The 72,089-nt window shown below is 37.2% G+C and overlaps 4 protein-coding genes across 6 annotated transcripts; 2 read left to right on the top strand and 2 right to left on the bottom strand.

The window, feature by feature from the left end:
* Positions 1–36,356: 36,356 nt before the first annotated feature.
* On the top strand, positions 36,357–39,415 carry LOC104103193 (PWWP domain-containing protein 5-like). Its single transcript, XM_009611079.4, has 2 exons — positions 36,357–36,510; positions 36,646–39,415. The coding sequence occupies exon 2, from the start codon at positions 36,655–36,657 to the stop codon at positions 39,061–39,063; it is 2,409 nt and encodes an 802-aa protein (XP_009609374.1). The 5' UTR covers positions 36,357–36,510; positions 36,646–36,654; the 3' UTR covers positions 39,064–39,415.
* Positions 39,416–43,399: 3,984 nt separating this feature from the next.
* On the top strand, positions 43,400–51,156 carry LOC104103200 (uncharacterized). Its single transcript, XM_009611087.4, has 9 exons — positions 43,400–43,750; positions 45,197–45,358; positions 45,436–45,675; positions 46,796–46,830; positions 46,921–47,049; positions 47,485–47,632; positions 47,729–48,384; positions 48,531–50,574; positions 50,770–51,156. The coding sequence occupies exons 1-8, from the start codon at positions 43,606–43,608 to the stop codon at positions 50,544–50,546; spliced, it is 3,531 nt and encodes a 1,176-aa protein (XP_009609382.2). The 5' UTR covers positions 43,400–43,605; the 3' UTR covers positions 50,547–50,574; positions 50,770–51,156.
* Positions 51,157–52,888: 1,732 nt separating this feature from the next.
* LOC104103219 (small ribosomal subunit protein uS12) lies at positions 52,889–54,678 on the bottom strand. The gene is made up of 4 exons (XM_009611114.4): positions 54,546–54,678; positions 53,504–53,659; positions 53,283–53,409; positions 52,889–53,190 (listed from the first exon to the last, which is right to left on the bottom strand). Exons 1-4 carry the CDS (start codon positions 54,548–54,550, stop codon positions 53,050–53,052), a joined length of 429 nt encoding a protein of 142 aa, XP_009609409.1. The 5' UTR covers positions 54,551–54,678; the 3' UTR covers positions 52,889–53,049.
* Positions 54,679–56,192: 1,514 nt separating this feature from the next.
* LOC104103229 (interactor of constitutive active ROPs 2, chloroplastic-like) lies at positions 56,193–62,050 on the bottom strand. Of its 3 annotated transcripts, XM_070181870.1 has the most exons (5): positions 61,845–62,050; positions 60,177–60,266; positions 58,998–59,178; positions 56,566–58,212; positions 56,193–56,468 (listed from the first exon to the last, which is right to left on the bottom strand). In XM_070181870.1, the coding sequence occupies exons 2-4, from the start codon at positions 60,194–60,196 to the stop codon at positions 56,587–56,589; spliced, it is 1,827 nt and encodes a 608-aa protein (XP_070037971.1). In that variant the 5' UTR covers positions 60,197–60,266; positions 61,845–62,050; the 3' UTR covers positions 56,193–56,468; positions 56,566–56,586. The 3 variants fall into 3 exon arrangements, with proteins under 3 accessions (XP_070037971.1, XP_018628635.1, XP_018628639.1); XM_018773119.3 differs by having other exon boundaries at positions 56,193–58,212; XM_018773123.3 differs by lacking the exons at positions 60,177–60,266; positions 61,845–62,050 and having other exon boundaries at positions 56,193–58,212; positions 58,957–59,097.
* Between the last annotated feature and the right edge of the window lie 10,039 nt (positions 62,051–72,089).

The raw sequence follows: 72,089 nt of genomic DNA on the forward strand, positions 1-72,089 counted from the left end.
TTAATAATGTATTGCCAAGTCTTAGATGAGGACTTCCTTCTAATGGTATGAGGTTTGTAGTGTTTGGCAATAAGCATTTTAGCCCATAATACATCAGGCTTATGGAAAATCCTCCAAGTAAGGCATGAGTGGCATGCCCTATTTTTCATCTTAGTTTTTTGGATATCAAGGCCACCATGTGGCTTGAATCTAGTAATGACATCCCAGCTGAGCATATGCATTTTTCTCTTCTCAGCAGTAGTACCCCATATGAAATCTCTCTGGATTTTGTTGATTTTATTGGAGGTGCTACTTAGGAGTTTAATGAATCGCATCACATGGGTAGGGATACTACCAAAGCTAGCCTTGGCCAGGGTTGTACGCCCAGCCATGTTCAGGAACATAGTTTTCCAGCCAGCCAACTTAGTATTCATGTTGTTAAGAATGAACTGGAAGTCCCCATGAGTGGATTTTTATGAAAGATGGGGAAGCTCATGTATTTACCAAAGTTGTTACTGGCTTTAATGCCTAGTATGCTGGGAAAAATTCTAGGTCAATAGGGTTGGTATTTATTGAAAATATGAATTTAGGCTTGATCATATTTACCTTCAGCTAGAGACTGAGTTGAAGGCATTGAGAGTTCTTATTATGGTTTCATAGTTCTTTCTATTAGCTCTGGCAAAAACGGTAAGGTCATCAGCAAAGAAGAGGTGTGAGATCTTGGGCCCACTTATGCTGATGGAGATAGGAAACTAATTGGTTAAGTAAACTTCATGGTCAATCTATTTAGAGAGCCTATCCATACACATAATAAAGATGTAGGGGATAAGGGGTCCCTTGTCTAATTTCCCTAGAGGGGGAGAAGGGGTATGTCCTGTTTCCATTCAGTAGGATTGAGATACTTGCTAAAGTGATACATGACATGATAAACTAAGAAGGGAAGTTGTTGTCACGACCCAATTTCACCTATAGGTCGTGATGGCGCCCAACACTACAGCTAGGCAAGCCAACTTAATAAAATAAGCATATATTGACAAAATTTAAAACCAAGAAAAATAATAAGACGCCAAATTCTACCAATGTATGTGCCAAGACCTGATATCACAAGTGTATGAGCATCTAGTAGATTATACAAAACCTCAAATACTGTCTGAAATAAAATAGACAGAATGAAAAATACAAGGAGAGACACTAGTAGCTGCAGAACGGCTCAGAAAGGCAGCTCACCACTATGCCCCCGGATAGCGTGGGTGTAAGACAATAGGTCCCCCACTAGTACTTGCCTCAGGTCCTGCACAAAAAGTGCGCAAGTGTAGTATGAGTAGGTAAACAATGTGTACCCAGTAAGTATCAAGCCTAATCTCGAAGTGGTAAAGACGAGATGGCCGACTCTGACACTCACTATGGGTCAATGATAATAATTGAAATACGACTAGAATATTTGAATCAGCATGATTTACAGAATTTAAAATAATTTATTTAATCAACGAAAATAATCAATTTTCTTCAAATGCAACAATTCTCAATATATTAATTAAATCCCTTCAATTCAAATAATTTCCAATTTATCAATTAAATATTATTTATAGGAATAACAATTAATTCTTTAACAAGCAAGAATAATAATTGATTAAATTCCAGAGATTTTTTCTAATTTATCAATTAGCTTCGCAAGCTGAAATAAATTATTAAAGTATCGTGTAATTATTATTATTAAGCACGATTTCTGCCGAGGACGTACGACCCGATTCAGAGTGTCGTGTACACTGTCGAGGGACGTGCGACGTGATCCATAGATGCATCTATCCTGCCGAGGCATTCAGACCGCTCCACAAGAAAGGAGGACATTTTCTTATGTACCTCCGGAAAGAGAGTATATTTATTATGAGATAAATTCGTGAGGAAGAACAATTTCTTTTAACAATTAATTGATTTAAACAGAAAATCGAGCATATGGGATTTTCATCCTTTAATATCTTTATCTAACAATTCACAATATATTCATATATATCAATTTAATATTAATTAATCAGGGAATACAATTTACACAAGTAATTCATGCTTTGAGTCCTAAACTACCCGGACTTTAGCACTTATAGTAGCTACGCACGGACTCTCGTCACCTTGTGCTTACGTAGCCCCCTCAATTAGCAACAATTATTCATTTTAATTCCTATGGGATAATTTTCCCCTCACAAGATTAGACAAGAGACTTACCTCGTCTCAAAGTCCACTTTCCGATTATCGCGTCGCCTAAAATTCTCGATTCGATGCCGAAAAATCTAAAACTATCCAAAAGTTATATAGAATAATTAATATATGTTCAATATTTCAAAATTCATCTATTAAATAAATTACCCTACCCAAAATGGTAAAATTCCTAAAATTCACCTCGGGCCCACGTGTTCGGATTCTGGAAATTTTCAGATGGAAACGTTACCCAGAATCTCAAGAACTCAAATATATAATTTCTACCTAATTCCATAACTAGTTTCTTGGTTAAAATCTCATTTTTATAAAATCTAGGTTTTTCACCTAAACCTTTGATTTCTAAGATTTACTAGTTATAATCTACTTATAATCTATGTATTTAACTAAAGGGGTGTAGAATTAACTTACCTCCAAGTTGTTAGTTGAAATCTCCTTCTCAAAAGCTCTGAAATCGCCCGGAAATGGAGGAAAAATGGGCTCAAAATGTCTGAGCACTCACTTTTAAAACATTCTGCCCAGACAAGTTTTTCGCACCTGCGGAATGAGTATCGCACCTGCGGCTTTCACACCTGCAAAAAATCCTCGCAGGTGCGAGTCTCACTAGCCTTGGCCAAACTCGCATCTGCGCACACTGCTTCACACATGCGCGACTGTAGGTGCGCCAAAATTCCGCATCTGCGGCGATGGCCTCCCCTTCCCTTTTTCTGCTTCTGCGAGTTCCACGCCTGCGAGCTTTTGTCACATCTGCCAATGTCGCACCTGCGACTGGCCAAGCGCAGGTGCGATTCTAACAGTAGCAGGGAGCTTCAGTTTTGGCTCTCAACTTCCAACTTGGTCCGAGCCTCGTCCGATTGACACTCGGGGTCCCCGGGACCCCGCCCGAACATACCAACATGTTTGAAATCATAAAACAGACTCGCTCGAACTCTCAGAATGCCTAAAACAACATCAAATCTAAGAATCATACCCTAAACCAAATTGATTCAAACTTAAGAATTTCAAGTTCTTCAATTTACTTCCAATGCGCCGAAATAAACTTAAACTACTCGGAATGACACAAATTTTTGCGTGCAAGTCTTAAATCACTATACGGAGCTATTCCCAAACTCGGAATTCCAAACGGACTTCAATTACTAAAAATTCTACTCCAAACCAAATTTAAAGAAGTTTAAACCTTCAAATAGTTGATTTTTACTATTAAGCGTCAAAACGCTCCCAGATTATCCAAAATCCGATTCGGACATACGCCCAAGTCCAAAATCATCATACAAACCTATTGGAACCGTCAAATCCCAATTCCGGGGTCGTTTTCTCAAAATGTTGACCGAAGTTAAACTTGGCACTTTAAGGCCAACTTAAGGAACCAAGTATTCCGGTTTTAACCCAAACACTTTCAAATCCCGAACCAACCATCCCCGCAAGTCATAAATCATTAAAAGCACATACGAAAAATTTTATTTTATGGAACGGGGTTCTAAAAGTTAAAATGGATATCTGCTCCGCATGTCTTCCTCGGCCTCCCAAGTCGCTTCCTCGACTGGTTGGCCCCTCCACTGGACCTTTACTGCAGAAATCCTCTTGGACCTCAACTGGCGAACTTGTTTATCAACAATGGCAAATGGCTCTTCTTCATAACCCAAACTCTTATCTAGCTGAACTGTGTTGAAGTCTAACACATGTGATAGGTCAGCATGATACTTCCGGAGCATAGATACATGAAAAACCGGATGAACTCCCGATAGACTGGGAGGAAATGCAAGCTCATAAGCAACCTCCCCAACTCGTCTCAACACCTCAAATGGGCCTATAAACCTTGGGCTCAACTTGCCCTTCTTCCCGAATCTTATAATTCCCTTCATCGGCGAAACCTTTAAGAGAACTTTTTCACCTACCATAAATGATATATCACGCGCTTTCTGATCTGCGTAACTCTTCTGTCTGGACTATGTTGTATGAAGTCGCTCCTGAATCAACTTTACCTTTTCCAAGGCATCCTTTACCAAATCAGTACCATATAACTTAGCCTCACCGGGCTCAAACAATCAGATAGGTGAATGGCATCGACAGCCATATAAAGCCTCAAATGGAGCCATCTCGATGCTGGATTGGTAACTGTTATTATAAGCAAACTCGGCCAAAGGCAGGAAACGATCCTACTGACCTCCAAAGTCAATCACACATGCCCTGAGCATATCCTCCAAAATCTGAACTGTCCGCTCTGATTGCCCGTCAGTCTGCGGATGAAAGGCTGTGCTGAGCTCTACACGGGTCCCCAACTCACTCTGTACTGCTCTCTAGAAATATGAAGTAAACTGAGGGCCTCTATCTGATATAATAGAAATTGGCACACCGTGCAACCAAACTATCTCCTGAATATAAATCTGGGCCAACCTCTCTGAAGTATACGTAGTCACAATAGGAATAAAATGTGCCGACTTGGTCAACCTGTCAACAATCACCCAAACTGCATCAAACTTCCTCAAGGTCCGCGGCAACCCAACTATAAAGTCCATAGTGATGTGTTCTCATTTCCACTCTGGTATAGTCATTTGCTGAAGTAGGCCACCTGGCCTCTGGTGCTCATATTTAACTTGCTGGCAATTTAGACACCTAGCTACATACTCAACAATGTCCTTTTTCATTCGTCGCCACCAATAATGCTGTCTCAGGTCACGATACATCTTCGTAGCACCTAGATGAATAGAATACCGAGAACTGTGTGCTTCCTATAAGATCTTTTTCCTCAGTCCATCCACATTAGGAACACATAGACGATCCTGGAGGCGCAGAACGCCATCCGCTCCAATAGTAACTTCCTTGGCACCACCTCGTAGTACCGTTTCTCGAAGAACCATTAAGTGTGGATCATCATATTGACGAGCCTTGATCTACTCAAATAGTGAAGACTGAGCTACAACACATGCAAGAACTCAGCTGGGCTCTGAAATGTCCAACCTCACAAGTCGGTTAGCCAAGGATTGAATATCCAAAGCTAATGGCCTCTCCTCTGCTGAAATGAAAGCCAAACTACCCTTACTCTCCGCCTTCCTACTCAAGGCGTCTGCGACCACATTTGCTTTGCCCGGATGATATAGGATAGTAATATCATAATCTTTTTGTAACTCAAGCCATCTGCGTTGTCTCAGATTTAGGTCCTTCTACTTGAACAAATGCTGTAAACTGCAATGATCAGTGTAAACTTCACAAGACACCCCATAAAGATAATGCCTCCAAATCTTAAGAACGTGAACAATCACAACTAACTCCAAATAATGTACCGGATAATTCTTTTTGTGGGGCTTCAACTGACGTGAAGCATATGAAATAACTCGCCCTTCCTGTATTAATACACAAACCAAACCACGTGAAGTGTCGTAATACACTGTATGCATTCCCGAACCGGAAGGTAACACTAACACTGGTGTTGTAGTCAATGTTGTCTTGAGCTTCTGAAAGCTTGCCTCACAATCATCGGACCATCGGAACTGAACACCCTTCTGGGTTAATTTGGTCAAAGGTGCTGCAATAGATGAAAACCTTCCACGAACCGACGATAATAACCCACTAGACCCAGAAAACTCCTGATTTCAGTCGTCGAAGTAGGACGATGTCAATTCTAAACTGCCTCAATTTTTTTGGGATCAACTTTAATACCTTCGCCCGATACAATATGTCCCAAAAATTACTACAGACTCTAGCCAAAACTCATATTTAGAGAACTTAGCATATAGCTTTTGTTCCCGCAATGTTTGAAGCACTACTCCCATATGCTGCTCATGTTCCTCCTTGTTGCGCGTGTAGATCAAAATGTCATCAATGAAGACAATGAAAAATGAATCAATATATGGCCTGAATACCCTGTTCATCAGATCCATAAATGCTGTCAGGGCATTAGTTAAACCGAATGACATTACCAGAAACTCATAATGATCATATCTAGTATGGAAAGCAGTTTTCGGAACATCCAAATCTCGAATCTTCAATTGATGATACCCTGACCTCAAGTCGATTTTAGAGAACACCCTAGCACCCTGCAACTGGTCAAATAGGTCATCAATACGCGGCAACGGGTACTTGTTCTTAATAGTAATTTTGTTCAATTGGCGATAGTCAATACACATCCGCATTGTTCCATCCTTCTTCTTCACAAATAATACCGGTGTACCCAAGGCGATACACTCGGTCTGATGAACCCTTTGGCTAGTAACTCCTCAAGATGCTCTTTTAATTCTTTCAATTCTTTCGGAGCCATACGATACGGTGGGATAGATATAGGTTGAGTATCTGGAGCCAAGTCAATACAGAAATCAATATCCCGATAAGGTGGCATACCTGGAAGATTTGAAGGAAATACATCGGAGAATTCCCGAATTACTGGCACTGAATCAATAGTCGGAGTCTCTGCAGTAGTATCCGGAACATAGGCTAGATAAGCCAAACAAACCTTCTCATCCATGTGTTGAGCCTTTATAAAAGAAATAACCCGATTAAATGAACTAATCAACGAACCCTTCCACTCCAGCCTAGGCAAAGATGGAATAGCCAAGGTAACAGTTTTGGCATGACAATCTAGAATAGCATGATATGGAGATAACAAGTCCATACCCAGAATAATTTCAAAATCGATCATCTTGAGTAATAAGAGATCTGCTCTAGTTTCATAACCACATAATGTAATAATACAAGATCGGTAGATCCGGTTCACAATAATAGAATCGCCTACAGGAGTGGATACATAAACAGGAGTACTCAAGGACTCACAAGAAACACCCAGGAATGGAGCAAATAGAGATGACACATATGAATACGTGGATCCTGGATCAAATAATACTGAGGCATCTTTGCCGCAAATAGAAATAATACCTATAATCACAGCATCTGAGGCCTCTGCATCTGGTCTAGCTGGAAAAGCATAGAACCGAGCTAGAGCACCAACTGGCTGGCCTCCGCCTAGCTGACCTCCACCTCTAGGACGACCCCTACCCACCTGTCCTCCACCTCTTGGTGGTCGTACTACTGGTGGAGCAACTAGTCCGGTAAGCATAGGCTGCTGACCCTGCTGTACTGGTCTACCCCAAAGCCTGGGGAAAAATCTCCGCATGTGATTGGGATCCCCGCACTCGTAACAACTCTTCGGTGCGATGGGATGCTGACTAAGTGCATGGCCCTGAGGAACTAAATACCCACTGGAAGGACCCTGAATAGCTGGTGGGCGGTAGGAACTCTATGGTATAGCACTGAGATAAGGTCGCACAGGAGCACCTCAAGGAGGTGGTGGTGCTGGAAATGGGGGTCTGCTGGACCGCCCCCTCACGAAATGATCTCTGCCCCCAAACGAAGCACCTCTGAACTCTCCAGAGTACCTGAATCGATTATCTCTCATAATCTGCTCTCGGCTCCGCTGACGCACACCCTCAATCCTCCGGGCTATCTCCACAACTAGCTTATAAGAAGTAGCCATCTCAACCTCTCGAGCCATAGTGGCCCGAATGCTAGTATGTAAATCGGCTACAAACCTCCGCACTCTCTCCGCCTCAGTAGGGACTATCATAAGTGCATGGCGAGATAATTCAGAAAACCTCGCCTCATAATCGGTCACTGACATCTGACCCTGCTGGAGCTGCTCAAACTGAAACTGCAACTCTTCCCTCTGGGAGGATGGAATATACCTGTCCAGGAATATACGGGTGAACCTGTCCCAAGTCATGGGAGGAGAATCTGCTGGTCTGCCAAGAACATAAGACTGCCACCATCTACGGGCTCTGCCCTCTAGCTGAAAAGTAGCAAAGTCTATCCCATGAGACTCTAATATTCTCATGTTGTGCAGTCTGTCCCTGCAACGAACAATGAAGTCCTGTGGATCCTCATGTCGCTCACCCCCAAAGACAGGAGGATGTAGTCTAGTCCATTTGTCCAATAGTTTCTGAGGATCAGCGGCTACAACTGGCCTGGGCTCAGGTGTAGCTGCTACCACTGGTTGGGCTGCACCCACGGGTAGTGCACCCTGGGTCTGATATACAGTAGTTGCCTATCCATGAGCCTACGCGGTAGGGGTCTGTGCTCCTCCGCCCGCCTGAGATATGGCTAGGTCTGCCGAAAATAAACCGGCCTGAGACATATTGTCCATGAACCGCATCATACGACCCATGACATCCTGAAATCCCGGTGCAGATGTGAAATCCACCGGAGTTGGCTCTGCCACAGGCACCTCATCCTGTTCCTCAACAATGGGGTTCTCTGCTGGACTCACTGGCATCATAACAGGAGCAGTCCTGGGATGTCCTCACCCTCTACCACGGCCTGGAGCCCTGCCTCGGCCTCTAGCAACTGGGGGAGTAGCTCTTCCCTGGTCTGGAACCTCATTCGAGAGCGTTCTCACCATATGTGAGAGAATAAGAGAAGGATATTTAGTATTACATTAATTGCACGATGGAATATGAAGAAAGGTAGTTTCCTAACACCCTATAGTCTCTCGAAGATAAGTACAAAGGTCTCTGTACCGATCCGCAAGACTCTATTAGGTCTGCTCATAACTTGTGAGACCTACGTGAACCTAGTGCTCTGATACCATGTTGTCACGATCCAATTTCACCTATAGGTCGTGATGGCGCCCAACACTACAGCTAGGCAAGCCAACTTAATAAAATAAGCATATATTGACAAATTTTAAAACCAAGAAAAATAATAAGACGCCAAATTCTACCAATGTGTGTGCCAAGACCTAATATCACAAGTGTATGAGCATCTAGTAGATTATACAAAACCTCAAATACTGTCTGAAATAAAATAGACAGAATGAAAAATACAAGGAGAGACACTAGTAGCTGCAGAACGGCTCAGAAAGGTAGCTCACCACTATGCCCCTGGATAGCGTGGGTGTAAGACAATAGGTCCCCCACTAGTACTTGCCTCAGGTCCTGCACAAAAAGTGCGCAAGTGTAGTATGAGTAGGTAAACAATGTGTACCCAGTAAGTATCAAGCCTAATCTCGAAGTGGTAAAGACGAGATGGCCGACTTTGACACTCTCTATGAGTCAATCATAATAATTGAAATATGACTAGAATATTTAAATCAGCATGATTTAAAGAATTTAAAATAATTTATTTAATCAACAAAATTAATCAAATTTCTTCAAATGCAACAATTCTCAATATATTAATTAAATCCCTTCAATTCAAATAATTTTCAATTTATCAATTAAATATCATTTACAGGGATAACAATTAATTCTTTAACAAGCAATAATAATAATTCATTAAATTTCAGAGATTTTTTCTAATTTATCAATTAGCTTCGCAAGCTGAAATAAATTATTAAAGTATTGTGTAATTATTATTATTAAGCACGATTTCTGCCGAGGACGTACGGCCCGATTCAGAGTGTCGTGTACACTGCCGAGGGACGTGCGGTGCGATCCATAGATGCATCTATCCTGCCGAGGCATTCGGCCCGCTCCACAAGAAAGGAGGACATTTTCTTATGTACCTCCGGAAGGAGAGTATATTTATTATGAGATAAATTCGGGAGGAAGAATAATTTTTTTTAACAATTAATTGATTTAAACAGAAAATCGAGCATATGGGATTTTCATCCTTTAATATCTTTATATAACAATTTACAATATATTCATATATATCAATTTAATATTAATTAATCAGGGAATATAATTTACACAAGTAATTCATGCTTTGAGTTCTAAACTACCCGGACTTTAGCATTTATAGTAGCTACGCACGGACTCTCGTCACCTCGTGCGTACGTAGCCCCCGAAATTAGCAACAATTATTCAATTTAATTCCTATGGGGTAACTTCCCCCTCACAAGATTAGACAAGAGACTTACCTCATCTCAAAGTCCACTTTCCGATTATCGCATCACGTAAAATTCTCGATTCGATGCCGAAAAATCTGAAACTATCCAAAAGTTATATAGAATAATTAATATATATGTTCAATATTTTGAAATTTATCTATTAAATAAATTACCCTATCCAAAATGGTAAAATTCTTAAAATTCACCTCGGGCCCACGTATCCGGATTCTGGAAATTTTCGGATGGAAACGTTACCCATAATCTCAAGAACTCAAATATATAATTTCTACCTAATTCCATAACTATTTTCGTGGTTAAAATCTTATTTTTATAAAAATCTAGGTTTTTCACCTAAACCTTTGATTTCAAAGATTTACTAGTTATAATCTACTTATAATCTATGTATTTAACTAAAAGGGTGTAGAATTAACTTACCTCCAAGTTGTTAGTTGAAATCCCCTTCTGAAATCGCCCGGAAATGGAGGAAAAATAGGCTCAAAATGTCTGAGCCCTCACTTTTCAACCATTCTGCCCAGACAAGTTTTTCGCACCTGCGGAAAATCCTCGCAGGTGCGAGTCTCACTAGCCTTGGCCAAACTCGCATCTGCGCACACTGCTTCGCACATGCGCGACTGCAGGTGTGCCAAAATTCCTCATCTGCGGCGATGGCCTCCCCTTCCCTTTTTTCGCTTCTGCGAAGAAATCTCGCATCTGCGAGTTCCGCTCCTGCGAGCTTCTGTCACATCTGCGAATGTTGCACCTGCGACTGGCCAAGCACAGGTGCGATTCTGACAGTAGCAGGGAGCTTCAGTTTTGGCTCCCAACTTCCAACTTGGTCCGAGCCTCGTCCGATTGACACTCGGGGTCCCCGGGACCCCGTCCGAACATACCAACAAGTTTGAAATCATACAACAGACTCGCTCGAACTCTGAGAACGCCTAAAACAACATCAAATCTAAGAATCATACCCTAAACCAAATTGATTCAAACTTACGAATTGCAAGTTCTTCAAATTACTTCCAATGCGCCGAAATATACTTAAACTACTCGGAATGACACGAAATTTTGCGTGCAAGTCTTAAATTACTATACGGAACTATTCCCAAACTCAAAATTCCAAACGGACATCAAATACTCAAAATCCTACTCCAAACCAAATTTAAAGAAGTTTAAACCTTCAAATAGTTGATTTTTACTATTAAGCGTCAAACGCTCCCGGGTTATCCAAAACCTGATTCGGACATACGCCCAAGTCCAAAATCATCATACAAACCTATTGGAACCGTCAAATCCCGATTCCGGGGTCGTTTTCTCAAAATGTTGACCGAAGTCAAACTTGGTACTTTAAGGCCAACTTAAGGAACCAAGTGTTCCGGTTTCAACCCAAACACTTCCAAATTCCGAACCAACCATCCCCGCAAGTTATAAATTATTAAAAGCACATAGGGAAAGTTTTATTTTAGGGAACAGGGTACTAAAAGTTAAAATGACTGGTTGGATCATTACAGTTGTAGAAGAGGATGGTGCTCGTGATGATTGACCATTCAAGCATGTCAAAGAATTTCTCAAGGTCAACTACTTTGATAAACCTATTACTAGCATTATATAGTATAACATAATATTTCTTAAAAGTACTGTTTGAGAAAAATACTTAAAATTACTTGTCATGATCCAAAATCCTTGAATGGTCGTGATGGCGCCAGACACTACTGTCAGGCAAGCCAACACCAATAATTAGTAAATTCTCATTTTAATATTTCTGAAATCGTAAATTTCCTTTAATTAAATAATAAATGATGAACTTCATAGAGTAAATAATAATATTTTCCAATTTCAATACTGAACATCCCATAATCATCCCAGAACCCGGTCTCACAAGTGCATGAGCATTTTTTAGGATTTTAAAATAAAATACAATAAATATCCGGAATACAAATTTGGACAGGAAAGAAAATACAATGCTCTGAAGGAGACTCTGTTGGTTGCAGGTCGTACATAAGATGCAGCCCACCTAAGTCCCCGTAATAACCGCGCCTCTGCACCCACAAGGCCATTAGTCATATATGTACCTGCACAAAACGTGCAGCAAGTGTAGTATGAGTACGTAAATCAATGCGTACCCAGTAAGTATCCCGCCTAACCTCGAAGAAGTAGTGACGAGGGGTCGACTCGGACACTTACTATGGGCTATAATCAATATACCAATGATATGATAAATTATGGATATTTATGATGCAATAGTAAACAAAATGACATGCGACAGGTAAATAATTCTCTTGTTAATAGGGGATTTCCAAATTTATCTTCATCTTTTAACAATTTAAATCTTCGGCCAATGTGGCCATATCAATTATCATGAATATCAGAGCAAGCAATACAAGCATGCACAAATCATGTCGAGGTCGTACGGCCTGATCCAACATAATATTTAAATCGTGCACTGCCAGAGGGTCAAATGGTGTGAACCATAGATGCATCTATTTACTACCGAGGTGCTCGGCCCGATCCACAAATAATAATTATTTTTAAGAAAACACAAGTTTCTCATTTACAGTCAAGTATCTCATACAAACCTTCAAGTAAGTGAATTTAACCTTATACAATTCTTTTATCAATTTCTATCATGACTAAGTGATTATATTAGCAAGTAAGGGCACAAACATTCCAAGTATAGCATGATATGGGTCCTAAGCTACCCGGACAATAGTATAATAGTAGCTACATACGGACTCTGGTCACCTCGTACGTACATAGCCCCCACAGTTAGGTACAATATTTATTTAATTCACCTATGGGGTTAATTCCCTCTTACAAGGTTAGAAAGGAGACTTACCTCGCTCCAAAGTTCCATAACCGGCTCACAAGCCCTTCCGATGACTCAAACCGATGCCCAACGCTCCAAAACTAGTCAATAATTATGCAAACCTATTAATATATACTCAATTACTCATTATAATCCTATTTATAACAATTTTCCAACTCCGCTCGAAAAATTAATAAAGCCATCCTCAGGCTCACATGCCCGGATTCCGAAAACTTTCGAAGATAATCATTACCCATAGCATTACGAACCCAAATATATAATTTATTCCCAATTTCATGTCTAAATTTTGTGGTAAAAATCCAAAATACCAAGTTCTAGGTCTTTCTTCAAAATCTCAAATTTCTACTAGTTTTCATATCTAAATCTGTATATAACCTTGTATTTAGCTTGCAATAGGTGGGAATCACTTATCTTGATGTCGATGATGAAGATGGAGCTCCAAAATCGCTCCAATACCGGCTCCCATGGAGGAAATGAAGTGCAAATGAGCCAAAACCTTGATTTTAAAAGAACACTGCCCAGGTCTTTCCCCTTCGCAATCGCGGAAATCCACTCGCGGTCGTGAAGGCCAATCAACAGCTGCCTAAAAGCTTCCCTTTCGCGAATGCGAAATGCGATCGCTTTGCTCAGCCCCTTCCACTTTCGCGATCACGGATCGCATAGAACAACCTTCACCAAATGGGGCAGCCTCATTAACACAGCGCGTTCGCGATATCCCCGACGCGAACGCGAATAACCTCCCGCTCGACCCTCTACGAATGCGAACCATTATACGCGATCGCGTAGAGTAAAAATCCCACCAGTCCACTTAACCTTTCGCGATCGCGGAAGAGGAAACCAGATGCCCAGAAACCAGCAATTCCGCAAAGTCCAATATCCGTCTGAACTCGATCCGAGACACACCCGAGGCCCTCGGTACATCAACCAATTATACCAACACGTCCCAAAACACATTATGAACTTAGTCGAGCCTTCAAATCACATCCAATAACATTAAAATAATGGATCGCAACTCAATTCAAGCTTTATGAACTTTAAAATTTAAAACTTCAACATTCGATGCCGAAATCTATCAAATCAAGTCCGATTGACCTCAAATTTTGCACACAAGTCACATCTGACATTACGGACCTACTCCAACTTCCGGAATTGGAATCCAACCCCGATATCAAAAAGTACACTTCCGATCAAACTTCTCAAAAACCTTCAAATTTCTATCTTTCGCCAAATGGCCCCAAAATGACCTACGGACCTCCGAATCCACTTTCGGACGCGCTCCCAATACCAGAATAACAATACGGAGCTATTCCCAGACTCGGAATCCCAAACGGACACCGATAACATTGAAATGCACTTCAACCCAAATTTATGAAATTCTTCCGAAATGCCAACTTCCATAATAGGCGCTGAAATGCTCCCGGGTCATCCAAAACCCGATCCGGACACATGCCCAAATTCAAAATCATCATACGAACCTGTTGGAACCTTCAAATCCTGATTCCGAGGTCGTTTACTCAAAATCACACTTTACTAAATTCCTCCAACTTAAGGCTTCCGAATTTAGAATTTTCTTTACAAATCAACTCCAAACTATCCAAAATTCAATTCCGACCACGCATACAAGTCATAATACCTGAAGTGAAGCTGCTCATGGCCTCAAACCATCGAGCGACATGCTAGAGCTCAAAACGACCGATCGGGTAGTTACATTACTTGTTAAAAGCTCTGCCAAATATTAATTATTTCTCAAAAGTGCTTTTCAAATTAATTAGTCAAACACAGACTACTTTTCAGCAAAAGTATTTTTTTTAAAAGCACTATTAAGAGCATTTTTCAAAATCGGCTGATTTTAGAAGCTTGGCCAAACATGCTATTAAATTTGACCAAGTATTTTATTTTCTCGTCCCCTATAAATTGTTATTATCTCACAAATATCCTTCACATTAAATGTTGTGTAACTCTTATTTTCCTTTCTGCTTTCCTCGGTTATTTTTCCATCTATTTCTCTTATGAGTTATAGTTCTTAAGACGATGATAATGCCTGTCAAAAGTACTTCTGTTATAAAATTTAGCTCAAAGTAATAATATAGAACAAGTAAAAACAAGCTAAGAGATATAGAGAGAAAGAGAGGAGAGATTCTTATTTCTTCTTCAATTGTGTGTATTTTCCTATCTATTACAAGGCCTTTATATAGGCATCAAAAGTGAAGAAAAATATGTCATTGAATATATCATTAAGCATAGAAATATGTCATTGAATATGTCATTAAGCATTTGAGAAGATCATGGAGGAAGAGTAGACATCCATCATAATTTGATTTTTCTTCTAACACTCCCCCTTGGATGTCCATAGATAATGTGCCTCTTTAAAACCTTATTAGGAAAAAACCCTATGGGAAAAAAATTCTAGTGAAGGAAAAAGAGTACACTTGTTTAAAAATACGCCTTTTGGTTGCCTCGTTAAAAACCTTGCAAGGAAAACCCTGTGGGACAAAACCTTGTAAGAGAAAAAGAGTACAACACATATTAACTCCCCCTGATGAGAGCATCAATTCATATCCTTGAGTCTTCGCATCCCAATCTTGTACACTAGTTTCTTGAAGGTTGACGTCGGTAGAGATTTGGTGAACAAATCAGTCATATTATCACTTGAACAGAGCTGTTGCACATTGATATCACCATTCTTTTGAAGATCATGTGTGAAAAATTACTTGGTGAAATGTGCTTTGTCATATCCCCTTTTATGAATCCTCCCTTCAATTGGGCATATTGCATTATCTTCATACAAAATTATGGGTAGTTTGTCATACTTCAAACCATATTTGTCTCAAATAAGGTGTATTATAGACCTCAACCATACACATTCTCGACTTGCTTCATGAATAGAAATTATCTCAGCATGATTAGATGAAGTAGCCGCGATTGATTGCTTAGTCGATCGTCAAGCTATGGCAGTGCCTCCATATGTAAACACATAGCCTGTTTGAGATCGAGTCTTGTGTGGGTCAAATAAATACCCAGCATCGGCATAACCAATAAGATCGGGACTACAATCATTGCCATAAAATAAATCCATATCGGTAGTCCCTTTTAGATACTGCAATATGTATTTGATTCCATTCCAATGTCTCCTTGTAGGAGCAGAGTTATATCTTGTTAAGACATTAACTGAAAAAGTTATGTCAGACCTTGTAATGTTAGAAAGATACATTAGTGCACCAATTGCACTAAGATATGGTACTTCGGGACCAAGAAGCTCTTCATTATTTTTATGAGGTCGGAATGGATCTTTATTTATATTGAGTGAACTCACAACCATCGGGGTACTCAATGGATGTGCTTTATCCATATAGAATCGCTTTAAAATCTTTTTAGTGTATGCTGATTGATGGATAAAAATTTCATCTTTCATATACTTAATTTGTAGACCAAAATAAAATTTTGTCTTTCCAAGATCTTTCATTTCAAATTCTTTCTTTAAATAGTCTACTGCTTTAGGAAGCTCCCTAGTAGTTCCAATGATATTTAAATCATTAACATACACGGCGATTATAATAAATTTAGATCCAGATCTTTTTATAAAGACATAAGGACAAATTGAATCTTTCTTGTACCTTTCTTTCAACAGGTACTCACTCAGGCGATTACCCCACATGCGCCTTGATTGTTTCAATCCGTATAAGGATTTTTGAAGATTTATTTAATAAATTTCTTGGAAACCTTAATATGCTTCAGAACAATTTAAATCCTTCAATGATTTTCATTATACGCATATCACGATTTTCCTGTATTGCCATATTAAAACCTGAAATGACGACATCCACCACAGGAAAATATGTCTCTATATAATCAATGCCAGGATATTTAAAAATCTTCTTGTGACACAAGTCGTCTTTATGTCTATCGACTTGACCTTCTTTTTTTTTCACACAAGAACACATTTATACCTCCACTAGCTTTATACTTTCAGGTGTTGGGACTATCCGTCCAACTTCATATTTTTTAGGTGAAATCAATTTTCATTGCGTATTTTTCATTTGGCCAATCATTTATCTGTCCAAATTTCATGACAGATTTGAGCTCAAGATCCTCGTCAATATTATTAATATTGAGCGCTACATTATATTAACAATATCGTCAACGATCATTTTATATTGGTTCTACTATTACCCAATAAAGACATAACTTATTGAGATCTCTTTATCTTATTATTTTCAGGTACCTGAGCCTCTCCCATAAGGTCTTATGAAGTGTTATGTCGTGGTGCTCTTCTAGAACACTTGCCTCCTTATTATGACCATCTTGAACATTTACTCCTCTCATTCTTCAAGGAATTTTATCTTTGAAACCGATTAGTCTATTATACTTCATGCATGCCTTAGACTCTATTTATTATGAACTTTATTTTGTTTGGAGCATTAGCAGCTGAATATGACATTTAGCGTTGGGTCAGCAAATACGCCTGGCAATATTTTGCAAATGAATTATCACTTAAACTTCAAGTTCACATTTTCTCGTACGAGGATCTAGATGTACTTATAATAATTCATTACATGCATTACTTTTTTACCTGCCCATTTTCTCCCCATATTGTTGGGATCACCAACACATATCCCTAGCCTTATTTGAGGATCCATCTTTGTGTATTGTGATGGAATAATTAAATCATATAGCACATTCATATTTCTAGATGGAAATTATTTGGTTCCTGACCTTAAACTAATTGTGATAGGGAGAACTTATCATAAATTGGCTATATGTGTACAAGTGTTGTTGTATATTAAATAATACATCACATATCAAATTTTATTTTGGCAGTTTTGTTCTCATAACCAATGGTTTAGATATAATTTGAGGCATACAATTTCTGCTAAACCGACTTGGATTTAAACCAGTATTATCAAGATAAATCATCATAATTTATATTCTGGAACTGTGCTCTAATAATTTGAGCAATCAATCTTGCAAAAGTCAAACTGCAAGTTGATAACAAATTCACATGTGACCATAGAATAGATGCATCTATTAAAATTATATAATAGTAAACAGTCTACATGGCAGGTGACTGGGCCTCATATATTTATCACCTTTTATTTGTTCCAGAAATCAAGGGATTCAATTCAAACATTAACTGGTATATCATGAGAATAAGCAGCACGAGAAAATTCTTAAAGAATCTTCTATTTCTTCAATATATGCCAATGTAATTCTCAATTAATTTTTCGCATCATAATTGAACTGAGATGGTCAACCGGTCATGCCAACTAATATTTATTTCTGTAAACCTCTAGTTTACTTGTGACATATCATTCCATCATCATGCCTATATTTGTGTAGTACAAATAGAAAGAAAATCGGGTAACCTTTCATATTTACCCGTTATGATTATAGAAATATGAATATATTCAATATTCCTTTCATTTATAATCTCAATATGCCAACCACTTTGACTTATATATTTGAAACTCAAAAAGTTCTTTTGAAACTTTACAATATCAATGTCGTGAATAATTTTATTCATCCGGGTAGTAACAAATTAATTTTTTCGGAACTCTTAACAACTTTTGTACTACGAGATCTTTTGTCATACCATTCATATGGTAAATATCTCCTTCACAGAGAAAATTATATCATAATAAATTATCATGGTCAAAATCATCATAAGCAAAATAATTTCTTGTTTAATTTTGCCTTTAATAACTTTTTATAAGGCACAACAATTGTTTTTTTGGCGTATTACATGTACGCGACCAATGACATATTCATGTAACTACACAGTAATGTTCATTATCTTTTTTTCTCTCAAACCTCCCATAGAAGTGAGTTGTAGTATTTATCCAACCATGCATAAGCATATTCTTATGTAGAATTTATATCACATATATATTTTCACATTCACTTTTAGGAATGAGTCTTCATTTACAATGCTTATTGCAAGTCACATTTTCAAAGAATGGACCATAATCATCCGAACGTGTCTCATATTTGACCACATTGATACACATTTCCTTCACATTTGAAGGATTATTTTGAGAACCCTTACTGTTCTCCTTTTTATAATTACCATAATAATGACTATTATTATTTTGGTCTTTGGTACATCCACGTACATTGGTCAACTACTTGTCTTCATTTAGACTTATTATGCACCGTTACCGCATTCACTTCAAGAATAGAGCAAATCAAGTGGGACAATATTCATGCCTTTTCATGAAAAATAGATTATTTTTCTTTAGTTATCATTATATCATCAATATGGTATAGTGAGACTCAAATTCAATGTATTACCAATATAAAGGCATGGTAGACCTTAATGAATTGGGACTCAAACCCAACTCTTATCATCATGGAGCATCGAGCCTTGATACTGATGTCTTACCCTCATGGTGCATTGCGACTTGAACTCATTGAAGTTGATATCATTAATAGCAAAGGACAAAAACAATTTCAAATATGAAGGAAATGCTTAATTCTTAAGTTAAACTCTTCATAATGTCATTTGGATATAATTCTCAACAATAGACTTTCGTTTACTCAAATCAACTAAGTAATTAGTGTCAAACAGATATATGAAAATACAAAATAATATTAAAAATTCACATGTGATCTTTGCTGCAATAAGCTTACTACAAGATGAAAGTGATATGACCATAACATTAAGAAAAAATTATGTATAAAACAGAATAATAGTACTACTAATTACTATGTACTTTTGTGAAAACTAAGTGTTATGCTCTCTAGAAAAATAAAAAGATATATTAGAACCTTTAAGTCAATCAGGGAATAAAAAAAAATAGTGGACAAATCTCTGTGTACTATCTACTACTATATGCTTTCTATATAGAAATGATTCAACATGTTAATTTGATAAGAACTATCATCAATGAAAAATTTAGTGTAGTACATACTTCTTGTACTAATATTTTATCTTATCAAAATAAAATAGTTACGATTATTATTATTATTATTATTATTATTATTATTATTATTATTATTATTATTATTATTATTATTATTATTATTATTATTATTATTATTATTATTATTATTATTATTATTATTATTATTATTATTATTATATTATATTATATTATATTTGACAATCATTATACTAGGCATACTAAAATCGTATTATAAGGTAAAACCATAAGCATACATAATAAAGTATAATTTTAATTTTGTAGATTATTTAGTATACCGCATGCCACCTATTATTTAGTATATGAAAATTTTACAAGGTGACATCCTTAGCAGCCATATAAATACTAATTTTTTAATAACCAGACCATTGCTTATTCTAAATAGTGGTACAAACTTATCTAGTTTAAAGCTCGGACTTGTTGTTGTGGTAGAAAGACGTGTCTGTAACACTACATACCTTTCTAAATAAAATTTGGATAATTTTGACAATAGATCATCAAGATATACCTTACCAGAAGTGAAATTCAACCTTGAGGTTAGAGACTTCGTGCCGATAGCATGTTATAAAATTTAGCTCAAAGTAACAATATAGAACAAGGAAAAACAAGTTAAGAGATATAGAGAGAAAGAGAGGGGAGATTCTTATTTTTTCTTCAATTGTGTGTATTTTCCTATCTATTACAAGGCCTTTATATAGGCATGAAAAGTGAAGAAAAATATGTCATTGAATATGTCATTAAGCATAGAAATATGTCATTGAATATGTCATTAAGCATTTGAGAAGATCATGGAGAAAGAGTAGACATCCACCATAATTTGATTTTTCTTATAACAATTTCAACATTGTTTCCTGTTATTCTATTCAACGAAAACATAATTGCAATTTTTTCCTTATATGCTTAGTATAAATTAGAAATTTGATAAATTGGCAATTAAAAAAAGTGGAATACGCAGATCGCACATGTCAAACAATAAAAGGCCATAGCATGTGACATGTTATTCTTGTTAGATAAGTGGACTCACACTACGATAAAAAAAAATTTATTTAATAAAATTAATTTCAAAGATCACTCTTCAAGTTTGGCTTCATTACACCAACTTCTCTTATGATTTAGTGCATACCTCCTTTGTTTTGGTTTTCTTATACAACTCTTTTAGCTTATTTATTTTCAATGCCAAAAAATTACAATGTGACTTGGTGTTCTTCTAGAAAGCTTTTTGTTTATTTAATTTTATAAACATATTTTTAAACTTAAAATTAAAATCTGGAATCTAGTAAAGGCATTCCTTTAGAAAGATTTTATATATAGTTTTACCTTTTACTAAAATAGTTTCATCTTTTCCTTTCTGTAACACTTTTCAGTAAAAAATCTCGATAATCAGATTACAAAATACGATTAGATCCAAAACTGTAACGACCCAGCCGGTCGTTTTGAGTATTACAACCCTGTTTTTCTATTTACTGTTAAAAATTGTACTTTACAGTTGTTGTGTGAATTGCCGGGGTAAATGGTTCGGGTCCGGTGAGGTTTTGGAATGAATTGGAACACTTAGTTCCAAGGTTTAAAGTTTAAGTTAAAATAGTGATCGGATATCGACTTATGTATAAACGACCCCGGAATGGAGTTTTGATGATTCCAATATCTCCGTATGGTGATTTTGGACTTAGGAGTGTATCCGAAAAATTATTTGGAAGTCTGTAGTAGAATTAGGCTTGAATTGCCAAAATTTGAATTTTGGGAAGTTTGACCGAGGGGTTGACTTTTTGATATAGGGGTCCGAATCCGATTATGGAAATTTGAATAGGTCTGTAATGTGAAATGTGACTTGTGTGCAAAATTTGAGGTCAATCGGACATGATTTGATAGGTTTCGGCGTCGTTTGTAGAATTTAGAAATTTTGAAATTTATTAGGCTTGAATCCGTGTGTAGTTCGTATTTTTGAGGTTGTTTGATGTGATTTGAGGCCTCGAGTAGATCCGTGGTGTATTTTAGGACTTGTTGGTGTATTTGGTTGAGGTCCCGGAAGCCTCGGGTGAGTTTCGGATGGTTAACGGATCAAATTCGGACTTAAGAAAATACTGGAACTGCTGCCTACTGGTGTGATCGCACCTGCGAAGCTTCTGATCGCAGGTGCGAAGCAGCACGTGCGTGAGATCAGTCGCAAAAGCGACCAATAGTGGAACTGGGCAGTGCTCGCAGGTGCGAGAATTTGCCCGCATCTGCGAGGCCATATGTGCGAAGGTTAATGCGCATCTGCGCGCCCGCAGATGCGAGAAGGGCGCCGCAGATGTGAGATTTTTGAAGGCTGGCTGTTTCCACAGGCGCACATTTTTTGTCTGCAAAAGCGGATGCGCGGGTGCGAGCCCAGGCACCGCAGGTGCGGAAATGCCTGGGCAGTGTTAAAAACGAGGATTCCGAGATTTTTTCTCATTTTGGACCTCGGTTTGGACGACTTTGGAGAGGAATTTTTTCACATAACTTGGGGTAAGTATTCTTGACTCCCTTGTGATAATATTCCATGAATCTATCTTCATTTTTAGCAATTTGTTAATAAATTTAAAGATAAAATTGGGGGTGTTAGCCTAAAAGTTCATAATACGAATTTTTGAATTTTGAACATCGATTTGAAGTCGGAATTAAGTGAAATTAGTATGGTTGAACTTGTAATGGGATGGGTTGTTGTATTTTGTGAGTTTCATCGTATTTCGAGACGTGAGCCCCACGGGTAATTTTTGGGGCGTAATTTCGGATTTTTGTGAAAAATATTAGTATTTTGATATGGAATTAATTCCTATAAATTGTGTGGACTAAATTAAATTAATTGTGGCTAGATTCGAGCCGTTCGGAAGTTGATACACGCATAATAAAATTTTTGGAGCATTGTTTAGCTTGCTCGGCATTGGATTTGGCTTGTTCGAGGTAAGTAACTCTTCTAATCTTGGAGTTGAGGGTATGAACTCTAAATATATGTATTATATGAATTGTTTGGAGGTGGCGCGCATGCTAGGTGACGGGCGTGTGGGCGTGCACCATAAAAATTATGACGTAATTATTTCGTGAAATTTTGTAGTCAAATAATCTTGGCATTTTTCATGTAGTTTTATGTGTTAAAGAACTTGAGCTGAGAATCATATTAAAAATCATGTTGAGTCTATGTGCCAGTATTTTTGGGACCCACATAAGTTATATTGTTGTGAATTATTTGTTTTAAATTAAAAATTTATATTCAGTCATGTTCATTTCATTATATATCATATCTCAGTCTCTGTTGTTATTTATTGATGCATCATATCATCATTTTTGGGCTATTCACATGACATTGTGAGCCCATGAGAGAGAGACTGGAGAGATTGATGACTGAGGGAGGCAGGGCCTGATTGTGAGAATATTTTTGGGATCGAGTTGCACGTCGCAGCAGGCCATGTTGGCTTTATATATATTATTACTATTATATGGATCGGGTTGCCCGCCTGCAGCAGGCCTTATTGGCTTATTATGGCACGTGAGTTGTCCATACGAATTCTGATATGATATTATAGCATGTGAGTTGTCCGTGCAGCACGTGAGTTGTCCGTGCAGACTATAGCGCTTGGGTTATAGGAGCCCCTCCGGAGTCTGTACACACCCCCAGTGAGCACAAGTACCTACTGAGTACGAGTGTCGAGTGCTGAGTGACTGAGAGGCATGAGAGATGGTGAGGTATGCCCGAGGGGCTGTTTACGAGTGATTGTGAGGTATGCCCGAGGGGCTGTTTATGAGTGATTGTGAGGTATGCCCGAGGGGCTGTATACGAGTGATTGTGAGGTCTGCCCGAGGGGCTGTTTATGATTTTATCATTTAGTTGCATCGCATTGGCATGGACACATAACATACAAGCATAGAGATGTATATTCCTCATGGTGTATTGCATCACATCATTCATGATTTTCACACATTTTTTATAGATGGGCATAGTGATGCATTTGTTTTTGCACGGGTTATCTAGAAGAAAAATAAAACATCTCATTTATTATTGAAAGAATTTTTAGAAAAAATTATTGTTTTCAAACTTATTCATATTTTCAGCAACTTTGGTAAATGATTTGGGTTTTCACTGATGTACTTGAAAGGAAGAACTATTATTTTGAAATCATGATTTGCTGAGCATTTTATCTTTGAGTTACTTTTGGTATTATTTGCTTTATGTTGTTATGGATTGTTGTGGACTATTAGTTTTGGACCCGATCTTGGTGGAAGCTCGTCACTACTTTCAACCTCCTAAGGCTAGGTTTGTTACTTACTCAGTACATGAGGTCGGTTATACTGATACTATACTTCTGCACATTGCGTGCAGATATTGGATGTTGTTGTTGCTGTACTCGATGGTTGCGTTCCTGTTGTAGCTGCCTCTTGTTCATGGTAGCCTTAGATTTTATAAAAGCTCTGTTTATGTACTATTCAAACAGACTATATATTTATTTCATTTCTGTTTTGTAAACTCTATTCTTAGAAGCTCATGATTTGTACTACCATTTCTTGGGGATTATATAAGATTAAGACCTTTATTCAGTTAAATTGCTTTAATAATTATTTTTAGAATTGGATAGTTGGTAATTGGCTTACCTAACGGGTTGGGTTAGATATCATCACGACTAATTGGATTTTGGATCGTGATAATAACCGAAGTGAAATAGGGATGATTGGTTTTTGCTCTTTCATATCTCACTATAAATGTTTTACACCATCATATAAAACTTCAAATTTCAATAAATAACCCATAAACTGTTATTTTGTCTTATAACCAAAGAGGAAGATGAAAAAGGGATAGTTACAATAGAGAACCTCCCTTATTTTAATTTGATTAAGAACGCTTGTTCGACCCCCTTCTCATTATCATTTTCCTAATTCTTAAACCCATATGGCTTACCAAATAACTCATGTACTTTATCCGTGTTAAGTCTCCATTATCATAACAGTTATACCAGTTTGTATTAACTGACATAGGAACATCGCTTACTACGAGTTAAAATTAAGTTCAGCTTGTAATATTTCATTAAAATGACATCTTTAAATTGAATTTGAACAAAAAACAAGCAGAAATAAGTAGCTGAAGCTGACAAGAGAATATGCGAGACATGCGATTAGTTTTTTTTATCATTCATGAAATTAATTAGAACAATTTGATATTAAAAGAGAGGGAGATGATTCAAATTGTAATTATTTTACTTTAATAATATGTAGATTAAAGAACTATACAAAATAATCAAAATAAAAAAATAGATGTAACATCGTAAAGCAGGAAAACTAATATAACGAAGCTAAACCCGAGGAAATATCTCTAAAATTATCCTTTATTAATACTTATTTTTATCAAGTAGAGGTATTACAACAGTTTTTAAGCTAATGTTAAAATTCGGTGCAAATTTAGAGACTATTAGGCCATTTTGCCTTACTAAAATAACAATTAAGGTTAGCAAAATTCTTAATTGTTTTTGCATGTCACAACACTAAACTACGTCATTTTGGAAGAACCAAAAGCAAATCCCTAAACTATGCGGAAATTCTCTCTCTAAAAGATAATTCTCCCGCTTCTCTCTATAGAACCAACTAAAGAACACCAATCCGATATGCAAGAACAAAACCTCTTACATCTAATCCCACACAAACCACTGGATATTGCAAGCGATTAACCTAAACTGAATGCAACCATAACTGGCCCGAGTTTTAAGGAAAAATTAATAGCGGGTGAACATGGTACATTAATTAATGTACTCACTAACTCAAGTGAGCCTTACACAGTGCATCTACAAAATGATTGTCCCCATAATCAATTGCTCTCAGTTAATAAGGATCGACACGTTCAGTTATCACAAGATGACTTCCAACGGATCTACCAACCATGAAAATTCTCTGTCATCATCAAGCTTCAAGGGAAGAGAATATAACACCACCTACTCAAAAAAAGGATCCAAGAACTATGGAAAATTAAGGAAAATTTTCAGCTAATCGACTTAGGGTCTGACTACTACATCACCAAGTTCAACAACGAAGAAAGCATGTTCAAAGTCTTGCACTATGGCCCTTGGTTTATATTTGGTCACTTCCTATCGGTCCAAGGGAACCAAATTTTGTAGCATCTGAAGCAAAAGTCTCGCTAACAGCCGTTTGGGTGCGACTACCACAACTACCAACCGAGTTTTACGATGGATTAATTTTGGAAAAGATAGGAAATAAAATTGGTAGACTATTAAAAAGTGACTCATGCACCTCTTCATCCCTAAGGGGAAGGTATGCAAGGTTATGCATAGAAATGCCATTGGATGAACCAGTGGTTCCCTTCGTCTTCATTGGTCAGCATAAACAAAAAAAGTTTTACAAAGAGGGCTGTCTTTGAGAATCATGCCTCTAATTTTTCAAAACTAGATTTAGGCACCTTTGACAAACTTCTAGCAACTAGAGAAATCACAAATGCTTTATTTTCCTTCAAACCTTTTAAGGCACTAGGGCCGGATAAGATTCACCCCTTCTTTTTATCAAAAATATTGGAATATAGTTAGCAACTCCGTGAAGAATTTTGTCACGACCCCAATTTTTCTCCGTGTGATATTATAACGACACCTAGTCTCTAAGACTAGGTAAGCCTAAATAATACGCGGAAACATTAAATAAGAGATTAAAACTGGAACATCCCAACCATTTCATAAAAGGAATCTACCAAAACTCAATACATAAAATCCCAAAACCTGGTGAGATATAACTCACAAGCTCTAAAGAGAAAATGCTAAGTGTCTCTATACATCAGCGTCTAATAAAAATAAAGAAAGCAACATCATAAAGATAGAGGGGGACTCCGAGGTCTGCGGACGCTGGCAGATGTATCTTGAAGTCTCCACGTACGGGCTAACTCACTAGTACCTGGTCTGGTAAGCAGTACCTGGTTCTGAATAAAATGATGTGCAGAAGTGTAGTATGATTACACCACAATAGTATCCAGTAAGTGCCAAGACTAACCTCGGTAGAGTAGTACGAGGTCAGGTCAGGGCCCTACTGGAATTAAAAAAGGAAACAAGACAGAAGATATAATAATATAATAAAATGACTGAGAATTTAACAATGAGAATTTACAAAAAGGTAACAACACAGCAAATAGAGGTAAACAACAGGGGAGCTCCCGAGGTACCGCCTCGTAGTCCCAAAAGTAAATATGCAACAGGGGCACTCCTGAGGTACCGCCTCGTAGTTCCAAAAGTAAATACACAACTCATAACCTATGGAATAATGAATTTATAGCAAGGAATCCTACCGTTAAACCACTGAATACAAGATCAAGGAAGCAGGTAATTCAACTAAGCATGTTGCACAAATTGTAAGTAAGAGTTAAGACACGTAGACATGCGACATTAGGCTAAACATGATGACTACACAGGCTAGAGCAATTCAGTTAAGGAATTAAAAGAAAAACTACTCGGCAAGAACCGGATCTTTCCACATTTAACCCGAGTACGCACTCGTCACCTCGCGTACACGGCCTTCACATATTGCGAATACCATAACAATACCAAAACCTAAGGGGAGTTTCCCCCACACAAGGTTAGACAAGTCACTTACCTCAAATCTCGCTCATTCAGTCAAATAGAATGCCTTTCCCTCAATTTTTCGACTCCGGACGGCTCAAATCTAGCCAAAATAATTACATACTATAAATATGACTATAAGAAACTAATTTAAATAATAAAACTACAACTTTAGCAAGGAATTAGAAAATCACCTCAAAAAGTCGACCCGGGTCCATGTCTTAGAATCAAGTAAAAGTCACAAAATAAGAATACCTATTCGATATTGAGTTCACCCATACCAAAATTATTCAAATTCGATACAAAAATCTCGATCAAAACCTTAAAATTCGGCCTAAGGATTTTTCTACCTTTTCCCCAAATTACTCAACCCAAATTCTTAATTAAACCATTCTGCCAAGCACTTCCGCTTTTGTGGTTCATTTAGCCGTTTTTACGGTCAACCATCCGCATATGCAGAAAGTCACTGACGCTGGCCAACCGCTTCTGCGGTCCGAATCCCGCTTATGCGGGTGCGCATCTGCGCAAACTCGTCAGTTTCTACGAACCGGCCTCCCAAGCTCTTGTTCGCTTCTACGATCATCCTTCTGCAGAAGCGACACTGCTTTTGCGAGCTCCTCGTCGCACCTGCGACCACTGACCACCCTCTTCAGCCTCGCTTCTACGCTCGCTCGCTTTTGCGAGCTCACACCTGCGAACAAAAATCTGCATGTGCGAATGCACCAGAAGGCAGAATCCCAGCAATTGCTTTAAGTCCAAATTTTGATCTGTTAACCATCCGGAATCCACCCCGACGCCACCGGGACCTCAACCAAATTACCAACCAGTCCTAAAATATCATATAAACTTAGTCGAGCCTTTAAATCACATCAAAACAACGCTAAAAATACGAATTACACACTGATTCAAGCCTAATAAACTTTAGAACTTCTATATTCTACATTCGACGCCGAAACCTATCAAATCAAGTTCGATTGATCTCAAATTTTACACACAAGTCACAATTGACATTACAGACCTATTCTAACTTTCGAAATCGGAATTTGACCCCGATATAAAAAATTCCACTCCCAGTCAAATTTTCCAAAAATCATCCAATTTTCCAACTTCGCCAATTGATGCCGAAATGACCTACGGATCTCCAAATCAACATCCGGACACGCTCCTAAGACCAAAATCATCATACGAACTTATTGGAGCCTTCAAATCTGATTCCTAGGTCGTTTGCTCAAAAGTCAAACCTAAGTAAATTCTCCAAACTTAAAGCTTCCGACATTATAACTTTTCTTTCCAAATCAACTCCGAAATTCAATTTCGACCACACGTACAAGTCATAATACCTGAAGTGAAGCTATTCAAGGTCTTAAACTGCTAAACGAAGTGCTAGAGCTCAAAACGACCGGTCGGGTCATTACATTCTCCCCCACTTAAATATACGTTCGTCCTTTTACGTGCTGAGGACTGCTCTAGGGTTGTCTAAAATTACTATTTAACACCTCGTGCACCTACTCGTGCCACCACAACCCAATTGAGCATATTAGCTCGAGTCAGACTGAGGATCCTCCCTATAACCTTAGCTAACAAGCTTTAGAACCAAATTCCAACATCCGAAATTTTCCACGAGACCCGATTCTAACATACGAACACTGCATCAATTACTAGACACTGCACGCAGCATGACCATGCTCCTCCGCCGAAATCACACCCTACACCACATAAGTCACTTGACCACAATAACATCCTTCGGTCACAATCGCTGAAATTTCACGAATCTGGTGTCTGCAATACACCTCATGACGCATATAAGTCCTGCTCCAACTCTCACAATACTGCCACGACGGAAAAGATGTGTAGAACTAATAACCACCTGCCGAAATAACAAATCATGGAGTCTCCCCTCCCGACAAGGACCATTACCTCATTCTGAACTGAATAATGATATATGCTCTTTAATGTACCCTACATAACTTCGATCGCACTGATCCCAGGTCCAATAACCTCATCTCACCCAATACGAGTTGCTCACGCAATAAGCCATCTCAAACACTACCAAAATCTCATATGATGCCAATAATGCACTATCATATTACAAACTCGAATGTGATACATAAGGAAAAAATAACTCTGGAAAAGAACTACCCGGCCCGCATAACGAATAAAATGACCAAACAGATGCTATGAACCCTTATCAGAGAATGAGAAATCAAATACACAGGAATAGATATAGGAAACCGTACTCAACATCTCACTGTTGCGGCGTGCAACCCGATCCACACATGATACCGCTGCGGTGTGCAACCCGATCCAATTATGATACAGTTGCAGCGTGCAACCCGATCCAAACAATGTACCTGTGGTGGTGTGCCACCTGATCCACTATAAATAAGGACATACCCATCAATCCATAATGCTTCTATCAATGGAATATCGAATACCGGACACAAGCACGCCAAGTGGAAAAATACAACTTTGGGGAGATGGATAGCGTAACACGCCACAAAACCCAAGCACAACTAAGGTGCGATAAATGACCTGCCTCTCGAGATCCATCCTGCTCATATAACACCGCAAGCTATATGGGACCTCAACACATGAGCGAATAATCAAGTCGTCTCAATCCGGAACAACTCCCACAGTTCACAACCAAAGGAACAGAGTGCCTTCCAGGCATAAACTCTCACATTAACGATGGTACCATAATCTCCATGCTTGGTTTCAAACTTTAACAATCAAGTGACTAGCATGTCTCACTTATACAGATTTCCCCGTGGGATACTCTCCCACGACCTTTCGCACTAGGTAGCAAAGTTTGCACCTCCACGCCACCAACCGCACTAATTATGCAAAGTCAACCAAGAGTCCGCAATTCCATACATAAAGCCTCTTACACAAGACACCGTTCACAGGTGACACTAAAGAAAATACCAGCTTGCTCTGAACATCTGAAATCCTTCCTGCTCATTCGAGCTCGCGACATTCTTGTGAACACGGAACTGCAACCTTGATCCTCAACTTCAAATTCCCATGCCGCTCACCGCACCTATCATGCTGCTACGCAAGGGTGAAAGAATTCATCACAACCCCTAAACTACTAGTAGAATAAACACTTCATTGGTTAGATTCCTTTCCCTTAACTTACTTCGGAAGGACCATTACAACACGCAACTGAATTCCCCAACCGTAGAAAATTCAAACCCCAAGTCGTGGTCTAAACCGTCATGACTCTTCCGGAATATATTTACACATAACAAGGCCATTATAATCAAATAACTCCCCAAATAAATCAAGTTGTGGTGGCTGTCAAGCCCGCGCGTACAACCACAAATCACATGTATAACTTCGTACGCCGAAGGAACTGATCATTGCCACAATCATGCTGACTCAATCATTACAATCCAACCCAACTTCTTCCAATTTACTCTCGACTTGCCTTAGAAATAATAGTAGCTCCATTCCCAAACGTAACGAACCAAATCCGCACTCATCCCGAGTGACCCACATCACAAGACCACACGTCTCAATACTATTGAACCATCCCATACTCTCCTTATGCGCATAATAGCATATCCGACTGTACACCCATTCTGCGAGACCTTCCACGAATCCGAAGCTATTTCTTCCTTTCCTCCAATACTGCACCGCATACCCGATGATAATATAGAATATTTCGAGTCCCGTTCGTAATCTACTGCGAAAGCTCGATCCTTAACCACACAACGGACCCGAAATCCTTAGGCACTACATTTAGATTCTTGAATCCACTAGGACCGTTGTTGGGAGTCACCCACTCTGACCTGGTCCCGAATATAATCAAACTCCAACACACTGCTAGCACATGAACACCCTCTCAGAGAAGCAACCGGCTGAATTCTTTTCCTTGTACATCACATCCACAAGAAGCATAAACTCTGAGTCTTCCCAAAAACCTAAACATGAATCAATAAGGCCAAATGGAGCACATATCCGTCAAGTTCTTTGCTCGGATTACCTATGATATTTTTATTTTCTTAGTCATAATAACCCACCAATGCATCGATAACCAGCACCCGCACCAGAAGACAACCACACGATCCTATCGTAGACGGTGGGGATCCCCAACTTAGCTTTAAGCTACAATTTATAAATCTAGAACCCACAAAGATTTCCCTTTATCAATTACCATGATCTTGCACCGTCAACCCGCCAAATTTTTTGTAGTTTCTTATTAAACTTTTCATGAACATTCCGAATTATCAGCCATAATCGCAAATTTGACCTTCTGCTTTGTAGTAAGTAGAACTCTCAGTAGAAACTTTATCAAAATCACACAACTGCTGACCTGTCCACAAGAGATAGCCCACCTGTGGAATTCCATACCGACATCTCCTAACGACGTTGTACTAGGTACAACTACCACAAAATCAGTAAACCCTCCTGATCTCGTGCTCATCCACTAGCTATACAAGTTTGTTCCTTCCCCATTGACATCAACTGAAAGTCCGACAATACATTCTAAACTCGAAGTCATGTTGCATTCCACGACAATTAAGTTTTTACACCCCTCTTTATTTCAAGCAAACTCCTTTCTGCCATATTCAATTGTCCTCAGTACAGTAGCCACTATTTCAAATATGGTCCGTAGACCTAGTCACTTTCCACCATGACTCCCAAATCGCTTTGAACTTTCTCAAGGCATATGGTTACCCTACCACAGAATCTACATTCTACTCCGCCACTCTCAATTCGGTTAAACCATCTTCTTAAGTAACTGCTTGACCTCTGATTTTCATATTTGACCTGCTAGTAATTCAACCACCGTGAGACACCTCCCGCCATGTCCTCCCTCATACTATGCTGCCCAAATGTTTCCTCAAATTAAATCCATACTTGTAGCACCTGAACAGATAAATCGCTACCAACTCCCCACCTCCTAGAAGATCTTCGTTCTCGAGCTATCAACACTAGAAACACCAATTTGATTCTGAGACCGCTACACTCTGCTATCTCTGACAACCGCGTCTTAGGCGCCACTTCCTAATGTCCTGCCCCGAAGGCAAATCGAAGAAAACTATAACATCGGCAAACCTTAACGCGTTCCAACAAAGACGACGATACCACATCATAAATGAGAATTCCACCACGCTCGAAAATATCAAGTCTCGTCACTTCATCAACCAATGCCTGAACATCCATAGTCTGATTTCCTTTCCTTCGCTGGAATTAAATGCCGAACTTCTAAATCATGCACCGAGAAATCCTCTTTTCAAGTCATTCATTGCCTCGACACATAGACAAGCATCCTACCACTTCACTAACACTGTGCGATAACAACACATGAACATCATAGCAATCTGTGCATAGCCTTAAACCATAGGAAGTACAGATACTGAACTGAAACGATAGAATATCCTTCCGCAAGGCGACGATAATAGCCCACTCGAACACGTAAGGAAAATATCTTGCACCATATATGCAGTACCACTACAACTCTTTGATGCCCAATTGATAACAAGCGCTTCACGTCACATGAGATTGAGTAGGAAGGAAATAAAGGCATAAGTCCCAAAGGAATCAAATCGCACGATGAGGAAATCAAGGAAGTGAAACTTTTTCTAACAGTTCCATAGCCTCCTAAAGATAAGTACATACGTCTTTGTACCGATCCGAGAGACTCTACTAAACCTACTTGTGACTCATAACACCTATGAACCTAGGGCTCTAATACCAACTTGTCACGACTCCAATTTCTCTCCGTGGTATATCGTGACGGCACCTAGTCTCTAAGACTAGGTAAGACTAAACAATATACGAAAACATTAAATAAGAGATTAAAACGGGAATATCCCAACCATTTCATAAAAGAAATCTACCAAAACTCAATACATAAAATCCCAAAACCTGGTGAGATATAAGTCACAAACATTAAAGAGAAAATGCTAAGTGTCTCTAAACATTAGCGTATAATGAAAATAAAGAAAGCAACATAAAAAAGATAGAGGGGTACTCCAAGGTCTGCGGACGCTGGCAGATGTACCTTGAAGTCTCCACGTACGGGCTAGCTCACTGGTACCTGGTCTGGAAAGCAGTACCTGATTCTACACAAAAAGATGTATAGAAGTTTAGTATGAGTACACCACAACGGTACCCAGTAAGTACCAAGCCTAATCTCGGTAGAGTAGTGACGAGGTCAGGTCAGGGCCCTACTAGAATAAAAAAGAAAACAAGGCAGAAGATATAATAATATAATGAAATGACTGAGAATTTAACAATGAGAAATTACAGAAAGGTAACAACACAGCAAATAGAGGTAAACAACAGGGGCGCTCCTGAGGTACCGCCTCATAGTCCCAAACGTAAATACACAACAGGGTGGCTCCTGAGGTACCGCCTCGTAGTCTCAAAAGTAAATACACAACAGGGGAGCTCCCGAGGTACCGCCTCATAGTCCCAAAAGTAAATATGCAACAGAGGCGCTCCCGAGGTACCGCCTCGTAGTCCCAAAAGTAAATACACAACTCATAACCTATGGAACAGCGAATTTACAACAAGGAATCCTACCGTTAAAGACTGAATATAAGATCAAGGAAGCAGGTAATTCAACTAAACATGTTGCACAAATTGCAAGTAAGAGTTAAGACACGTAGACATGCGACATTAGGCTAAACATGATGACTACACAGGCTAGAGCAACTCCGTTAAGGAATTAAAAGAAAAACTACTCAGCAAGAACTGAATCTTTCAATATTTAACTTGAGTACGCACTCGTCACCTCACATACACGGCCTTCACGTATTGCAAATACCATAACAGTACCAAAACCTAAGGAGGGTTTCTCCCACACAAGGTTAGACAAGTCAGTTACCTCAAATCTCGCTCATTCAGCCAAATAGAATGCATTTTCCTCGATTTTCCGACTCCAAACGGCTCGAATCTAGCCAAAATAATTACATACTATAAATATGACTATAAGAAACTAATTTAAATAATGAAACTACGACTTTAGCAAGAAATTAGAAAATTACCCCAAAAAGTCGACCCCGGTCCATATCTTAGAATCGGGTAAAAGTCACAAAATATGAACACCCATTCGATATCAAGTTCACCCATACCAAAATTACTCAAATCCGATATAAAAATCTCGATCAAAACCTCAAAATTCGGCCTAAGGATTTTCCACCTTTTTCCCAAATTACTCAACCCAAATCTTTAATTAAATGAAGAAATTAACGATATATTAGTGGACATTGAATAAAAATGAGTGTAGAATCCTTACCCAAATATTTTCTCTGAAAATCCCTTAAAATTCCGCCTCAATCCGAGCTCTATATCTCAAAATATGAAGAAAATGGCAAACCCTCAATTTTAAACCATTCTGCCTAGCACTTCCTCTTTTGCGACGCCTCTTTTGCGGTCAGCCATCTGCATCTGCGGAAAGTCACTGGCGCTGGCCAAATGCTTCTGCAGGTGCGCATCTGCGCAAACTCGTCCGCTCCTGCGGACCGGTTTCCCAAGCTCTTGTCTGCTTCTGCAGTCATCCTTCTGCAGAAGCGATACCGCTTCTGCGAGCTCCTCATCGCACATGCGACCACTGTCTACCCTATTCAGCCCAGCTTATGCGCTCGCTCTCTCGCCCGCTCGCTTTTGCGAGCTCGCACCTGCGAGCAAAATTCTGCAGGTGCGAATGCACCAGAAGGCAGAATCCCAGCAATTGCTTCAAGTCCAAATTTTGATCTGTTAACCATCCGAAATCCACCCGAGGCCCCCAGGACCTCAATCAAATATACCAACCAGTCCTAAAATATCATACGAACTTAGTCGAGCCTTTAAATCACATCAAACAACGCTAAAAAAATAAATTGCACATCGATTCAAGCCTAATGAACTTTAGAATTTCTATCTTCTACATTTGACGCTGAAACATATCAAATCAAGTCCGATTGACCTCAAATTTTGCACACAAGTCACAATTGACATTACGGACCTATTTTAACTTCTGAAATCAGAATTCGACCCCGATATAAAATTTTTTATTCCCGGTCACACTTTTTAAAAAATCATCAAATTTTCCAACTTCGCCAATTGACTCCCACTGGCTAACCGAACTAAAAAAATCTCCATTGCAAAGTAGGAACCACGTATACTAATGGAAAAATATTTTCCCATTTGCCATATGGAACCTTTGAAAAAATAGAAACAATAATAATTATAATAACCTAGACCTAGACCTAGACCTGTGTGTGTCAATAGTCCTCAAACACGCATGGGAGTACAATTTCTTCACTGAAAGAAATCCTCTACAAACAACTAAAATCAAAATAGACGTTGGTTGGATTAAGCCTCATCACAACACAGTCAAACTTAATATTGATGGTGCTTTCTTAAAAGCCATTTTGCATGCAGGCATAGGATCTTTAGAAATAACAAAGGCGACTGGATTGTGGGCTTTTATAAATCATGTTATGCAGCAACTTCTTTGCAGGCGGAACTACTAGCATTGAGCAAGGATTAAAAATAACATTAGATATGACGTTCCCTCACTTGGAGATCGAAACAGACTCCTCATAAATGATCAGATTGTTAAATGAGGATAATCCCCTAGCTAACAATACTTTGCTCAATTGCAGGTCATTAATGCACCAATTGAGAATCCCAACAATCAGACATAACTTCAGAGAAGGAAATGGAGTAGCACATCAACTAGCCAAGGAAGCTGTAAGCCACTTCAAGCCCACAAGATGTATTTACCTTGCTCGTCCACCACTTTTTGTTGAACCTGAATTAGAAATAAACAAGCAAGGATTATGTAATGGTACTAAGTATTTACCTGCCGGTGTTTGTAATAGCTTCGTTGCTATAAACAAGAGTAATGTCCTTCGGGACTATGTTAGAACTATGTAATGCTTTTGTTAAAGTAATATAAGCTTTTATTTATGTTTAAAAAAAACACACTAAACTACGTCGTAATGACACGTGTTATATCAAACATCGGCAGTCCTTATACACATTTTCACGCTAATTGAAACTCTTACCCCCACTCCCCCACCCTACCCCTTTCCCCAAAAATATATATACACTCTAAAATTTTAAAAAATAAAAGGATTCACTGAAATAGAAATACAAAATTCATACTCATATTTTTCTGGAAGTTTCTCTCACTATATATCCATTTCTCCATCTAAAATTAATATTCAGAGGTTTCATAGCTTTCAGACGAAGCATCTACGCCAGGTAAACACTTCAAATCTCTCTGCATGTGTTTAAATTTGAATTGAACAGCTTTAATTCATGTAGTTATTGTTTTTCTTTTTATCATTTTCCTTTTGATGTATGCATGTGTGTAATTACGTGTTATGTATTGATTAGGGTTTCTTCATGTCGGCAAAATACGATCCTACTGACCTAAATTCCGGAGTTGTTAATGTTGAGGTGAAAAACGAGGATATTAATGTTGTTAGTGTTGGTCAATTAGGAAATGAAACCCTAATTGAGAATCGAAGTAATCAGCATTTAGTTGGTGAATCTGTTGTTGATGGGGTTAGGGTTTTTGGAGAAGGGAATGAGATTGGTGAGGGTTTAAGATTGCAAATGGAAGATTTAGATGTGGAAATTGATTTGGATTCGGGTGATCTCGATTGTCAAATGGGGTTTTTAGGAAATGATGGGCTTAACTTTAAACCTTTGGTTGATCTGGGGGTGAATGTGAGTACAGATGTAGCAAATGTGAAGTGTGCCGAAGTCCTTGATAAAGGGGGATTTTCGCATATTGCTGGAGACGGGAATGTAGTCGAAGGAAGTGAGACGCGAGACGTATTAGTTAGGAACAATGAATTTGTTTGTACAACGGTTTACAGTGACTCTCAAGTGGTGGATATGGATGGGAATCAAGACGGATTAAATGAAGTACAACTGATAGAAGTTGAGTTGAAAAATGAAGATGGTGTAGGTGTTTGCCCTGATACTCTAGTTCCAGAAAGACGAGGGGATAATGACAGAATGGAAGAGGAAGGGAAATTTTATGTGTCTGATTTAGTATGGGGTAAGGTGAGGAGTCATCCGTGGTGGCCTGGACAGATATTTGAGCCTTCTGCTGCATCAGACAGAGCAATGAAATACTTTAAAAAGGACAGCTATCTGATAGCATATTTTGGTGACCAGACATTTGCATGGAATGAAGCATCTCGCATTAAGCCATTTAGGACGTACTTCTCTCAAATGGAGAAACAGAGCAACTCAGAACGCTTTTCTCATGCCGTGGGCTGTGCTCTAGATGAAGTCTCTCGACGGGTTCAGTTTAGGCTGGCCTGCTCATGTTTGCAGGAGGAGACCCGAGCAAAAATGAAATCCCAGATTGTTATGAATGCTGGTATCAGGGCAGAATCAAGCATGAGAGTTGGAGGTTACTATTTTTCAGATGAAACCTCATTTAACCCTGCCGAACTTGTTAGATCACTGAAGTCAGCAGCTGCAGCCCCACATTCTGGGGTTGATAGATTGTCATTTGTGTTGGCAAAAGCTCAATTGGCAGCCTTTAATTGCTGGAAGGGTTATTACGAGGTCCCAATAATAGAAGAATATAGTGATTTGGAGAATGATAATGATGTTGAACCACTGCATGGGAAGAAAGATGTGGCAGGAGTGGCTTCAGAGGAAAATTCAGATCTCGAAGATACATCCTCTACAAAGCGTCGTCGACGCTCGGGAGTTGATGAGCGCCATGGTGAAAAAGAAAAATCAATGTCCATCTTGATTTATGGGAGCAGTTCAAGCATACCAAATGATCAGACGAAATCTAGAGGGAGAGCTGGGCGGGAGAGGAAGTCTATGTCTTCTGAGAAGAGACGTCTTGACTCTATGCCTAGTGATTCCAAGGCAAAAAGAAGGAAAAAGGTAGTGTCACAAAGCAATGGTAATAAGATGTCTTCACCACCTAAAGCTGCAGACCAAATTCTCAAGTCTACTGACAGAAGTTCCCAAAGAAGAATTGGAAAGCGTAGTGAAAAGTCGAGAAATGTTGGTTTTGGAGATTCAGTAGCTGGTCCCGTGAAACCTGAAGAACAGTTGATTCCAAAAGAGTTCCCTTCTCCAACAGAGCTGCTCTCAAAGCTCTATTTGGCTGCCAGGGATCCCATGAATGGGTATAGTATTTTGTTATCAGTAGCTGGTCTGTTCTGTGATTACAGAAATATGACTAGCTTGGAAACTACTGAGTCAGGAGACCTCACAAAGATGGCAGAAAAGGATATAGAGAAAAAATCATCCAACTCAGCTTCTCCTGAAACATTGTCACTACAAGGTATTGAAGACTCCTATTGGACTGATAGGATTATTCAATGCAACCCTGAGGATCAGGTGTTATTTGAGGTCCAAAATCAAGAGGATTTTCCTAATGGTAAATGGGTTACTTCTCCTGGCCTGGGCTCGGCTGAGAATTCGGAAAGAGAAAATCTCTCTGTTCTTGTGCATGGAAATTCTGAGTACTCGCCAACTGCATTGGTTCTTAACTTTTCAGATCTAGAATCAATTCCTCCCATAGCAGATCTAAACAGAATATTTAGTCAGTATGGTCCACTTTGTGAATCTGAGACTGAAGTTATTGACAAGAGCAAACGAGGGAAAGTTGTTTTCAAGAGCCGCACTGATGCTGAAACTGCTTTTAGCAAGTCAGGGAAATTTAGTATTTTTGGTCCATCACTCATCAGTTACCGCCTACAATATTCGCCATCACCACGAAAAGCATCTTGTACCTCAAAACGTAAAAGGAAGTATGCAGCATCTACATAAGTGAATGGAGTTTGAAACTGAAGTAAGATGAATTCCTCTTACGTGTTTGCTTGATTTTCCCCTTGCAGATTAAATAGTGAACTTGGTGGCTATGTTAATATGAAAATTTAATGCACATAGTTGAAATTAACTGCTGACCATTTTGTTCATTTAGAAATGTTTTGGATAGTAGAAAGTAGACTGGGAAAGATTTCATTTATTTGTGGCTGACTAAGAGAAGTAGATGTCTGTCCATTGGTTGAATCTATGTATTCCTTTACTTCGAATATATAAAAACATGTTGGCAGCTAGTCTTCTTAAAGTATACTTGGATTGGTTTTGACAGTTGAGTAATGGATTTACAGTTTGAATATCTTCTTATTTATGAATGTTGATGTACTGGATGATTATACCGGTATTGATTCTTTCGCTGCATTGATTGCTAAAGTAACCAGCAAGCACGAGGAGAAACCATGCTTGGCCTTAAGGGCTTGTTTGGTACGCGGACTAAAATATCCCGGGATTATAATCCCTAGACTAATTTATCTCACTTGGGAGGTGGGATAAAATAATACCAAGTTTGATGTGATAAGATGGGATATCCAGTATTAAGCGTTTGGTTGACGGTATAAATTTATCGCGGGATAAATTTATACCGTCAACCAAACATATTATTAATTTAGTACCACACTTTATCCTACCTTATCACCTTATCCCGCGTACCAAGCGACCCCTAAGAGTGTAAGAGGAGTTACTTGAGATGTATAGAATATGCTATTAAAGATTTAAAGTAATTGATTTTCCTCTGTTAGCTGTTACTTATGTCTGTAGTCAAGGGTGATACGAAATACTTGGTCATTGCTGCTGAAAATTGCAGGTAATTGACACTGACAATGTTGTATTAAGTAAATTGATTTTGTGTCTGGGCAACTATATAGATCATGCTGGTCGTATTGGCTTCGCCCGGAGCTGATTGACTTGTCAGCTGTCTCCCACCATCTTCTATGTCGACGTGACTAGTTTCTTAATCAAGATCCTTTTTACCTGAATTATCTGCCATTGCAATGTTCGAGTGCTCAGTTGGTTTTAAACTTCTATAATTGTAAATGCTGTTTCTCTGGAAGACAGCTGTGAAAGATCTCATCTTTCGAGCAAAATAAAGTTGCACATATGTCACATTCAATCTATGGCTCCAAGAAATGTTATCTCACATTGAATCTGTGGCTCCAAAAAAGTAACATGTCTCCGTTGCATTATTAGAATATGTGTTAGCTGCTTGATTATTGGCATAAATGGTGCCTTCTAGTTTAAATGATGCTTTGAACATCATCGTCAGCTTACCTTAAAAGATGTTTAAGTTAAAAATTCCAGCTACCAGATCAGTTTACTGTAATATTATTGTTACTTGAGGATTTGCCTCTCTCTGTATACTTTGTTTTTCTTTCATTTGTCTCTTTTTAGATATGTAGACCTGATTCTTTATTAGTGTAGAAGTTAAATTAGAATTGCGTATCGCAATTGCTATTTGTTACTAACGTTTTAAAAAAGAATGTTAAATTTTTAGTTTACTTGTATGCCTTTATAGCTTAGCATAGCCGAGTATTTTGCACTTTAGAAAGAGTAATGATAAGGAGAAGAAACACAGGAATTCTACTCAACAACAAATGAATCTAATTTCGGTTAATATATAAAAGAAAGGAGAAATATGTATTTTTGTAGACTTTTCTTTTCCCCGCCAGAATCTTTATTTATTGTTGTGAAAGATGAAGTAGTACTCCTAGTCGATTGCATAAGTCTAGACAAGTTAATTCACACAAGTGGGGTCTGTATAAGTCTAGACCAGTGAATTCACACAAGTGGGGTCTGTGGAGGAGGAGTATGTACGTATAACTTAACCCTATATTGGGAGGGCATAAAGGTTGTTTTCGATAGATGTTAGAAATGAAAATTAAAAGCTTGTGCTTTTTGACACATCCATGGTCCAACTAGTGAAATTAAGTACAAATAAAGAAGGATTACCAGATTTCTTGTTTATGTCGACCTTTTTTCTTTATGAATAAATAATTTTCAGTTCGGAAAAAAATACATAACTTTCTATAAAGGTTCAAATATATTTCACGATTTAATTATGGAAAATACTTGTACTTTATAGGGCAATGGTCACGATTAAAGTGAAAGTAAATGTTACTACTACAGTAATTGTTAAATATTTAAAAGGTAATGTAAAAATGATCTCGTGCATTTACTATCTTAGTATAAACACAAGGTTTAACAAGTTTTTTCCATTTTGGTACTATGTATAAACTATAAACGTAATCTAGATGTATACTGAAATTAACAAATAGAAGCTACAACATGAAAGATGCCGGTAAATGGTAATTAATGAACCAAGTTAAATTTGTTAACTCTCAAATGAATGTAGCTCATTTGATTTCATTTTGTTATTAACAAATCTGGGATACGATGTATTAAATAAAGTTTTGCTTAATATATACGCATATATAGATCAATCTATAAATCGTTTAATATATAAAGACTGATGATATAATTGCCATTTTGGACACTATAATATCAAATTTAAAATGTACTCTATAAATCAGCTTTTATTCCCATTTCCATTTTATGCTTTTGCTTGTCTTAAAGGTTTAGCGAGTTTTAACTTCTACTCTAAAAATTATTTATATAAAATCACTTAAAAAGCAATTACATGTTAACATGAATATAATGGTAAATTTACTTGCTATAACAAGTTAAATTATATGGATAATTTAAAAAATATTTACACCGTCAATGCATACATGTATCAAATCAAGAAGGGGTAATACATACATACATATCTATATACATATACATACATATCTATATACATACATATAAATGCCAAATACATATACAACCTATTGAACTTGGCTCCATTTTTTATTTTGGCAATCTATCTCAACTTTGTTCCATTTTGGTCCTCGAACTCTATTTCTTATGTTTCATTTTAACACAAAAGCTGATTAGTCACATAGTGTGAATTGGCTCACATGGTAGGCGCGTGAGGCAGATTGTTTATGGCAAAATTCCTTCTCCAACAGTAATAAAATAACTATTTGCCCCATTTTTAATCCCCCAACTTCCTTCTCCCATATTTCATCTTCATTATTTCCTTCCCCATGTACTATTTATATGAAAACCAACCGATTTCAGTCGGTTTCTTAAAAAATAAATTTTGCGGGACACTAAAAGAGTTTCTTGCATTTTTGCGCAAAAAAAAAGACCGAAGTTGGTCGGTTTTGTAAAAAAAAATTAAAAAATAAAATATTTTGAAATAAATTTTATATTTTGTGAAACGTGTGTGCATGCATATCCTGAAATACCCACAAATTTCATAAACTTCTGAACCGCTAAACTTTCGAAACCGCGAACTTTCGAACCCGTAAACTTTATAATTTCTAAACCCGTAAACTTCCAAACACATAAAGTTCCGAACTCATAATTTTGAAACTTGTAAAATTTCGAACCTGTAAATCGAAAGATGAAAAAACTAAAATTGAAAATATATATAAAAAAATATTTTTTTCCCCGGGGGAGGGGGTGCAGAAAAATGAAAAAAACAAAAATTTGAAATTACAAAACAAAAATAAGAAGTAAATTTTTTTTTTTACGTCGGATAAAAATTTTTGTGTTAAAATGAAACATAAGAAATAGAGTTGGAGGGCCAAAATGGAACAAGGTTGAGATAAAGTGCCAAAATGAAAAATGAAGCCAAGTTCAATGAATTGTCTATATATATATATATATATATATATATATATATATATATATATATATATATATATATATGTATGTATGTATGTATGTATGTATATAGAATATACACACACGCATTTTCAAGTACACTTTCAAAATACACATAACTTTTCAAGTAATCTAACTTCTTCATCCTAATAAGATAATCATATGGCAAATAATTACTTTTTAAATCGTAATGTACGAGTTTAAATTCAAATAATGTCACGGCAATTACTGTTTAGTTCAATAACAAAAACAATAAAAATTTTAGTATAATTCCACCTGAAGAAGATACTGTATATGTAGACTTTAATTCTGTCTCGCACTCCTGACTCGTAAAGATAGAGAAATTGTTTTGAGGGATACAAATACAACCACTGTGTAGTTGTTAAAAAGAAAAGATCCAAGCTGATTTGCCCAAATTATTAGTTCGAATAAAAATAACTGTTTTATCAAATTGTATACTCCACTTCAATTGTACTTGTACAGATGGCCAACCCAAGTCAACAATTCAAAATCAGTAGTACCATTTATTTATTTAAAGCCCAAACGGCTAACAAAATTTTCAATTTTTCATTTATTAATTTCTCAATTCTTGAAAAACCGCCTCTTAGCAGTTCAAAAAAATAATTCCCCCTTTTTGCTCTACCGCTCCATTTCTATCATCGCCACTTTTGCTCAGAACCCCTTTATCAAAGAACAACCCAATTTCAAATCGAATTCAGATACTCTCATTATTCTTAGCTTTAGATTTATACTTTTATTTCACTGAATCTGTTGAAGTAAATGTCAATTGAAGAGTGTGAAAAAATGGATCTTGAAGTGAATGGGCTTAATAGTCTTATTGATTTCTCATCAGAAAATGACAATCTTATTGTAAATTCTTCTTCTCCTCTCCCTTCTTGGGGTCTTGAAGAATACCCTTCTTCAGGTTCTTGTTCCTTTTATTTTATTTTATTTTCCATTTTTTTCTGTAATTTTTACTTTCTGATTCTTTATTTAGTTTTAAAACTGTGGAATAAAAAGAGTTGGTCTATTTTTTTGACAAGATCTGAGAAAAATGGGATTTTCTTACACCCTTTTGGCTGTTTAATGTGTTTTGCATGGAAAGATTGAATGTATTTTTTTATTTTTTGGTTTTGTCTAAACCTTATTTTACTTTCTGATGATTTATTTAGTAACTGTTAACACAAATATTAGCTTTTTCTTTTACAAGATCTGATAAAAAAAAATTGAGTTTTCTCACACCATTTGGGTGTTTGATGTGATTTCCTTTGGAAGAATGTCTACTATTTTAGGAATTTCAAGGTTTTTCCATCCCACCCAAGGAAGAAATGAGCTGATAAAAAAAGTGACTAAGTAGCTTGAGCTGATATATGTTTTCTTGTGGTTCATAAATTTGGGCTTAAATGAAGAAGTGAGGATTCATATAGCCTACCCCAACTTGTTTGGGACTGAGACATAATAGTTGTTGTAGTTGTTGTTGTTCATATATTTGGGCTTCATGCATGTTTATTCCTTTCACTTTTGAGCCCATTCTCGGGCTGAAGAGAGCTTTAGACAGCTTTACTGTGATTTTTAAAGTAATGTTGTTGGAGGAAAATAATCTGTGCTTTTTATCCTAGTTGATTGATAGCCTATGAACTAAAGAGCTCTCAGAATGCTACAGTTTTTATTTGTTGTATTTAGTATATCTCCGAATCATAATTACTTAATGTTGGACCTGGACTTGACCAACTCATTTATCTCATAAATGAAAAGGATGCCAACCTTTTGTGAAGCAGCGAGTGGGGATTGTTCCCGAAAACCCTAACCGCTTGACTGACCTCTTCATGGTCCATCCATTAAGGTTGGGGATGGCTGAAACCAATCAGAAGTGCAAATCGCACAAGCGAAGCCGGGAAACGGACCGCAGCGCAATGACTAGGACTCGTGTCAGAGGAGTTTTGAGCAGAGGCGGACCTATGTGTATTGTTGCGGGGTCACCGGACCCCGTAGACTTCGACAGAGATCTTGTATATGTATATGTACATACCTTGAAAATGATTATATAAATAATCTAGCACCCTGAACATTAAAAGCTTTTAGGGGGCGCTGTTGAGTAAGACAATGGTGCCACCCTCACGTTAAAATTCTGGGTCCGCCTCTGGTTTTGAGCATGAGCTAACGCTCATGCAGGTGGATATTTTTGCTGTTTTCTCCTTGGTTTATATGACAATTTATTAGAGCTAGAAGCATTTTTCTTGCTTATGTTACTTTTTTCATTTGACAGAGGTACTAAGCTGCGTCTGCATATCCAATGTGGTACTTTTGTATAAAGATCATTTTATTTTTGTGTTCAGCAAATCATGCTGAGGCTAGAATCTTGGTTTTTCAGGAGCTACTAATATTCAAGAGGAAATGGACATGGTTGGTAAAGGTAACCGTGATGACCAGTTCCCCCAGCTGCATGAGTCAAAAGAGCCTGGAAAGGCCAGAAAAGGAAAGGTCAATTTACGCAAAAGTTTAGCTTGGGATAGTGCTTTCTTTACAGATGCAGGTAGTATACTTCCTGTTAAAGGGCTTTATTTATGTAATCCTCTATTGTGAATTCAAACTTACAAACAACATATTCAGGTGTGCTTGATGCCGAGGAGTTGTCCAGCATTATGAAGGGAGGTGAAAAACACAATTTACCTATGATTGAGGAGGATGTGCGACAATCTGCAGATTCAATCTCCACGTTGGAAAGTGATAATTTGACACTAGAACATATTGAAGCTGAGTTGTTCGGAGATATAAGAGCCTCAATCCAGAACCTAACCATTTCAAGTAGTGGGGATGTATCTACAAAGACAGATAGTGGAGCTAATTCTTGTAAGTTAATAGTTGTTTAAAATTGGTCATGTTTATGGAACTGCTTCGTTATATTGCATGAAGAAACAAAAAAAAATATTCCTCTTCATTTTTGCGAATCCCCCCCCCCCCCCCCTCCCCCCACCCAACACACAACCCACACACCCCTTTTTAGTGCCAACCGTGAAATTATGTGTCTATTCACGTAAAACTGCCTTCCATTTTTTTGTAGTAACATAACTTTAGTTAGAACTTCACCTTTGCCATATTACAGTATGCACCGCTGCAGTAGATTGCATCTAAAGGCCTTCCGGTTTGACTCTTCAGTATTCAATGATACATCAAGTTACATCATACATGCTAACCAATTCTTCTAAAGAAGCCTCCTACTTACTGCCAATTTCACCTCAGTTGCAACATCTACTTTGAGCTGCCATGAAATTAGATAGTTTCGCCTCAATACTGATGTCTATGGTCGAATTATTTGTTAACTTTAACATTTTCTTGTCCAGCTACCACTCTAGGGAACCTCATATCTCACAGATAGTACTCTTGGATGTATGTGGGCAGGATGTTAAAGGTTAATGGGACAAATGAGTACTTTTTTTAAGGATCTTAGAGGCGTAGATGCACAAGGACTTGTTAAGATGAGGAGTAGGTTTAGAAGGGAAGTTTTAGGCTTAGCTTCTTAGAGTTAAAATCAATAGGACATGCAGGGAGTTGTAGTGTAAGCTTATTTTATAAAAAATCAACAATGAATTTGCTCATTTTCACGAAGCTGTTACATATAATATTGTTAATTGTTCGATTTGTTTCAAATGGATTGGAGAAAACGGAAGTACATGAGTTTGTAGGTCATGCAGCTCAAACGATGCCATAGAAATAGTTAAAATTGTGTGCACTTTTAGTTTCCATCTTAATGTCCTTGTCTTTTTTGTTTGTTTTAAATATTTTCCATTTCTTTTTCTCAATAGAGTGGAGGATGCATGCATATTTGGGAGTGGGGAGGGGTGGTGGGTTACTTTCTATGGGGTTAAAGATCTTTTTCCAAATGTTCAAGAAAAGATGCATATTGCTAAGAAATTAAAAAAAGATGCATATTGCCTGCAAATTATTCCAATCTAATGTTACCTTTTTACAGCTGTGAAGAAAGTGGACCTTGCTTCAAAAGCTAGGGTAAGTTTAATTTTGTAGAGGTGACATCTGAAGATTTTATTCATAATTCTATAGTTCTCAGCTAATATTGTCTATATTCTCAAATGTCAGATAAAGCAAAAACTTGCTCCAAAAAGAATCATTGGAGCACAAGCCGGGTTACCAAAAAGTCAACCAAAGCAAATTACCGGAACACAAAGATTGGGTGGGTTGAAGCAGGATAAGACACAAGTCACTCAGGCATGTAATTTGTCTTTAAAATTTTATTTCTGTTACATACATCAGTTATATTTTAGCGCCAACATCTGATTGAGAAATTGCAGCTCGTACTGATATTTGGTTTATTTGTTAGGTTTGCATCTCTTATAAAAATTCCTAGTTTTGATTTCTATTAGTCAGCTCAAACAAATTCCTTACAGTGTTGATTGATTGTTAGATTAGAAATATTGTTTGTTTTCATATTTTCAAGTCTATAGTTAGCTCAAAGAAATTCCTTACATTTGGAGAAAAAATCATCACTCTTCTCTAAATTAACCTTTTTTGAGTCTGTTAGCAGTAGGCTTTTAAATTATTGGTCAAAAAGGCTGAATAGGTGTTCTCTCTCATTTGTTTGATTAGCGAAAGAATTTGGACTTCTGATATTTTACTGACATTGTCTTATGTTGTGTAATGCAGTCTATCACTAGAACTACAGATGGAGCATCATTAAGGCCTCCAAAAATTAGCACAAAGTCGCAACCTGTTTCTGCAGGTGTAACCAAAAGGGCTTCTTTGGATGTCTCACGAGTCAAAATTGATAATAACAGCACGAAAACTAGTACAGGTATGCGGTAAAAGAATTTGTTTAAATTTACATTGATGGCATGTAAATATTTTTAAGCAGCTTTTCTGATCTTGATGGTTTAATGGGAAATTACAGCTTCTGTTAGAGGGGCTCAGACGCCAAAAGCATCTGCCTCAAATAATGCTAGTAGGGTGTTACCGAGACCTGCTATGTCTATGAAGCCCCCTTCTGTCGGCTCTTCAGCTGCAATGAGAATACCTTCGACAAGATCTTCAAGTGATAGCTCCGGAAGTACTTCATCGGACAAGACAGCTAAATCTTCAATTCCTGCAGCGAGGAGAAAGGTGGATAGCAGCAAACCTACTGCTCAACCTTCTGCAAGTGCAAAACTCAAAACCCCTTCAAAAGCTGCATTGAAGAGTAAAGTACCGTCTGGGAATTCTGCCGTCTCAGCATATCTGATGTCCTCTAAGATCAACTCAAGCATATCACCTGCTAGTTCTATTAGTGAGTGGTCTTCAGCATCATCATCATCTTCTGCTGCCATGAACCAAAGGTCAAGCAATTTAAGGACTAGCCTTGAGACAAGCTCCTGCAGATCATTTGACAGCGACACCTCAACTTTGGATCTGAAGAATCATTTAAGTGATCAGACCTCAAATAAGCCCGAAATTGTGGGAACACCTATAACTAGAGGAAGTTTAAAGCAAGCAGGCACAATTTCTCGTCCGGCCTCTATGAAACCAACGGGACTGCGCATGCCATCTCCGAAGATGGGTTACTTTGACGGGGTTAGTTTAGTCTTCTATTTATATGGTTTTATTTTCATGTCCTTCAATTAGAAATAATTTACGTGATGGCAACATGTAGTATAATGATGATAAGATCATTACCAAGTGGAAAGAAAATTTCTTAAGTTAAATTGATTGTCATGCAGGTGAAGGCAGTCCATACTCCTAATGGTTCTCATTCCAGTTTGTCTACTGCGCTTCCCAAGACTGAAGTTACTATCTGTAGCCCAAAAGGAAATTCAAACATGAAAGCTAAGAGTGTAAAAGTTCCATTTAGGGCAAACAGAAAGCCCGAAACTCTGAAGCACCTCTCTCCTGTATCTTCTTCAGACAAGTCAAATGTTTCTTCTGCACTGCCCAAGACTGAAGCTCCCATTGGTAGCCCAAAAGGAAACTCAAACACGAAAACTAAGAGGGTAAAAGTTCCAGTTAGGGCAAATAGAAGGCCTGAAAATCTGAAGCACCTCTCTCCGGTATCCTCTACAGACAAGTCAAATGTTTCAGATAATCACTCTGGTGCTCCAAGTGATATTACTCTTATTCCTGAGTTATCTCCTGAAGTTCATCATGAAATAAGTGGAGCAAATACTTCGAAATATATGGATGTGGTGGCTGAAGAAGCTGATCCATTAGAAAACATTCGAAGTGCTGGTTTGGTTGCTTCTGAGAGTGAAAACCAAGGCGCGGTGGGCAATGATGCAGGTGCTAGTTTGGTTGCAACTAAGAGTGAAAACCAAGGCGTGGCCAGCATTGATACAGGTGCTAGTTTGGTTGCAACTAAGAGTGAAAACCAAGGCGTGGCCAGCATTGATACAGGTGCTAGTTTGGTTGCAACTAAGAGTGAAAACGAAGGTGTGGCAGGCAATGATGCAGGTGCTAGTTTGGTTGCAACTAAGAGTGAAAACCAAGGCGTGGTGGGCAATGACACATGTGCTAGTTTGGTTGCAATTAAGAGTGAAAACCAAGGCATAGCAAGCACTTTGAACAATAAGGAAGTGTTGGCCGAAGGACCTGATACAGTTGAACACGCTGCAGCTGATGGTTTGGTTGGAATTAAGAGTGAGAACCACGTCATTGTGAGCAATGATACAGTTGTGATTGAGAGTGGAAACCAAAGAGCAAGTACCTTGAACAATGAGGAAGTTGTGCCTGAACGACCTGATACATTTGAACACGTTGCAGGTGATGATTTGGTTGCAATTAAGAGTGAAAACCAAGTCCTTGCAAACAATGATATGGATGTGATTAAGATTGAAAACCAAAGATTAGCAAATTCTTCGAATGATAAGGAAGTTGTGGCTGAAGGACCTGATTCAGTTGAACACGTTCCAGGTGATGGTTTGGTTGCAATTAAGAGTGAAGACCAAGTCATGGCGAACAATGATGTGGATGTGATTAAGAGTGAAAACCAAAGATTAGCAAATTCTTCGAAAGATAAGGAAGTTGTGGCTGAAGGACCTGATTCAGTTGAACACGTTGCAGATGATGGTTTGGTTGCGGTTAAGAGTGAAAGCCTAAGTGTTTTGAACAGTGATATGATTGCTGGTTTGATTGCAACTAAAGGTGAAAACCAAGGACCTGATTCAGTTGAACACGTTCCAAGTGATGGTTTGGTTGTGATTACGAGTGAAAACCAAAGTTTATTGAACAGTGATATGGTTACTGGTTTGGTTGCAACTAAAGGTGAAAATCAAGGCGTTATGGAAAATGAAATGAACTTGGACACTACTGGAAATACTGACATCAAGACTGCTGAGGTTGTTTCAGATGAAAAGGATTCCGTTGGTGAAAACATTAGATGGTGTGAAACAGTTGATGGAGATGGAGTAGGTGCTCAGTGTAATCTTAATTATAATACAGATATCAAGGATGATATGAATACTCTTGAGAAAACAAATACAAAGAAAAATGTTTACCAACTAAACGGTCAGGTAGAAGTCAGCACAACCCCATTTAGCGATAAGGTTGAATCTCTAATGAGTAAGTTGGCCTATTTGTCACTAAATACTCCTGAAATAGCAGTTAGAAGGACGCCATTTGCTGTCAAGAATTCTTCCGTTGATTGTCTTGATTTTTCTGAAGAAGCTGTCCAGGTAGTTGGGAAGACTGATTTAGATCTTCCTTCTTTAGAAATTGATCATAAAGAAAACAACAATTTATGAGGACGGCCAAGCATAACTTCATTGCAAGGTAAAAGATCTGTTTCGATCCTAATATTACAACTTTACATTAGTCTGAGAAACACATCTTTATCATGAAGATCTTTTCCTTTCTCCCAAAATGTGGTCTAACTTTATTCATGAAATTCCGAATCTTTGACCTATTCTGCTTCTTATAATGATGTATTAATGTGTGCTAATTGTGTGTAAATTTTGATGTTCAAAGATGGTTAGGCTTCAAGTACAAGAAGGCTAGTTTCAGCAGGTGGCAAAGGCATCAGTATTGTATAGCATTTGAGGAAAGGCTTATCTGATGCAAGATTCTTCTGCTTTCAGCTAAGATCAAGATTTTTGAGAACATATCTTTTTTTTATGTTCAAAGTACTGATTTATGTCACAAATACATTTACATAAATGTAAAACCTAGAAGTCTTTTCTAGTCAGATTTGCAAATCAATATCACAAGTTGCAATTGTCTTAGTGTTGAGAAATGTTGCAGAGAATTATATCCTTAAAAGTTTTCATTATCCACTTCAAAAGGAAATAAGTTGGCATTTCCTTATTCCAAAAGAGTTAAAAATTCTATGTTTGAGTTCACAGTTGACATTAAAAAGATTGAATCTCGAGATCTGAACTATGCTACATAAATTAAGATAGAGGGAGTATATGCTATTAATCCCAAGTCAAATTCAGATGTGCTTCTTGTTACTTTGAACTAGCTAGCTACTTGATGCATCAAATTTGGCCAATTAGTCAGAAAACATTAAAATTTTGGGTTTTTTTGTCACAATCATATTCTACAATTATTGTTTTTTTTTAAATAATGCTGTATTAGAAATAAACTATACGCCTTTGGATCAAATTATTCTGCAGCCAAATAAGACAATTAATTTTGAGAAGCATGTATCTTATAATAAGATTTAAAAGAATTCTTTTTTGTTTTGGTAAAATATGGATTTACAAGTTAAATAGATGACTTGCTTCTGGTTTAGGATTCAAGTAAATAATCATGCTACTGAAGTCTCTTGCGTTAGAACAATGAGTTTACATAGGAACACTAAATGAAGGGAATTAGCACTCATAGCTAGTGGAAAGACATTTTAGGATGAGAAAAGCTGTATGGCAATTAACATGGCAAGGAACTAGTAGTTCAAAATGGGTAGCAATTGTTTGTCTTTGCATATCATGTTAACAAAGATGTAAAGAAAGTGGATAGGATCTTGCTAATGTATAACATGAAGGTAATAGGTTAGCATCCTTCCCCATCTTTTATTTTCCTAAAATACTTATGACTTTGAACACCGATCCCCGACCCGGAACCCTGATTTTGAACCTCTCATTTCAGACCCCACACCTCGATCTTCGACCCCCCAACTCTCGACCCTCAGACCATGACCCCCGACATTTGACCCTCGAAGAACCCCGAATCACAATCCTCGATCCATGACCCCGATCCCCGACCCTGAACCTCGACTCCACCATATCCCCGTAGTATTTGTGTAAATTATACATAAATGCTTTTGATATAATATTTTTAACTTACTAAACAAATACCAGAAAATCATTTTCCTTCCTACCAAGAATGTAAAATATCTCTAATTTTTACATTAGCTAAAATGTCTAGAAAACATCTTTTCTAATATAACTTCCCTGCCTTGCATAGGTAAATCATTTTCTAAGCTCCCAATTTTAGTGGAGGAAAAATAATATTTATTAGCAATTCCTATTATTTATGTCAAATATGTAGTGTATACTCCCTCTGTCCAGTTTATGTAAATTTATTTTCTTTTTGGTCCTTTCCAAAAAGAATAACTCATTTCTAAATTTGGAAACAATTTAGCTTAAACTTCCAATTCTACTCTTAATGAGAAACTTTTATAACCACACAAATACTCTGGACCTCTTTTAAACTTGTTTAGGACCACAAATTCCAAAAATCTTCATTTTTTCTTAAACTTTGTGACCAATCAAACATGTTCACATAAATTAAATTAGAACGGAGGGAGTATATGTATTCTACAATATGTTTGATTATCCATCAAATAAGAATCTCTTATATGTTCTGTCAGAAGTAATATTTCTAAAACTTCTTAGCCTTTTCTGCGAGTTATTTCAATCGCACATTTGAGGAAGCATGTCATAATTGAAAATTACTTTTAAGACTAGAAAATTATTTTCTTTGTCGACAAAATATTAGAAAATATTTTTCCTAACTCACATACAAAACACCAAAAAAAGTATATAAAAAAACCACTTATTTTCAGAAGGAAGACATTTTCTAGGATGACTTTGACGATGATCAGAGTGCATAGGAAAAAGCACATAGAAACAACTGGAGGCCACGATTTTGCTAGGAAAGGAGGAAGCATATAGGTAATATATGAACTCAAACAGAAATGAACCAAAATTCCAGTACAATGCCCTACTTAATAGTAGTTCACAAAGTAAACTCAAGATAGCTAGTCCATTACACTCTTGAGAATATTTTGACAAAAAAAGAGGCAACTTAAGATCTTGGCTTCTCCTTCTTCTCCTTGAAGAGAGCTAGGAGAGAGACACCAGAAACCTTCACCACCTTGAACCGGACCCCGGGAATATCTCCCACAGCATGACCTTTCCGACCAAACCCCGCAATCAACACTTCATCCTGCAATATCAAAGATCTAACTTAGCACACGGCGAAACTGAAACCACTATTCACTTAAGTGAATCAAAAATACTTGAAAGCAGAAGACTCACATTTTCTTCGATATAGTTCAAGCAACCATCGTTAGGGACAAAAGCAGCAATCTTCTTCCCATTTTTTATGAGCTGGACCCTAGCACATTTACGAATAGCAGAGTTGGGCTGCTTAGCCTCAATTCCTCTGCGAACGCATTTGAGCAACTTGATAGGTTAGATACAATTTACATGTTTGACGAATAACATAAGCAGTAAAACTAGTGTCAAGATAAGCCTACATCTTCTCAAGCACAATTCCTTTGGCATGGGAAGATCCGGCAAATGGCTTCTTCCATTCATTACCAAGATGCGACTTCTTGTAAGATTTGTCAGCCCACCTTTGTCTTCTGCGGTGGGACTTCAGCTTGCGTCCAGCTCCCATTCCACGTGTCTTCCTGTAGTCAGGAGTCATTTAGTAGAAATACACTGCCTATGCTTCCCACTACGTTGTTACTCAACATTTGGATGACAAATTTTATGAAACTGTATCAGAAATGAAGTTCATAGACAGTTATCTTCTTCTTATACCCAAAGTCATGAGAGCAGCTTAGAACTTGATCCTCTTAATTCGAGAAGCACATCAAATCTCAATCAGTTAACTCATGGCACTATAAGATGCTCCTAATTTTTGTTCAAGAACTCATTGACAATTTCTATTTTCATCTCCCATTTCATCACATAAAACTGCTTTGAGCAACAAGAAAGTAAATCATCAAATTTCTGCTAAATCATCCGCCATGAGCTCCTGCACACATCCATCACACATAAACTTCCTTTTGATAAGGGTGGTGTCCAGGCAAGCTTGAGCAGCACCCAACCATTCCACCGGGTACCTCCGCCCTTTCACCAGATCCATCATACATAAAATTTCCATGTCCAAATCAATTAACCACACCTCAATCCTAAACTAGTTGGAGTCACCTATATAAATCCATTCTATCCATTCCCCCTCTATTTTAGGTCTATTTAGTTCAGCCATTACAAATTACAACTATTATCTGCTTATAGCTAATCATATTAACTCAATTTCTCAAAATCCAGCAACTTGCTAGATCAAATAAAAACATTCCCTAAGATTAACTAACAAAGAAGATATAAAAAAGTTTTTTTTTTTGTGTCTCCAGTCTACTCCTACAATAGCATCATTTGAACATGACACACAATTATATCGGAGCTAAGAATTTCAATTAAAAAAAAGCGCTAAATTTGAAAATGCTTCACAAGAGAAATAATGTATAAGTTATAAAATTGAAAATAGGAAATACAGAGCTTAGTTTATACCCCATGATTGCAGAGTGAAGAGGATTCCGACTTCAGACTAGGGTTTGAGAGGTTGAAGGAGAAAGGAGTCAGCCGCCTAGCAAAACCCTAATATAAGAAAAAACATTTTATAAGGGGCCGTTGGGTGTTTATATACAAGAGGGCTGGATTCTGGGCTTCTTGGAATTGGGTTGTATTGATTGGGCTGGTTAAATTCCTGTCAGAATGGCATGGCATAGCATTTTTACTGAATAATAGGTGTGTTTCCAAAATTATTGAAAAGTAGCCACTATTTAATGCGGAGCTAAAATCGGGACGAATTACCCTGCTGAAATACGGAAAGTTCATTATGATTAATTATGTAACTCATGCGTATAAATTTTCAGTATATTATGTTAGAACTCCAGCAGTATGAATTATGCTGAAATCTAATATGTAAAAAGTTTGAACTCCAACATAATATGTTGGAATTTGTCTAGATTTTAAGGGTATTTTTATTCAGATTTTAATTTTTGCATGAAAAAGTGGCTAAAAATTGATTAATATTAAAACTATGACTAATTTTCAAATAACAGTTGTAAATCTGACTATTTCTTATTTTTATCCTATATTCCTTGGATCGTATATTTAGGCCCAATCTAGGTTTAAAATATTTTATTATTTCTTTTTTCTTTCTTCCTTGTATTTTTATTTTGTTCATAGCGGATCCAAGAACTTAATTTTATGGGTTAAAATTTTAGTTTATGGATTAATAAGTTAATTTATATAGATATTCTAATGAATTTGCAAGGTATATCCACGGTTCGTATCCAAAGTCTCGTTCCTATAATGTTACAATTGCCTCTGATTTTGTTAAAATAAATTGAATTATTTGTCATTTGTTTAGAAATTGTCAATATTTCTCTTTTTATTTTTTAAGATCCTTGTAATTGGTACTATATTTAATATTGATTTATGCTTGAAAGTTTCTTAGTTAACAAGGATTTAACCAATAATTAGTAATAGCAATTAGCCCTGAGTTGCAGCATGATCTAGTAACTTGACTTAAGTCTCATATCATAAACACACATAGAACTTATTCAATCCAAAGTATTTGAAGAAAAAATCCAATCAAGTAGACCTATAAATACTTACTTCCATTATGCAAATGGACTACGAAATATATATATATATATATATATATATATATATATATATATATATATATATAGACACACACATACACATACTACATGGCATATCTTCAGCTTACCAAAAACATGACCCTTGATAGGAGGGGAATAGAAGCCGAAAATCAGGGTTGTAAGTTAGTAAGTAGTCGTACATCTCTCCTTTCCATAATAGTAGTAGTAGTATCCATAATAGTAGTAGTAGTAGTGTTTTGCATTCTCTTATTCTTGGACTTAAGAGTACTATATGTTGTTTCTTTTGCTTCAGCTATCTCACTCTCTTACTAGTGTGTTGCTTCTTTTCCTTTCCATGCTTTTTTCGAGTCGAGAGACTATCGAAAACAGTCTCTCTGCCTTCACAAGGTATGGGTAAGATTTGCATACACTACCTTCTCCGGGCTTTGTTTACCACCTTTTTTTTTTCATTCCTTTTCTTTTAATGGCTCCAATCTTTGACATAATAAAGATAGATACAAATGCCATCTTTAACATGAAAATCTTGAAGCAACAATAAAGCAAATTCTACCATTAATCATCCCTCTTAGGTTCATTAAACTTGCAAGAAATAGTTGGAAAATACAACAGCCTGTCTCTGAAAATATCAATTGCCATACAAACTGAATTTTCAAAAGAAGAGATTAAGCTCTTACTATTTCCCAAGCAAACCTACCAATATAGGCAGGTGAGATCATACAAAGATCATCAATTTCCAAACAGCTATACAAAAATCTGCAAAAGAGATTCGTTCCACGAAGCCATCAGCTCAGCTACAGTCCTGAGAAGGAAAGTAGTAGATTTATTAACAAATACTGAAAAATGTTTCCTCGATTAAGATTACTGGAGAAATGAAGCAATGATCATGCGAAAGCAACCTGCACGATACGAGGCATTATTTACTTCTGGCCCTTTTTCAATAAAACACCAATTCTCTTCAACATGTTGTTATTCTTCTTCTTTGGCGAGTCATCTTCCAAGTCGTCCAAAAGTGGAGAACCAAGCTTTCCGCCTATAGTGTGGTAGTCTAAAGAACCTGTTCTCTCGACATATTTCCCGTTATTTCCAGTTGTAAGCATTGATGCAGCTGCTTCAGCAGCCTTTCTCCATTGATCACATTGCACTTTTAACCTCCTCAGCTCGGTTTCCATCTCTGAGTTTGCAGTCTGTGCGGCATCCAACTCCTCAGTGACCCGTGCTACCTTTCTACTGCTTCTATCTGCTTCCTCAGTCAAATCTCCCAGCTTTATCAAAGCCTCTCTTTCTGCAGTTTTCGCTGCTTCTACTGAGGCAAGTGCCTCGCCGCTCATTTTGGTACTCTCTGATTCCCTCTTTCCGATCTCTGACTTCAGCAGCTCATTTTCCTCCAAAAGACTCTGTAGCTCATTCTCTTTGTCTAATAAATTTCCTCTTAGATCTCCCAAAATTGACTCAGATTTCGTCAGTTGAGCAGCTAATTCAAACTCTTTATCAGCTGACTGCATTTGCTCGACATGCAGACTTAGCCCCTTATTCTCATCTGAAATGTGTTGCAGTTCAGCTTCTTTGTTCATCAGTTTTTCCTTTAGCTCTTGCACTTCAGATTTTGCTTCATTTAATTTTGCCTCCCATTCGGCATCCCTCTGAGTCAATTCGGATTTTGTGCGCTCCACTAGCTCGTAAGCACTTCTTATCTGCAAGGTGCTCTGTATGTATTCTTCCTGATACTTTCTCTCAGAAGCCTCCAAAGCAGCTCTTAATTGAAATACCTCGACTTGTATATTACTCAGCTCAATTTTTAGTTCATCAGCTTCCACATTTACGCTGTTTCCTTCTGAAGCTACAGAACTTTCTGAAGACTGGAGTTTGCTGACAAGTTCCTCCAAAGATGCCACTCGATCCTTTGATTTTTCCAACTCCAAAGACAAGGTTCTGCAGACGTCCATCGCTTTCAGACCTTCAGAACGTAGAGTATCCTCTGTCATTTTGGCCACTTCAAGCTGCATTTGAGCTTTGCTCACTTCTTCAAGTGAACAAGCCTCGGATTCCTTGCTATCATTAAGCTGATTTCTCAATTTCTCAGCCAATGTAAGGGTTTCCGTAAGTTCAACCCTTAAGCTTTGAATCTCAGCGTGAGCGGACTCAGCATGATGAGCTTGAGTGGCTTCAGAATCTGCCACTCGGTCCAGCTGAATTTTAAGTTTCTGAATTTCATTCAAGGCAGATGCCAAAGCAGCAGAGTCCAACTCATGCTGCTTCTGGATAGCCTCAAGCTCGGATTCCCATGCTCGGTCTCGATCCTGTGAGATCTTGCGCAACTCCAGCAGTCGAGCTTCCTCTGAATGTGAGAGCTCAACTAGCTGCTTCTTGGAATCCTCGAGCTTTTCTGACATAACGGCGAGCTGCTTTTTGGCTTCATCAGCATCCTGTTGAGCCCTTTTCTTCAATGATTCAGATGAACTGAGCTGGTCCTTCGCCTTCTTCAGCTCCTCTTGGAGTTGAGCAAGCTGAGTTTCCAAGTCGGACACTTTGCCTGGACGCTTCTTCTGTATTGCACAAAATAAGAGCAATGAGCATCACACTAAAATTAGGTACCTTTAAGTAGGAAAAGAACAAAAGATTAGGAACAGCAACAAGGGCAACCCGGTGCACTAAGCTCCCGCTATGCGCGGGGTCCGGGGAAGGCCGGACCACAAGGGTCTATTATACGCAATCTTACCCTGCATTTCTGCAAGAGGCTGTTTCCACGGTTCGAACCCGTGACTTCCTGGTTTCTAGCAAATACTGTGAGTGCCTTGAACTAACAAGTAACTGTGCAAGACAGTTTCTTCACTGACAACAGCGACATATATGGGAAGGCATCGTGCGTCAGAAACAAAGGGTTGTGCACTTACCGAAAGAAGATAACAACCTCAATCACTTTCAGCGAATGTAATATGTTAAATCAAGAATGGACATGATAACGACTAGTTTTTTTAGCATGAACGACGAGCAAGGATCAAAAGCTTAATGAGAGGACATATTTTACCTAAATCCTAGTTGACATAACTATTTGTAGACCTTCAAATAAAAGCTTTTTTTCTCTTTGAGTAAGACCATACATTTTTCTTTGAGGATGGAACAGGAGTAATACCATACATATTGTGACAGAAAGGAAACAATTTTAGTTGTACCAATTAGTCAGAAAAGCCATTTAAGAAATTTTGACATTCATTTTGACATTCCAAGCATAGTCATAAAAGCCAATTGAGATGTACTGAATATCCAAGCTTAACACATAACTCAATTACCTCTATCACTGGACTCCAAGCTTAACACATAACTCAATTACCTCCATCACTGGACTCCGAGGCGACCGGCGACCAACAACTTTCGGACTCCTGTCTTTAGGTGTCCTGCTTGCTGGATTTGGAGATGAAACAGAATCAGCATCTGAACCCGGAGTCTTGAGTTTTCGAGTTGTCTTTGGTGTAGCAGGAGATGTCCTTTGTGGCACCTCCACAGAAACAGTTCTTCAACAACATGGAAGAAGATGAATGAGATAGTCAAACAACTAGTGCAGATAATAACGTAATTCTCAAACGACGTGACAAATACGGGCTCACAGATTAGTAAAAGGGAAGCCCGGTGCACTAAGCTCCCGCTATGCATGGGGTCCGGGGAAGGGTCGGAGCACAAGGGTCTGTTGTATGCAACCTTACCCTGTATTTCTACAAGAGGCTGTTTCCAGGGCTCGAACCCATGACCTCCTGGTCACATGGCAACAACTTTACCAGTTACGCCAAGGCTCCCGTTCAAAGATTAGTATCAAATTTTATTTTAAAATGTATATCAATTCTCCTTTTTTGCACAGTAATTGTTTTGGCAAAAGCTTTACTACCGGCTTCTTTTAGAGCACAATCAGTCTTCAAAGATGTTCCATTTGTATTACCAATATGTTACAGAAGTTTACATGTGATATTTTTCAAGATGATCACCCATTTTTATGATAGATGCGATATCAGACTATAACATAATGCTTTAACTTCCTTCTTACTGGGAACAAATGCACTAAACTAGAAGGCAATAATTGAATCTGAAAACCTATAGATGATAAATTATTTTGCTAAAACACTCTTGAACTCTTAAATTTATCTACATTTATCAAATGAATAACAAAACCAATGTTCCGGTCTCATGAAGAGAGAGGAAAATTAAAAAAAGAGCGCCCGGTGTACAAAGTATCCGATGTCCACGCAGGGTCCGAGGAAGGGCCATACCCCAAGGGGTGTAATGTAGGCAGCCTACAGCCCTACCTGATGCAAGCATCAGTGTCTGATTCCACGGCTCGAACTCGTGATCTATAGGTCAAATGAAGACAACTTGACCGTTGTTCCAAGATTTCCCTTCAAGAGAGAGGAAAATACGAAAGGAAAAAAAAAAGGCAAGGGTTGAATTATCTGCAAGAGATCAATAGATGCAAAATAGAAGGTCATAAACAACAACATGAATGAATTAGAAATAGTAATACCTGGATTTTGGTGTCTGCATATTAATTTACTCTCAGCAGTAAATGTAGAAATGAGAAACTAAATGAGCTTTGTACTAAAGGCCACCTGACCTACAACATTCAGAGGATTCCTTAGCTGAGAAAAAAATTGTAATGTATGACATATGCAAAAGACAAATAAGGGTTCATGACTAATCTGTAAATTTTAATCCACATTCAAATTTGGAAATCAAATTAAACAAACAACACTGTCCCTTCAAAGAAACTCCAGATAAACTACCTCCACTCCACCAACCAAACCTACAATGGAAAAAGAAGAAACCAAAAAAAGGACCCAAAAAAAAAAAGCAACTCGGTGCACTAAGCTCATGCTACGTGCGGGGTCTGGGAAAGGGCCGGACCACAAGGGTCTATTGTACGCAGCCTTACCCTGCATTTCTGCAAGAAGCTGTTTCCGCGAATCGAACTCATGACATTCGAGTCACATGGCAACAACTTTACCAGTTACATCAAGGCTCTTTAAAAAAAACACAATGGAGAAAAGTGAAAAAGAAAAGTTGCAATCAAATATCATTACTTAAGCCATGTATCCACTTTTTTTCTTTTTCTTTATCTTTACTCCTGTTCTCACACTGTATAAAAATAACATCTTTGGGACAACATTGAACATAATAAAATGACATTTGAAACCACATTTCAACAAATATCTCAAAAGTGAACATGAAACCAATGACTTTTTTGAGACACAATCAGATGAAATGATTCCCAAACTTGGGAATCTTTCTTATTTTATATTTCTTGAACTAACGAAACCTTAGACAAAAAGATAGAAATAAACCAAAAAAAACACAAACAAGGAAACAGTAAAGGAAAAACATTTCTTTTTTAACTAAACAACATTAGTACAAGGATAAAGCAGGAAAGACAACTGAGAACCCGTGAAGATACCAAAAACGACAACAGATGCAACAGCAAAACAGGACCATTTAACTCAACTCCAAAGCAGAATATTCATGTTTTCAAGAAGAAAAGAGTTAGTTGGGCTTTGGGTACTTGATCATTTTCATAAACTACGCTTCAACTTTTCATGTTTGACTGAGGTTATATAGATCTAAAGAAACTACAAACACTTCAATTTAAAGCATTTGAATTTGCGGAAACAGCCTCTCTCCAGTTCAAGGGTTGGAGTAAGGTTGCCTACATACCATTCTCTCCATACAACACTCGTGGGATTACACAGATTTGTTGTTGTTGAAGCCAAAAACTCAACCCACATTGTAAAACAAAACCAATATTTCCTCAAAGATAGAAACTTTATCAAAAAAGAAAACAACCCACATGAGAAATCAATGCTCTAAGCAAATACAGCTCTCCAGACCTCAGTCTGCTTTTGTTGTTGAAGCCAAAAACTCAACCCACATTGTAAAACAAAACTAATATTTCCTCAAAGATAAAAACTTCATCAAAAAAGAAAACAACCCACATAAGAAATCAATAGCCTAAGCAAATATAGCTACATTAAACCCATGAATACATCAAAAAGATTCAAACTTTAATAAAAGAACAACAATAACACATGTAAATATTGAACATTCTTAGATAAACCAGAAAGATAAACTCAAGTTTTCTTGTGAAAATACAAACCAGCAGCTAATAAAAAATTTTGCAGAAAGAAAAAGAAAAACTCACTCAAGCTCCAAGAAGAAGAAGAAGAAGCCTAGAAAGAGGAGAAAGAAAGTGAGGTGAAGAGCTCGAGGGGTTAGCTTATTTTTTGCATACAATAAGCCCTGAGAAAGAGAGCAGTAGCTTCAACTCAGCTGTATGCTGTTTCCCAAGACACACAACTCTGTTTATTTTTTCCTCTCTTCTTTCTCTTCCTCTATGTAGTTTTGTTTTTGTTAGTTAGGACTTAGGAACCAAACAAGAAATACTCTTTCCATATCAATTTATTTCATGCACTTTATTTTTTAGTTTATCACAAAAAAATGATATTTTGTGGTCTCAATTTAAATTTAAATTTCTTATTTTATTTTTAATTTGAGCATTTATAATCACACAAACATCAAAGTAATTCACGTAATTATAGATAATTTAATTTTAAAGTAATTTTTAATTGTATAGTGTATTTTAAATAGTAAATTACAAAAAAAAACTTTAAAAAAATTTGTGCTTAGTCAAATAAGAAAAAGGGATAAAAAAGAAGAATTAATCTAAATAATCGTCAATCTAACCGCTTAAATTAAAAATAATATATACTCTCTCCGTTCCAATTTATGTGAACATGTTTGATTGGGCACGAAATTTAAGAAAAATGAAATTTTTTGGAATTTGTGGTCCTAAACAATTCAAAAAGAGGCCCAGAGTATTTGTGTGGTTATAAAAGTTTCTCATTAAGGGTAAAATTATAAGTTTAAGCAAAATTGTTTCCAAATTTAGAAAGGGATTATTCTTTTTGAAACGGATCAAAAAGGAAATAGGTTCACATAAACTAGAACGGAGATAGTAATATATATATATATATATATATATATATATATATATATATAATTGTATATAATTAACCAGAAAAAATAAATAATAAATTTATTTGGTTATTTATGTAAAGATGTGCTGGAGAAATTTAATGCTCACGCTCGAGAAACACGCGCTTGGCAACGCTCTACTGGATGTGATGGGGCCCACAAGGAACAGGTGAGTTAATGAGTCCGCTCCTGCTTCCTGAAATCTCCAATGTCTTTTACCAAACCAAACACAGATTGAATAGATTCCCTCTTGTTTTCTATTCCCTTTGACAGTAACTCTACTTTCAAATTGTTTTGCTTATTTTGTACTTTGTTGGTCAAGAAAACTATATTTGGTCTATTTAAAATTTAAATTGACAGTGACAAGTGTGTATACGTACACATGGAAGATTCGATTTTATAATTTATTATGAATGTTATTTTTAGTATAATAATCAAATTTATCAAAAATTAATAAAAAATAATATAAGAGATTTCTAAAAACAACATAATAAGCTTTTGACAAGTGAGGGTTGCTCGATTGGTAAAACACCACCACCCACGATCGTTAGGTCCTGAGTTCGAGTCACGCTGGTGGTGAAGTGTGGAAACACTATAAATCCTCCTAATTTGGGAGAGAATTTTTTTTTAAAAAAAATAATAAGTTTTTAAAAGGACAATTTCTTCTAATACCAGACTATTATTATAATTAATGGACCAAAGAATTGTAATGGATGCATAATATCCCTCCATTTTTGATTAACAGTATCGAACCTACAAATAAAAATTTTAATAAAAAATACTTCCCGCTTTAATGGACCATCGCGGCGCGAATATGATTAGCTGAGCCTCCAATATAAAATTGAATACTAGGTCAAAAACTCAAAATTCGATTAATTCATATTTGTGCCATAAAATGTCATTTTCAGGGGTCGTTTGGTTTAATGACAAGTTATTATGAAATTAGTTATACTGAGATTAATTATGTTGAAATTACTACTCCAACATCTGACATGTATAAGTTATTCTGGTATTATTTTTAATCACAAGATTAATAATTAAACAAGGAACAGGGCGATACAGAATTTTTATCCCAAAATTATTTTTGTTTATCCATCGTTATCGCAGTTCTAAATGCAATGCCTGTGGAAACTTGGCACCAAATTAACTAGGATAAAAATGACAACTTCTTTCCTCTCGTTCATTGAAGCAAATGTGACAACTTGGCATCCGAAAGTCCTACTATTGCAAACAACCAAATTAGCATAAAAATGACTGTCTAAAAAACATTAATGAAACATTTGCATGTGTAAACGACAATAATGTTTGTAAGTGTCTTATCAACTACTCTCTCGTCACTTTTGCTTTAATATTTTAACTTTTCACGTCCCTTAAAAAATAATAAATAAATTACATAATTTATCATGTTATTCATATTAATTAATACATATTTTATTAAATTTGAGAAAATGATTTAAAATGGTAATAAATATTGTGGGTAAAATAAGAAAAAATTTGTTGTCTTCTCTTGATATACGTAAAGTACCAAGTAAAAGTAAACATCTATTCTTAATATACATATCAAGTAAAATGATATGAGGAAGTAATAAGTAGCTAGTTAAATTATGCTTAGCTTTTGGATGTCCCAATATTAATAGCTGCTAATTGATTTGTTCAAAAGTTAATCGCATAATTGCTTGTTGCTTTCACTCTGAGTAAAGTTTAAGGATTTGATATCAACTTTTCTCTTATTTATTTCCTTTCCATCTTTATTTTTCTTTTACACTTTATTCTTGCAAATTTATTCACGAAGCATATTTCATGTGTTAACGAATTTGGATCCAACATGATTAACGTTTATCTTGAATAAAAACAAAATATTTATGTACACTGACACAAAATTATAAACTTATGACTCATATCTTTTATGCAGCTAGAGATTTTCGAATCATGTTTTAATTTTCAATCATTTTGTCTAAATATTTATTTCATTTATCACTCTGAATAAAGAGTGAGCATTGATAAAATTATTGTAATATAATTGTTACAAATTGCATAAAGCTAAACTAAAATTAAAAAAAGAAGTTATTTTGATCTCTCACCATTTCAGTTAAAGATTAACCAGAAGTGGTTGTACAATCATATTACAATAATTGAAAACTTTAAAAGTTACTACATAGTTATGACTGATTAACTACCTTCACTTTAAGAAATGGATCTATATGGTACATTAGGAAATTATTTATGATATGTTCCAAGCATCGAGGTGTGTGACGAGATGGTTGAGATACCCTTATGCTCGTAAGTAAAAAACTTCTGTTTGAGTCTTGAATAAATGCGAATTATTCAGGGTAGTAGGCTCCAGATAACTGATAATTAAATCGGAAAAAGTTTAAATGATATGAGTTTCTTTTTTCCCGTCTGCAACTAGACTCGTATTATCATTATAATTTGTAAACATTTTCAAGATTGTGTGTAGATATAATAGTTTCAGCTTTATGGTTTTTCTAAAAGCAAAAAAAAAATAAAAAAAAAAATCAGTGAGCGCTAATGTTAATGAAACTGAAAGTATAACACATAATAACATTTAACATAATAAGTGTGTATTCGATTCTCTTCTGATCATAGATAAAAAGAAAGAAGAAAAATTGGAAGCATGATTATGTATTAGAAGCATATTCTTTATTTTTCAACAAGCATGTCACGGCCCAAAATCCCACAACAGACGTCGTGATGCACCTAGTCTCTAAGACTGTCGATTTCTATTACATTTTGAAGTCATTTTTTTTTTTTGAATTAAAAGCTAACAGCGGAAATAATTACAATACAAACCTCCCAAGACTGGTAGTACTGAGTCACGAACTCTAACTGAATACATGGAATGATCACGAGGACCGAATATACAATACTGTTTGATTACAAATTAACAGTACAATGAAATGAAAAGACTCCAAGGGACTGCGACGACCAAGCAGCTCTACCTTGAATCCTTATGATCGCGCTTTAACTCTACTCAAGTCTGATATCTTCAATACCTGGCTCTGCACAAAAATGTGCAGAAGTGTAGTATGAGTACGCCACGGTCGATACCCAGTAAGTATCAAGACTAACCTCAATGGAGTGGAGACGAAGTACAGTCAAGACACTCACTAGTCTAATAACATATGCAATATAATATACAAAATAATAAGAAACACATAACAATATGACAACATGGAACAACCAGTGATATGCACAGCAGACAACAAGAATACCATTAATATCATTCAATAATCAATAAATACAAGTATACCCAATTAAATCAAGTCCTTCAAATAAATGTCTTTCACATATAATTCTTCCAGATAACTCTCTTTTAAATATAATTTTCTCAAATAATTATTTTTCAAATATAACTCTTTCAATAAATCTTTTCAAATATAATTTCCTCAAATAAATATCTTTCAAATAAAATTCTTTCATATAATACTTTCTAAGTAAAAATCCTTCCAAATAAATATTTTGAATATAATTCTTTCAATTAAAAAGTCACCATGTGACACCTCATTTCATAATCATAAAAGTACGGGTCTCAGCCCATTTTCATATTTTTCATAAACAAGGGTCTCAACCCATTTTTATATTTTTACGGCACCTCGTGCCCATAATTAAATTATCATATTTCCCCGGCACCTCGTGCCCTCATTTCATATCACAATTGCACGGACAATTCACGTGCCAATTATCATTATCATTTCATCACAGTACCTCGTGCCCACATTTCATATCACAACTGCACGGACAATTCACGTGCCAAATATTCTCATTATTTACTCACGGCACCTCGTGCCCATATTTCATTTTATAATCCGCCTGGCAATAGCCACATGCTCTCAATTTCAACATAAATCATATTGTTATCAATTTAGCAACAACAAGACAAGTTGCACAAGGTATAGAAATAAACACAAGAAAATCACAACATCACATGAAAATTATCAACACCACAACCCCACATCATCACATATCGTCCTTAACAATATCCACCCTTATCGCTCTATTGCCACCCTTATTACTCATATAGCCACCCTTATCGCTCTTATTGCCACCCTTATTACTCCTATAGTCACCCTTATCGCTCTGTCCAGACAATATCAATAGCCACCCTTATCGCTCATATTTCTACCCTTATCGCTCTTAAAGCCACCCTTATCGCTCCGCCCAGACAATATTCCAACAAACACAATAACAGTGAAATATCACCCTTATACCCACATAATATAAACAGTGAAATGTCACCCTTATCTTCCCAAAATAGTAACTCACACAACACAATAATTTACATGGAAAATTAACACGACAATATAATAAAATAAATTCATATCATAATTTGCCCAATGGCCACAATCAAATTCCAAAGACATAACAAAATCAATTAATTTCACAACAAATAGCCCAAGTGTCACGACCCAAATTATCCCTCTGTAAGTGGTCGTGATGGCACCTAGACTTTACGACTAGGTAAGCCTAATATTTCGATAAATATAAAAAAAATACAATATTTTAAAGATAAACAACATATTATAAATAGCCAAGAGTATCACCATTCGGCATATACAAAATAGTTTTCCAATACCCGGAATATCACTAAGTCATAAGCTACTATAATCTATGTAGCTCTATACAAAAGTCTGAAGATAATAAGGAAAGTCTCTAGACGAGGGAGTAGAAGGGGACTCCGAAGATCTGCGGACGCAAGTAAAAGTACCTTGAAGTCTCCTAGAATCAGCAGCACGCACTAACCCCAAGGCCGATAGCTCGTACCTGGATCTGCACACGAAAACATATGTAGGAAAGGGCATGAGTACACCACAATAGTACCCAGTAAGTGCCAAGCCTAACCTCGGTCGAGTAATGACGAGGTCAGGTCAAGGCCCTATCGGAGTAAATATAATAAATTAAACAGTAAAAGATATAAGTAGAATTTACGGTAACACAATTAAAGAAATTCTCAAAAATTTAATAGTTAAGGGAGCCATCGGCTCAAAACAAGGTAAACACAATGGAAAATCTCTCGAGATACCGTCCCATAGTTTCAAATGAATATACAGTACAAGGGGATCTCCCGGAATACGTCCGTAGTCCCAAAGTAAATATGAAGTGCTGGGGGATCTCCCGAAATACGTTCGTAGTCCCAAAGTAAATATGCAGTACAGAGGGATCTCCCGAAATACGTCCGTAGTCCCAAAGTAAATATACAGTGCTGGGGGATCTACCGGAATACGTCCGTAGTCCCAAAGTAAATATGCAGTGCTGGGGGATCTCCCAGAATACGTCCGTAGTCCCAAAGTAAATATGCAGTATAGGGGATCTCCCGGAATACGTCCGTAGTCCCAAAGTAAATATGCAACGCAAGATGAAATGAAAGGTATGGCATCGAGTTATACAGTTTATACTGAACACAGATAAGGCAAATAAGGACTTAGCTAAACATGACGCACAGAATGTCAATTAGGCAGTTAAAATACGTAAGTATGCTTTTTTAGTCTAAACTACACAATTAAATAAATTAGTACAACTTAATAAGAGAAGCAATTTATGATTTTAAAAAGTTAAACATGATTTTTACAATAATAGCCCGTGTACGTACTCGTCACCTCACGTACACGGCGCCCACACACCAAATAATATCAAGATATCCTAAGGGGGAAGTGCCCAACACATGGTTAGGCAAGCCACTTACCTCGAACCGCTCAAATCAACTCAATATCACGTTTTTGCCACTAGTATCCGACTCCAAATGGCCCGAATCTATTCAAAACAGTACAATACCATCAATACGCGCTAATGGAATGAATCCCACAAGAAAAACTACAAAATTAGGCCAAAACCCGAAATTGGTTCAAACTCGGCCCCCGATCCCATGTCTCGAAACCCGACAAAATTTACGAAACTAGAAAGCTCATTCACTCACGAGTCTAACCATATCAAATTTACTAAAATCCGACACCAAATGGTCCTCCAATCCACAATTCAAACTTCAAAATCCCTAGCCTCCAACTTCCAGTTTTCACCTTAAATACACATTAACTAGGTGGGAAAACACATGGCAAGGCAAGATTATTGACCAAAAATAAGCACAAGGAACTTACCTCAAGAAATGCCTCGAAAATGCTCTCAAAAATTGCCCTAACCCGAGTTTGCAAAGCCAAAAATGATAAAAATCGCGAAGCCCTTCGATTTTAATCACTGCCGAGGTATTTCCGCACCTGCGGGTGCTCTTGTGCGGAAAACGTGCGCACCTGCGCAACTCACTTGCCCCCTCTTCCTTCGTACCTGCGACGAAAGGGCCGTACCTGCGCACTCGCGCCTGCGGACGTCCCTTCCGCTTCTGCGCATTTGCGGGCATCGCAGATGCGGAACTTCCTCGCACCTGCGACCCCAGGCCAACTCTCGACTTCTCGCATCTGCGCTTCCATCTAAACATGTGCGGCTCGCGCACCTGCGGTCTATTTTCCGCAGGTGCGAAACACCATAACCATCAAAGGCACCAGATTTTTCTAAGTCCAAATTTCTTCCCGTTAAGCATCCGAAACACAGCCCGAGGCTCCCGGGACCTCAACCAAACATGCCAACTAATCCTAAAATACCATACGAACTTAGTCGAGCCTTCAAACCACATCGAACAACAACAAAATCATGAATTAAGCACAGATTCAAGCCTAAGAATTTAAAATTTTCTAAATTCTACAAACGACGCCGAACCACATCAATTTTAGTCCGAATGACCTCAACTTTTACACACATGTCACAAATGACACTACGAACCTACAACCACTTTCGGAATTCCATTCCGAGCTCGCTATCAAAATTTTCATTATCGGCCGAAATCGCCGAAAAACTAACTTTCGCCAATTTAAGCTTAAATCTACTACAGACCTCCAAAACGCATTCCGGACGAGCTCCTAACCCCAAAACCACTCAATGGAGCTAACAGAGTCGACTGAATTCCATTCCGGATCCGTCTTCACACAGTTCGACTACCATCCAAACTCTAAGGCTTAAACTCACAACTAGGGACTAAATATCCCAAAACTCCCCGAATTCCATAATCAAACACTCCGGTAAATCCCAAAAGCAGAAACAAATATGGGGAAAGCAGATATTAGGAGATCAAGGCTCAAATTCTCAAAACGACCGGCCGGGTCGTTACACCAAGGCTCCACACAATGTATATAACACTTATTCTTAAGCTCGCTTAAATTAATTATTTGCATAAGAAGATTCATATTGGAATTAATTTTCAAGAAATATTAAACCAACAATACTCACGAAATTTCATAAATATTTCAAGTAACAATCACATCAAAGTATCATATAAAAACAAATTCAACAATAAGGATTTAGGCATGGCAAACAGATGATTTAATAATTTCCCACAATTTCCCAATTTACTACGCAATAATGCCTAAGACTTTATTTCAATGAATTTTGCACGTACAAGCCCGAGTACGTACTCGTCACCTCGCGTACACGGCTTTTCACATTTCACAAATGGCACATAAGACTCAATGCCTAAGGGGTAATTCCTCCACTCGAGGTTAAGCAAGACACTTACCTTTTTGAAGTTAGGCCGATATTCCAAAATAGCCTTCTTGCTTGAATTGGCCTCCGGACAGCGCAAATCTATCCAAATTAATTGTATAACTTCATTAAAATTCATCGAAAATAATTCCGGATAATAATATATTGACTTAAAAATTTATTTCAAAATGTCAACAAAAGTCAATACGGGGCCTGCCCATCGGAACCCGACATAATATTTATTAAATACGAACACCCATTCCGATACGAGTTCAACCATACCAATTTTATCGAATTCCAATAACAACTCGACCTCCAAATCATAAATTTTTATTTTTGGAAGAATTTGTAAAAATCTTGATTTCTTCCATTTAAATCCGAATTAAACGATGAATATAATCATAGATTCATGAAATATAATCACTTTAGGTTATAGATCACTTACCCCAGTCGAAATCGTGAAGAAATCCTCAAAATTGCCCAAAAATCGAGCTCCAAAAATCCCCATCGAAAATAAAGAAATGACAGATTTTCAATCCTTAAGTTTCTGCCTATGTTCGTATTTGCGGACAAAAACTTCGCATTTGCGAATGAACAGTACCTCACATGAACAGTGTTTTCGCAATTGCGAATGAACAGTGTTTTGGCAATTGCCATAAATGGTTCACAATTGCAAATGAACAGTGTTTCACTAGAAACCAGCAAACTCAAACTTCTCCGAAATGATCCGAAACCACTCTGAAACTCATCCGGAACCTCCCGGACACAAACCATATATGAATTTCAATCATAAAGCATGATATGAACCTGCTCGCGCACTCAAAATACTTAAAGGAGGTTGTCTTGACTCGATATTGACCATGGTCAAACTCCCAAATTTCTTAAATTTACTAGTCTTTCAACCAATGATCCAAAAATACACCTAAGCCCATCGGGACCCATCAAATCATACCAACAAGTCCTAAAACATCATACGAACTTAGTCGAAACTTCAAATTACATCGAACAATGCTAGAACCACGAATCATACCCCAATTCAAGCTTAATGAAACTAAAAAATTTCAACTTCTACATTTAATGCCGAAACCTATCAAATCACGTCCGATTGACCTCAAATTTTGCACACAAGTCATAAATGACATAACAGACCTATACAAATTTTCAGAACTGGATTTCGACCCCGATATCAAAAAGTCAACTCCCCGGTCAAACTTCTCAAAAATTCTATTTTCGTCATTTCAAGCCAAATTCCACTACGGACTTCCAAATAATTTTCCGGACACGCTCCTACGTCCAAAATCACCATACAGAGCTATTGAAACTATAAGAATTTGAATCCGAGATTGTTTACTCAAAAGTCAACTCTCCGGTCAACTCTTTCCATTTATGCTTCTAAATAAGGATTGTTCTTTTAATTTAATTCTGAATCTTCAGTAAATCAAACTCGACCACACCCGTGGGTCATAATACATATTGCGATGCTGCTCGAGACCTTAAGTCACTGAACGGGGTGTTAATTCTTAAAATGACAAGTCGGGCCGTTACAAAGCATATTCAACTTATATACTTTAAATGTCTTAATTTTAATGTTTTAATTTGTTTTGGTATGATTATTAAGATAAGATTTAAAATTTTGTCTCGAATTTAAGTGTAGATAGTTTAAAAGCGTAAATAAAATTATTATTTCGAGTAAATAGATCAAAATTTAGTATAAATAGTAGTAGTTATTTTCATCTAGGTTTGTTGGTAACTAGTCGTTATTAGAAATAATAAACAAAATAATAAACAGACTACGTTATTTAAATTTTGACAACTAACTGACAATGAGGCATAACTTAACAAGATATACATTAGGCACATGCATGCAAAT

Source organism: Nicotiana tomentosiformis, chromosome 7, assembly GCF_000390325.3.
Source record: "Nicotiana tomentosiformis chromosome 7, ASM39032v3, whole genome shotgun sequence".
In the NCBI taxonomy this organism is placed as follows: Eukaryota; Viridiplantae; Streptophyta; class Magnoliopsida; order Solanales; family Solanaceae; genus Nicotiana; species Nicotiana tomentosiformis.

Excerpts from the sequence above, each read along its gene's own strand:
- LOC104103193 (XM_009611079.4), top strand. The coding sequence starts at position 36,655 with ATGTCGGCAAAATACGATCCTACTGACCTAAATTCCGGAGTTGTTAAT.
- LOC104103200 (XM_009611087.4), top strand. The coding sequence starts at position 43,606 with ATGTCAATTGAAGAGTGTGAAAAAATGGATCTTGAAGTGAATGGGCTT. Across the intron at positions 45,359-45,435 it reads TGCTTTCTTTACAGATGCAG|GTGTGCTTGATGCCGAGGAG; the intron begins GTAGTATACTTC and ends CAACATATTCAG. Across the intron at positions 48,385-48,530 it reads AGATGGGTTACTTTGACGGG|GTGAAGGCAGTCCATACTCC; the intron begins GTTAGTTTAGTC and ends ATTGTCATGCAG.
- LOC104103219 (XM_009611114.4), bottom strand. Across the intron at positions 53,410-53,503 it reads GGAATTGTGCTTGAGAAGAT|AGGAATTGAGGCTAAGCAGC; the intron begins GTAGGCTTATCT and ends ATGCGTTCGCAG. Across the intron at positions 53,191-53,282 it reads TGAACTATATCGAAGAAAAT|GATGAAGTGTTGATTGCGGG; the intron begins GTGAGTCTTCTG and ends TTGATATTGCAG.
- LOC104103229 (XM_070181870.1), bottom strand. The coding sequence starts at position 60,196 with ATGCAGACACCAAAATCCAG. Across the intron at positions 59,179-60,176 it reads ATGCAGACACCAAAATCCAG|AACTGTTTCTGTGGAGGTGC; the intron begins GTATTACTATTT and ends ATGTTGTTGAAG. Across the intron at positions 58,213-58,997 it reads CTCGGAGTCCAGTGATGGAG|AAGAAGCGTCCAGGCAAAGT; the intron begins GTAATTGAGTTA and ends TGTGCAATACAG.